The sequence below is a fragment of the Tachyglossus aculeatus genome, chromosome 22, assembly GCF_015852505.1.
Source record: "Tachyglossus aculeatus isolate mTacAcu1 chromosome 22, mTacAcu1.pri, whole genome shotgun sequence".
In the NCBI taxonomy this organism is placed as follows: domain Eukaryota; kingdom Metazoa; phylum Chordata; class Mammalia; order Monotremata; family Tachyglossidae; genus Tachyglossus; species Tachyglossus aculeatus.
The window spans coordinates 48,387,000-48,458,320 of record NC_052087.1 but is presented as its reverse complement, the minus strand read 5'-3'; the positions used below and the strand labels follow the sequence as shown (position 1 = coordinate 48,458,320).

At 51.5% G+C, this 71,321-nt stretch overlaps 1 protein-coding gene across 1 annotated transcript; it reads left to right on the top strand.

The window, feature by feature from the left end:
* The first annotated feature begins 23,622 nt into the window (after nt 1-23,622).
* Nucleotides 23,623-67,429, top strand: CDC42BPG (CDC42 binding protein kinase gamma). The gene is made up of 37 exons (XM_038764695.1): nt 23,623-23,779; nt 27,377-27,468; nt 27,591-27,674; nt 28,905-29,000; nt 29,646-29,794; nt 31,460-31,553; nt 35,151-35,351; nt 37,546-37,794; nt 38,461-38,540; nt 38,820-38,920; nt 39,057-39,140; nt 39,317-39,420; nt 39,713-39,892; nt 40,963-41,052; nt 42,449-42,579; nt 42,743-42,809; nt 44,372-44,478; nt 44,579-44,693; nt 45,079-45,227; nt 47,463-47,551; nt 49,222-49,274; nt 49,572-49,667; nt 53,011-53,061; nt 53,168-53,279; nt 53,503-53,636; nt 53,922-54,061; nt 54,208-54,289; nt 55,144-55,360; nt 56,051-56,113; nt 57,269-57,859; nt 59,332-59,429; nt 60,198-60,282; nt 64,364-64,484; nt 66,294-66,411; nt 66,705-66,828; nt 66,927-67,012; nt 67,285-67,429. The coding sequence occupies exons 1-37, from the start codon at nt 23,623-23,625 to the stop codon at nt 67,339-67,341; spliced, it is 4,647 nt and encodes a 1,548-aa protein (XP_038620623.1). The 3' UTR covers nt 67,342-67,429.
* The last annotated feature ends 3,892 nt before the right edge of the window (nt 67,430-71,321 follow it).

Sequence of the window (71,321 nt, the reverse complement as noted above, 5' to 3'; positions counted from 1 at the left end):
ATAGTCCCAACACCCCCACAGGACTTAAGGTCTAAATAGAAGGGAGACGAGGTATTGAATCCCCGTTTTAGCAGGTGAGAAAAGTGAGGCCAAGAGAAGCGATTTGCCCAAGCGGGCAAAGCGGCAGAGCAGGGAATCGAACCCAAGTCCCCTGAATTCCAGGCCCAGACTCTTTCCCGCGGTCCGCGCCGCTTCTACAAACTTGGGCCATGGAGCTGCCCCGAGGAAAGGAGCTCGTGAGGTAGAACGGCCCCGACTGAGGATGCCGGTCACCTTCCGACTTGGCCTTCGGCCTCCTCTCTCCACGGGAGCGCGGGCATCCCGGGCCGGCTCTTCCCATCGGAGACGTCCGGCGCCGGACGGAGCGGGATTCGGGCCGACCCCCTCCCTCCATCCTCCCTCCGGCCAAAGGTGGGCTGGGTGGAGGCTCCCAAAGCCAACTCGGTTCCAGTCTCCAGAGACACGGCGGCGCCTCGGTTCTGGGACCCGCGATGGGCGGAGGTGACGGCCGCCTTTCCTGAGCCTTGCTCCCGAACTCGGCGTCTAATTAAATGGAAAAACAGATGGGGTGTCCAACCCCACCCCCCTCCTACTTCTTTCTCTAGGAGCCTGGGAAGGGGTGGGAAGGACCAAGGCATTGGGTGGGGGGGTAACACTAGGAGACTGGGCAGGGAATGTCATCATCATCATCAATCGCATTTATTGAGCGCTTATTATGTGCAGAGCACTGTACTAAGCGCTTGGGAAGTCCAAATTGGCAACATCTAGAGACAGTCCCTACCCGACAGTGGGCTCACAGTCTAAAAGGGGGAGACAGAGAACAAAACCAAACGTACTAACAAAATAAAATGTCCTCTCCCCAGCGCTTAGTACGGTGCTCCGCGTATGGTAAGCGGTCAGTAAATACGACTGAATGATTATTATTTCATTATTTCACTCGCGTCTCGCCGATTAGGATGAGGGTCGACCCCTTTTAGACTGTGAGCCCGCTGTTGGGTAGGGACCGTCTCTATATGTCGCCAACTTGGACTTCCCAAGCGCTTAGTACGGTGCTCTGCACACAGTAAGCGCTCAATAAATACGATTGATGAAGAGAGACTCACTCAAGGGGCCTGTTGGCCTTCTAAAGCCGGTCTGGCCCCAGGGCTAAGTGGATAGAAGTGGTGAATACAGCAGCAAAAGAAAATTAATGTCAGCAGGCCGGAGAGATTTATCAGCGGTGGCTGATAAATCCCATCCCATTTTTGAATTCCCGGCTTCCCTATCCTCATCACCGCCCCGCAACTGTCGCCTCCCAGAGAAGTCAAATCAGCTCCGTGGATGTAGGTGATATTTGCTGAGCACCCCCGGCGATGTTCGGACCTCAGCGCTGGGGAAACACACAACCGCAAGAGCCCTGTTCCCTGCCCCCCGGGAGCTTACCTGCTCATGGGAAGACATGAGTCAGAATTAATAATAATAATAATGGCATTTGTTAAGCGCTTACTATGTGCAAAGCACTGTTCTAAGCTCTGGGGAGGATACAGGGTGATCAGATTGTCCCACATGGGGCTCACAGTCTCCATCCCCATTTTACAGATGAGGTCACTGAAGCACAGAGAAGTGAAGTGGCTTGCCCAAAGTCACACAGCTGACAAGTGGTGGAGCCGGGATTAGAACCCACACCCTCTGACTCCCAAGCCGGGGCTCTTTCCACTAAGCCACGCTGCTTCTAAATAATAATAATGATGGCATTTGTTAAGCGCTTACTATGTGCAAAGCACTGTTCTAAGCGCTGGGGAGGATACAAGGTGATCAGATTGTCCCACATGGGGCTCACAGTCTTCATCCCCATTTTGCAGATGAGGTAACAGGCACAGAGAAGTGAAGGGACTTGCCCAAAGTCACACAGCTGACAATTGCAGCGTGGCTTGGTGGAAAGAGCCCGGGCTTTGGAGGCAGAGGTCATGGGTTCAAATCCTGGCTCCCCCACTTGTCAGCTGTGTGACTTCGGGCAAGTCACTTAACTTCTCTGCACCTCATCTGTAAAATGGGGATTAAGACTGTGAACCCCATGTGGGATAACCTGATCACCCTGTAACCTCCCCAGCGCTTAGAACAGTGCTTTGCACATAGTAAGCGCTTAATAAATGCCATCATTATTATTATTATTAATTGGTGGAGCCGGGATTTGAACCCATGACCGCTGACTCCCAAGCCCGTGCTCTTTCCATTGAGCTACGCTGCTTCTCCGACCGAAAAATCGACTCTTACTACTCGTCCTTGTGTTGATAACAATAATAATTATTATTATCATTATGATATTTGCTAATCGCTTACTATGGGCCAAGAACTGTACTGAGTGCCGGGGTAGATAAAGACTAATCAGGTTGGACACGGTCTCTGTCCCGCTCTTAATCCCCATTTTACAGATGAGGAGACGGGCCCAGAGAAGGGAAGTCGCTTGCCCAAGTGGCAAGTCCACCGCAGACAAGAGGCAGAGCAGGATTAGAACCCAGGTCCTTCTGGCTCGCAGATGCTCTGTCCACTAGGCCATGCTGCTTCTCTAGCAGGTTGTAGCCTTCTAGGCTGTGAGCCCGTTGTTGGGTAGGGACCGTCCCTATATATTGCCGATTTGTACTTCCCAAGCGCTTAGTACAGTGCTCTGCACACAGTAAGTGCTTAATAAATGCCATTATTATTATTATTAGCGCTCAACAAATACGATTGAATAAATACGATTCAAACTAAGCTGATTAGTTTGAATCTACCCCGGCGCTCAGAACAGTTCTTGGCCCATAGTAAACGATTAGCAAATATAATGACAATTATTATTATTATTAACATAAGGACCAGTAGTGAGAGTCGATTGTTCGGTCAGAGAAGCAGCGTGGCTCAATCAATCAATCAATCCATCGTATTTATTGAGCGCTTACTGTGTGCAGAGCACTGGACTAAGCGCTTGGGAAGTCCAAGTTGGCAATATATACAGTCCCTACCCAACAGTGGGCTCACAGTCTAAAAGGGGGAGACGGAGAACAAAACCAAGCATACTAACAAAACAAAATAAATAGAATAGATCAATCAATCAATCGTATTTATTGAGCGCTTACTTTGTGCAGAGCACTGTACTAAGCGCTTGGGAAGTCCAAGTTGGCAACATCTAGAGACAGTCCCTACCCAACAGTGGGCTCACAGTCTAAAAGGGGGAGACGGAGAACAAAACCAAACATACCAACAAAACAAAATAGATGGAAAGAGCACGGGCTTGGGAGTCAATCAATCAATCAATCGTATTTATTGAGCGCTTACTGTGTGCAGAGCACTGGACTAAGCGCTTGGGAAGTACAAGTCGGCAACATATAGAGACAGTCCCTACCCAACAGTGGGCTCACAGTCTAGAAGGGGGAGACAGAGAACAAAACCAAACATACTAACAAAATAAAATAAAAGGTCAGAGGTCGTGGGTTCAAATCCCAGCTCCACCATTTGGATTTGAATACTATTAGTATTAGTAAGCACTCAATAAGGTGTTCCCCAGTTAATTTCCATGCACCATCATCATCATCAATTGTATTTATTGAGCGCTTACTGTGTGCAGAGCACTGTACTAAGCGCTTGGGAAGTACAAGTCGGCAACATATAGAGACAGTCCCTACCCAACAGTGGGCTCACAGTCTAGAAGGGGGAGACAGAGAACAAAACCAAAGATACTAACAAAATAAAATAAAAGGTCAGAGGTTGTGGGTTCAAATCCCAGCTCCACCATTTGGATTTGAATACTATTACTATTAGTAAGTGCTCAATAAGGTGTTCCCCAGTTAATTTCCATGCACCATCATCATCATCGATCGTATTTATTGAGCGCTTACTGTGTGCAGAGCACTGTACTAAGCGCTTGGGAAGTACAAGTCGGCAACATATTGAGACAGTCCCTACCCAACAGTGGGCTCACAGTCTAGAAGGGGGAGACAGAGAACAAAACCAAACATACTAACAAAATAAAATAAAAGGTCAGAGGTCGTGGGTTCAAATCCCAGCTCCACCATTTGGATTTGAATACTATTATTATTAGTAAGCGCTCAATAAGGTGTTCCCCAGTTAATTTCCATGCACCGTCATCATCATCGATCGTATTTATTGAGCGCTTACTGTGTGCAGAGCACTGTACTAAGCGCTTGGGAAGTCCAAGTCGGCAACATATAGAGACGGTCCCTACCCAACAGTGGGCTCACAGTCTAGAAAGGGGGAGACAGAGAACAAAACCAAACATACTAACAAAATAAAATAAAAGGTCAGAGGTCGTGGGTTCAAATCCCAGCTCCACCATTTGGATTTGAATACTATTAGTATTAGTAAGCGCTCAATAAGGTGTTCCCCAGTTAATTTCCATGCACCATCATCATCATCAATCGTATTTATTGAGCGCTTACTGTGTGCAGAGCACTGTACTAAGCGCTTGGAAGTACAAGTCGGCAACACATAGAGACAGTCCCTACCCAACAGTGGGCTCACAGTCTAAAAGGGGGAGACAGAGAACAAAACCAAACATACTAACAAAATAAAATAAAAGGTCAGAGGTCGTGGGTTCAAATCCCAGCTCCACCATTTGGATTTGAATACTATTAGTAAGCGCTCAATAAGGTGTTCCCCAGTTAATTTCCACGCACCATGAGCCATACCACCTAGCCTTTATGAACTGCAGCCTGTACACTCCTGTATCAATCGTATTTATTGAGTGCTTACTGTGTGCAGAGCACTGTACTAAGCGCTTGGGAAGTGCAAATTGGCAACATATAGATACAGTCCCTACCCAACAGTGGGCTCACAGTCTAAAAGGGGGAGACAAAACCAAACATACTAACAAAATAAAATAAATAGAATAGATATGTACAAGTAAGATAAATAAATAAATAAATAGAGTAATAAATATGTACAAACATATATACAGGTGCTGTGGGGAAGGGAAGGAGGTAAGATGGTGGGGATGGAGAGGGGGACGAGGGGGGACTCAGTCTGGGAAGGCCTCCTGGAGGAGGTGAGCTCTCAGTAGGGCCTTGAAGGGAGGAAGAGAGGGAGCTTGGCGGATGGGCAGAGGGATTGGGGGCATTCCAGGCCCGGGGGATGACATGGGCTGGGGGTCGATGGCGGGACAGGCGACATCCTGCATGCATGTCTGCTTCACTTTTGACCTCTCCGGGCGTAATTATTTTGGTGTTCGGCTGTCCCTGTGGGAAAGGAACTTGTCACTTCTTCAGCCACCTAATGCAGTGCAAGGTACCAGGTGGATTCATTCACCTTTAGACTGTAAAAGTGTGTGGGATGCCGTCTCTATATGCTGCCAACTTGTACTTCCCAAGCGCTTGGTACAGTGCTCTGCACACAGTAAGCGCTCAATAAATATGATGGATTGATTGATTGATTGATTGAATGGGTACCAGCTCAGCTGACCTTCCCTTAATAATAATGATGGCATTTATTAAGCGCTTACTATGTGCAAAGCACTGTTCTCTCTCTAAGCACTCTCGACACCAGCTTTGGGGCTGGGCTTCTGGGGTTAGGGACGGGGAGAGGCGAGGCAGGGCTGTAGCAAAATTGGAGAGTGTGGCCTAGTGGAAGGGAGCACAGGACTGGTGGCAGGAGACCTGGGTTCTAATCAATCAATCATATTTATTGAGCTCTTACTGTGTGCAGAGCACTGTACTAAGCACTTGGGAAGTCCAAGTTGGCAACATCTAGAGACGGTCCCTACCCAACAGTGGGCTCACAGTCTAGAAGGGGGAGACAGAGAACAAAACATTAACAAAATAAAATAAATAGAATAGATATGTACAAGTAAAATAAATAATCCTGGCCCTACCACTTGCCTGCTGGGTAACCTTGGGTGAGTCACTTAGTGTTTCTCTGCTTCAGTGTCTGGCTCAGTAAAGTGGGAATTAACTATCCGTTCTCCCTCCTTTTAACCTGTGATCCCCGTGGGGGACGGGACAGGACAGTCTGATAAGATAATAATAATAATAATAATAATAATAATAATAATAATAATAATAATAATAATGGTATTTATTAAGCACTTACTATGTGCAAAGCACTGTTCTAAGCACTGGGGAGGTTACAAGGTGACCAGGTTGTCTAACAGGGGGCTCCCAGTTTTAATCCCCATTTGACAGATGAGGTAAGTGAGGCCCAGAGAAGTGAAGTGACTTGCCCAAAGTCCCACAGCTGACAGTTGGCAGAGCCGGGATTTGAACCCATGACCTCTGACTCCAAAGCCCGGGCTCTTTCCATTGAGCCACGCTGCTTCTCTACTTCCCAAGCGCTTAGTACAAGATCGCCTCTTATCTTGCCTTTTAGTCCTCTGGAATGGAAGCTGCTTGTGGGCAGGGACTGTAATTACCGACTGTTAACTTGGAATAATAATGATGATGATGGTATTTGTTAAGCGCTTACTATGTGCCAAGCACTGTTCTAAGCGTTGGGGTGGATACAAGGTTATCAGGTTGGCCCACGTGGGGCTCGCAGTTTTAATCCCCATTTTACAGATGAGGGAACTGAGGCACAGAGAATAATAATAATGATGGCATTTGTTAATAATAATAATAATAATAATAATGTTATTTGTTAAGCGCTTACTATGTGCAAAGCACTGTTCTAAGTGCTGGGGGGGATACAAAGTGATCAAGTTGTCCCACGTGGGGCTCACAGTCTTAATCCCCATTTTACAGATGAGGGAACTAAGGCACAGAGAAGTGAAGTGGCTTGCCCAAGGTCACACTGCAGACAAGTGGCGGAGCCGGGATTAGAACCCACGACCCTTGGCTCCCAAGCCTGTGCTCTTTCATTCATTCATTCAAATTCAATCGTGTTTATTCATCATCAATCGTATTTATTGAGTGCTTACTGTGTGCAGAGCACTGTACTAAGCGCTTGGGAAATACAAATTGGCAACATATAGAGACAGTCCCTACCCAACAGTGGGCTTATTGAGCACTTACTGTGTGCAGAGCACTGGACTAAGCGCTTAGGAAGTACAAGTCGGCAACAGATAGAGATGGTCCCTACCCAACAACGGGCTCACAGTCTAGAAGGGGAAGACAGACAACAAAACAAAACATGTAAGACAGGCTTTCCACGAAGCCACACTGCTTCTCTGTTTGTTAAGCGCTTACTATGGGCCGAGCACTGTTCTAAGCACTGGGTAATAATAATGATGGCATTTACTAAGCGCTGACTGTGTGCAAAGCACTGTTCTAAGCGCTGGGGAGGTTACAAGGTGATCAGGTTGTCCCACGGGGGGCTCACAGTCTTCATCCCCATTTTACAGATGAGGGAACTGAGGCCCAGAGAAGTGAAGTGACTTGCCCAAAGTCACACAGCTGACAATTGGCGGAGCTGGGATTTGAACCCCTGATTCCAAAGCCTGGGCTATTTCCACTGAGCCACTCTCCCAGGGGCTTAGTATAGTGCTTCGCCCACAGTAAGCACTCAATAAATGATGATGATGATGATGGCATTTGTTAAGCGCTTACTATGTGCAAAGCACTGTTCTAAGCGCTGATACCAGTGATTGATCTATACCAGCGCTTACTGCAGTGCTTGGTACTTAGGGATTAACAAACACTATTGTCATTATTATTATTATTATTATTATTATTATTATTATTCCAGAACCCATGAGGGACAGGGACTGTATCCAACCTCATCAACTTGTGAGCCCACTGTTGAGTAGGGACCGTCTTTATATGTTGCCAACTTATAATAATAATAATAATAATAATAATAATGGCATTTGTTAAGCGCTTACTATGTGCAGAGCACTGTTCTAAGCGCTGGGGGGGATACAAGGTGATCAAGTTGTCCTACCTAGGGCTCACAGTCTTAATCCCCATTTTACAGATGAGGTAACTGAGGCTCAGAGAAGTGAAGTGACTTACCCAGGGTCACACAGCGGACATGTGGCGGAGCCCGGATTCGAACCCATGACCTCTGACTCCAAAGCCCGGGCTCTTTCCACTGGGCCACACTGCTTCTGCTGTTCTAAGTGCTGATACAAGGTAGTCAGTTTGGACGCAGTCCCCATCCCACATGGGGCCCCCAGGCTTGGTCCTCATTTTACAGATGAGGTAACTGAGGCACAGAGAAGTGAAGTGACTTGCCCAGGGTCACATAGCAGACATGTGGCAGAGCCGGGATTAGAACCCACGACCTCTGACTCCAAAGCCTGGGCTCTTTCCACTGGGCCAACGCTGCTTCTCTAAGCAGCGCTTAGTACAGCTACTTCCCAAGCGCTTAGTACAGTGCTCTGCACACAGTAAGAGCTCAATAAATACGATTGAATGAATGAATGAACTTATCTACCCTAGCACTTAGTACATTGCTTGGCATATAGGAGGTATTTAACAAATACCGTATTAAAAAACAACAACCAACCCTGTGGGCACCAGATGTTTCTGTGAAACTGGACCCAAGAGGAGCCCAGGGAGGGCTCAGAGTGCTGGGATATTGAGGCTCTAATAATAATAATAGTAATTATTATTATTATTATTGACTTTTAGACTTTGAGCCCACTGTTGGGTAGGGACTGTCTCTGTATGTTGCCAATTTGTACTTCCCAAGCGCTTAGTACAGTGCTCTGCACAGAGTAAGAGCTCAATAAATACGATTGATGATGATATTGAGGTATTTGTGAAGCACCGGGGATCGTCCTAAGCCCTGGGGTAGATACAATCTAATGGGGTCAGACAATCAATCAATCCATCGTATTTATTGAGCGCTTACTGTGTGCAGAGCACTGTACTAAACGCTTGGGAAGTCCAAGTTGGCAACATCTAGAGACAGTCCCTACCCAAAGTGGGCTCACAGTCTAAAAGGGGGAGACAGAGAACAAAACCAAATCAATCAATCAATCAATCAATCGTATCTATTGAGCACTTACTATGTGCAGAGCACTGTACTAAGCGCTTGGGAAGTACAAATTGGCAACATCCAGAGACGGTCCCTACCCAACAGTGGGCTCACAGTCTAAAAGGGGGAGACAGAGAACAAAACCAAACATACTAACAAAATAAAATAAATAGAATCGATATGTACAAGTAAAATAAATAAATAAATAAATAAATAAATAGAGTAATAAATCTGTACAAACATATATACATATATACAGGTGCTGTGGGGAAGGGAAGGAGGTAGGATGGGGGGGATGGAGAGGGGGACGAGGGGGAGAGGAACAAAATAAAATGAATAGATCAATCAATCAATCAATCAATCATATTTATTGAGCGCTTACTATGTGCAGAGCACTGTACTAAGCGCTTGGGAAGTACAAATTGGCAACACATAGAGACAGTCCCTACCCAACAGTGGGCTCACAGTCTAAAAGGGGGAGACAGAGAACAGAACCAAACATACCAACAAAATAAAATAAATAGGAAAGAAATGTACAAGTAAAATAAATAAATAAATAAATAGAGTAATAAATATGTACAAACATATATACATATATACAGGTGCTGTGGGGAAGGGAAGGAGGTAGGATGGGGGGATGGAGAGGGGGACGAGGGGGAGAGGAACAAAATAAAATGAATAGAATAGATATGTACAAGTAAAATAAATAAATGAGTAATAAATATGTACAAACATATTTACAGGTGCTGTGGGGAAGGGAAGGAGGGAAGATGGGGAGGATGGAGATGGATGGGTGGGGATGGATGGGGAGACACAGTCCCTGTCCCACATAAGGCTCACAGTCTTCATCCCCATTTTACAGATGAGGGAAGTGAGGAGCAGAAAAGCCAAGTGACTTGCCCAGGGTCACACAGCGGACAAGTGGCGGAGCGGGGATTAGACCCCAGGTCTTCTGACTCTCAGGCTGGGTTCGGAATACAGTGCTCTGCACACAGTAAGCGCTCAATAAATACGATTGATTGATTGATTGATTGACCGACCGGGCCGGGGCTGGCGGGGACCCCAATTAATCAGAAATTAATCAATCAGTAGAGAAGCAGCATGGCTCAGTGGACAGAGCCCGGGCTTTGGGGTCAGAGGTCATGGGTTCGAATCCCGGCTCCGCCAGCTGTCAGCTGGGTGACTTTGGGTGAGTCACTTAGTATGTTTGGTTTTGTTCTCTGTCTCCCCCTTTTAGACCGTGAGCCCACTGTTGGGTAGGGACTGTCTCTATATGTTGCCAACTTGGACTTCCCAAGCGCTTAGTCCAGTGCTCTGCACACAGTAAGCGCTCAATAAATACGATTGATGATGATGATGATTGAAGGGGCAGGAGGCCCCTCTCTTCCTCTCTGCCCAGAGCAGGGGTAGGCCTTCTAGGGTCTCCCTCCATCCCCCCCGCCTTACCTCCTTCCCCTCCCCACAGCACCTGTATATATGTATATATGTTTGTACAGATTTATTACTCCATTTATTTTATTTGTGCATATTTATTTTATTGATTTTATTTTGTTAGTATGTTTTGTTCTGTTCTCCGTCTCCCCTTTCTAGACTGTGAGCCCACTGTTGGGTAGGGACCGTCTCTAGATGTTGCCAACTTGGACTTCCCAAGCGCTTAGTCCAGTGCTCTGCACACAGTAAGCGCTCAATAAATACGATCGAATGAATGAATGGTGGGGCCGGTTGGGCGGCGGGGTTAGCATTTGAGGCTCTGGGAAAGGCAGTGACTTTTAAATGATGATAATAAGAATAATAAGCATGGCTCAGTGGAAACAGCACGGGCTTTGGAGTCAGAGGTCATGGGTTCGAGTCCCGGCTCCGCCACTTGTCTGCTGTGTGGCCTTGGGCAAGTCACTTAACTTCTCTGTGCCCCAGTTCCCTCATCTGTAAAATGGGGATTAAGACTGTGAGCCCCACATGGGACAACCTCATCTCCTTGTATTCCCCCCAGCGCTTAGAACAGTGCTTTGCACATAGTAAGCGCTTAACAAATATCAACATTATTATTATTATTATTATTATGATAACATTTATTAAGCGCTTACTATTCATTCACTCATTCAATTGTATTTATTGAGCGCTTACTGCGTGCAGAGCACTGGACTAAGCGCTTGGGAAGTACAAGTTGGCAACATATAGAGACGGTCCCTACCCAACAGCGGGCTCACAGTCTAGAAGGGGGAGACAGACAACAAAACAAAACATATTAACAAAATTAAATAGAATAAATATGTACAAATAAAATAGAGTAATAAATCCGTACAAACATATATACATATATACAGGTGCTGTGGGGAGGGGAAGGAGGTAAGGCGGGGGGATGGGGAGAGGAAGGAGGGGGCTCAGTCTGGGAAGGCCTCAGTGCAAAGCACTGTTCTAAGCACTGGGGAGGTTACAAGGTGATCAGGTTGTCCCACGGGGGGCTCACAGTCTTAATCCCCATTTTACAGATGCGGTAACTGAGGCACAGGGAAGTTAAGTGACTTGCCCAAAGTCACACAGCTGGCAATTGGTGGAATCGGGATTTGAACCCATGACCTCTGACTCCAAAGCCCATGCTTTTTCCGCTGAGCCACGCTACTATACGCCAAGCACTGTTCTAAGCGCTTGGGATAATAATAATAATAATGATGGCATTTATTAAGCGCTTACTATGTGCAAAGCACTGTTCTAAGCACTGGGGAGGTTACAAGGTGATCAGATTGTCCCACGGGGGGCTTACAGTATTAATCCCCATTTTACAGATGAGGTAACTGAGGCACAGAGAAGTGAAGTGACTTGCCCAGAGTCACACAGCTGACAATTGGTGGAGCCAGGATTTGAACCCCTGACCTCTGACTCCAAAGCCCATGCTCTTTCCACTGAGCGACGCTACTATATGCCAAGCACTGTTCTAAGCGCTTGGGGTAGATACAAGGTAATCAGGTTGTCCCCCGTGGGTCTCACAGACTTAATCCCCATTTTCCAGATGAGGTCACTGAGGCCCAGAGAAGTGAAGTGACTTGCCCAAAGTCACACAGCTGACAAGTGGCAGAGCCGGGATTAGAACCCACCACCTCTGACTCCCAAGCCGGGGCTCTTTCCACGCCGCTTCCCTAATGAAGACAGGGATAGCGGAGGAAAGGATTCAGTAAGTACTCCGGATCTGTCTCCACCTCCATCAATCAACAGAATTTATTGAGCACTCAGTGCAGACTTTGGAGCTTTGGAGAGAGTACGATACAACGGAGTTGGATAGACACATTTCCTGTCCACCAGATGCTTACAGTCTAGAAGAGGAGCGATAAATCAACAAATTATGGGTATGTGCATAAATACTAAGGGTGGGGTGTATGAAAGCTGCAAATCCAAGCGAAAGGGTGATGCAGAAGGGAGCGGGAAAAGAGGAAATGAGGACTTCACTGGGGAAGGCCTCTCTCTTCCCAATTCATTCATTCAATCGTATTTATTGAGCACTTACTGTGTGCAGAGCACTGGACTAAGCGCCTGGGAAGTACAAGTTGGCAACATATTTTATCTTAATACGTTTTGTTTTGTTCTCTGTCTCCCCCTTCTAGACTGTGAGCCCACTGTTGGGTAGGGACCGTCTCTATATATTGCCAACTTGGACTTCCCAAGCGCTTAGCACAGTGCTCTGCACACAGTAAGCGCTCAATAAATACGATTGAACGGATGAATGAATGAACATATAGGGACGGTCCCTACCCAACAGCGGGCTCACAGTCTAGAAGGGGGAGACAGACAATAAGACAAAAACGTGGACGGGTGTCATCAGAATAAATAGAAATAAAGCTAGATGCATATCATTAACACAATAAATAGAATAGTAAATATGTACAAGTAAAATAAATAGAGTAATAAATCTGTACAAACATATATACAGGTGCTGTGGGGAGGGGAAGGAGGTAGGGCGGGGGGGATGGGGAGGAGGAGAGGAAAAAGGGGGTTCAGTCTGGGAAGACCTCCTGGGAAGCCTCCTGGAGAAGCAGTGTGGCTCAGTGGAAAGAGCCCGGGCTTTGGAGTCAGAGGTCATGGGTTCAAATCCCGACTCCACCATTTGTCAGCTGTGTGACTTTGGGCAAGTCACTTCACTTCTCTGTGCTTCAGTTCCCTCATCTGTAAAATGGGGATTAAGACTGTGAGCCCCACATGGGACAACCTCATCTCCTTGTATTCCCCCCAGTGCTTAGAACGGTGCTTTGCACATAGTAAGCGCTTAACAAATACCAACATTATTATCATTATTATTCTCTGGTCCTCAGTCACCTCACCTGCAAAATGGGGATGAAGACTGTGAGCCCCCCCGTGGGACAACCTGATCACCTTGTAACCTCCCTAGTGCTTAGAACAGTGCTGTGCACATAGTAAGCGCTTAATAAATGCTATAAAAAAAACCTCAAAAAAGCCGTGTACCCCAGGGCTGCTGCTCCTCGCTGGCTCAGCCACCCCCATCAATCAATCAATCGTATTTATTGAGCGCTTACGGTGTGCAGAGCACTGTGCTAAGCACTTGGGAAGTCCAAGTTGGCAACATCTAGAGACGGTCCCTCCCCAACAGTGGGCTCAAAGACTGAGCCATCGGACTCAGCAAGGCCCCAGTGGGACCACTGTGGGCGTGGGGCCACCCCCAGCCTGACCTTTGGGGTTCAGTGGGAGGAAAGACCCCCCACCCAGGGGTTTTGTGATGAGGACCTGGGTGGGCCGAGCGTGCCAGCGCCAAGCCTGGGGGGTCTTCTTCCTCGGGAATTGTATTTATTAATAATCAAGGCCCTACTGAGAGCTCCAAGGCCCTACTGAGAGCTCACCTCCTCCAGGAGGCCTTCCCAGACTGAGCCCCTTCCTTCCTCTCCCCCTCGTCCCCCTCTCCATCCTCCCCATCTTACCTCCTTCCCTTCCCCACAGCACCTGTATATCTGTATATATGGTTGTACATATTTATTACTCTATTTTACTTGTACATATCTATCCTATTCATTTTATTTTGTTGGTATGTTTGGTTTTGTTCTCCGTCTCCCCCTTTTAGACTGTGAGCCCACTGTTGGGTAGGGACCGTCTCTATGTGTTGCCAATCTGTACTTCCCAAGCGCTTAGTACGGTGCTCTGCACATAGTAAGCGCTCAATAAATACAATTGATGATGATGATGATGATAGGAGGGGGGTGTTCATAAATCTATAAGCTGGAGGGGCCAGGCCTCGGCCTAGACAATCGGCTCCTGTTGCCTTCCTCCTCACCCCCTCCCTCCTTGTCCCCCATTCTCTGGATGCTCAGCCGCGAGTGCGATCAGTCCCAGCCCGTACCCCACTTCTCTCCGCTCCATATCCCCGCCACCCTGCCACCCCCTCGCCCTCACGAGAGTGTGGCCCTCACTCTCTCCCCAGGGCCAAAGTCCACTTCCTCCTTCCTTCCCGGCCGCAAAACCGCATCTAGGGAACTGAGATGTTCCCACTGGTCGTGATGAAACAGAACTTTCCCACCACCATCATCATCGTCAATCGTATTTATCGAGCGCTTACTGTGTGCAGAGCACCGTACTAAGCGCTTGGGAAATACAAGCTGGCAACATCTAGAGACGGTCCCGACCCAACAGTGGGCTCACAGTCTAAAAGGGGGAGACGGAGAAAGCACCAGGAGCTGAAAGCCCGTGGCTACCATCTAGTTGCCCACAGGCCACTTCCTCTGGTCGCAGAAGCAGCAGAGGGGAGAGGAGGTGGGCAGAACTCCATATCATCATCAATCGTATTTATTGAGCGCTTACTGTGTGCAGAGCACTGTACTAAGCGCTTGGGAAGTACAAATTGGCAACATATAGAGACAGTCCCTACCCAACAGTGGGCTCACAGTCTAAGCGCCATATCCCTGCCTGAACCGTGCCCTCTATGCCCCCGCCACGCTCTGGCCCAGCCTCCGAGATGACCCCTGCTCCCTCTGCCCAGAAGCGGGCAGGGAGGAACGGCTTGCCGATCCCTGCTCCGCTGACCTGGGAATTTGGGCCTCCCGGGAGAGAAGGAGGGATGGGAAGGAAGGAGAGAGAGCACCCATGGAAGTATACATCAGCACCCGCCTGAGTCAATAATCATCATAATAATGGTATTTGTTAAGCGCTTACTATGTGCCAGGCACTGTACTAAGCGCTGGGGTGGATACAAGCAAATCGGGTTGGACACAGTGGGGCTTACAGTCTCAATCCCCATTTTACAGATGAGGTAACTGAGGCCCCGACCCTTGCTGAGGACTGTGAGCCCACTGTTGGGTAGGGACTGTCTCTGTATGTTGCCAACTTGTACTTCCCAAGCGCTTAGTACAGTGCTCTGCACACAGTAAGCGCTCAATAAATACGATTGATGAGGAGGAGGAGGTGATTTGGGACTTCAAGGCAGAAGCTAACACAGATTTTTTTTTAATGGTATTTGTAAGTGTTTACTAAGTAATAATAATAATAATGATGGTCTTTATTAGGCACTTACTATGTCCAAAGCACTGTTCTATGCACTGGGGAGGTTACAAGGTGATCAGGTTGTCCCACATGGGGCTGACAGTGTTAATCCCCATTTTACAGATGAGGGAACTGAGGCATAGAGAAGTGAAGTGACTTGCCCAAAGTCACACAGCTGACAATTGCCGGAGCCGCGATTTGAACCCATGACCCCTGACTCGAAAGCCTGGGCTCTTTCCACTGAGCCCCGCTGCTTCTTAATAATATTGATGGCATTTGTTAAGTGCTTACTATGTGCAAAGCACTGTTCTAAGCGTTGGGAAGGATACAAGGTGGTGAGGTGAGGTTGTCCCCCGTGGGGCTCACAGTCTTGATCCCCATTTTACAGATGAGGGAACTGAGGCCCAGAGAAGTGAAGTGACTTGCCCAAAGTCACACGGCTGACAAGTGGTGGAACCGGGATAGGAACCCATAATAAAAATGGTATTTGTTAAGTGCTTACTATGTGCAAAGCACTGTTATATGCCCTGGGGAGGGTACAAGGTGATCAGGTTGTCCCACGTGGGGCTCACAGTCTTAATCCCCATTTTGCAGATGAGGTAACTGAGGCCCAGAGAAGTGAAGTGACTTGCCCAGAGTCACCCAGCTGACAAGTGGCGGAGCAGGATTAGAACCCACAACCTTTAACTCCTAAGCCCGGGCCCTTTCCATTGAGCCACGGTCAAGTACTGTACTAAACTCTGGGGTGGATTACAAGCTAAGCAGGTTGGATGCCATCCATGTCTCATGCGGGGCTCACCGTCTTAATCCCCATTTTACAGATGAGGGAACTGAGGCCCGGAGAAGTGAAGTGACTGGCCTAAGGTCACACAGCAGACAAGTAGCAGAGCTGGGATTAGCACCCATGACCTTCAGACTCCCAGTAGCTGTAGCTACTATGCTATGCTGTGTCTACTACTTCCACTACCCAGAATAATAATAATAATAATAATAATAATAATAATAATGATGATGGCATTTGTTAAGTGCTTACTATGTGCAAAGCACTGTTCTAAACGCTGGGGAGGATACAAGGTGATCAGGTTGTCCCACGGGGGGCTTACAGTCTTCATCCCCATATTCCAGATGAGGTAACTGAGGCCCAGAGAAGTGACTTGCCCAAAGTCACACAGCTGACAAGTGGCGGAGCGGGATTTGAACCCATGACCACCGACTCCAAAGCCCGGGCTCCTTACACTGAGCCAGGCTGCTTCTCCATAGTACAGTCCCTGACACTTAGTAAACACTTACAAATACCATTTTTTTAATAAAATCAGCCAAAATCAGCCCCCACCTTCTCAGCAAGGGTCTAAGCATCAACGCCCCCCTTCCAAACCCCCAACCCAATCACTTCTGGGCCGGAAGGGGAGGAAGGGGTTCAGCAGGCCACAGGACGGGAGATTATGGGGGGGCTAGGTGGGTGGACTGTGGCTTCTAATCAATCAATCAATTGTATTTATTGAGCGCTTACTGTGTGCAGAGCACTGTACTAAGCGCTTGGGAAGTACAAGCTGGCAACATATAGAGACGGTCCCTACCCAACAGTGGGCTCACAGTCTAGAATAATAATAATAATAATAATAATGTTGGCCTTTGTTAAGCGCTTACTATGTGCAAAGCACTGTTCTAAGCGCTTGGGGGGATACAAAGTGACCAGGTTGTCCCACATGGGGCTCACACTTTTAATCCCCATTTTACAGATGAGGTAACTGAGGCTCAGAGAAGTTAAGTGACTTGCCCGAGGTCACACAGCAGACATGTGGTGGCGTGGCTCAGTGGAAAAAGCCCGGGCTTTGGAGTCGGAGGTCATGGGTTCGAATCCCGGCTCCACCGATTGTCAGCTGGGTGACTTCGGGCAAGTCACTTCACTTCTCTGAGCCTCAGTTACCTCGGCCGTTAAACGGGGATTAAGACTGTGAGACAACCTGATCACCTTGTAACCTCCCCAGCACTTAGAACAGTGCCTTGCACACAGTAAGCGCTTAATAAATGCTATCATTATTATTATTATTAGAAGGGGGAGAAAGAGAACAAAACCAAACATACTCACAAAATAAAATAGAATACATAGGTACAAGTAAAATAAATAAATAGAGTAATAAATATGTACAAACATATATACAGGAAATATATATATACACACAGTAAGCGCTCAATAAATACGATTGATTGATTGATTATTATTATAATACACACAGGCGCGCTTGCTTGCTCCCTCCCTCCCCACTCCCTGTCACTCATTCCGTGGCCTCGGGCTCCCCCTTGTGGCTTCCCTCGGGAGCAGCCCGCCCTGGCCGCGTCCCCTCCTTTTCATTCATTCATTCATTCATTCATTCATTCAATCGTATTTATTGAGCGCTTACTGTGTGCAGAGCACTGGACTAGGCGCTTGGGAAGTCCAAGTTGGCACCATCTAGAGACGGCCCCTACCCAACAGCGGGCTCACAGTCTAGGGCCCACGTCCTTTCCCTAGCCTGGAATGCCCTCCCTCCACACATAATAATAATAATGGCATTTATTAAGCGCTTACCATGTGCAAAGCACTGTTCTAAGCGCCGGGGAGGTTACAAGGTGATCAGATTGTCCCTCAGGGGGCTCCCAGGCTTCATCCCCATTTTGAAGCAGCGTGGCTCGGTGGAAAGAGGCCGGGCTTTGGAGTCAGAGGTCATGGGTTCTAATCCCAGCTCTGCCAACTGTCAGCTGTGTGACTTTGGGCAAGTCACTTCACTGGGCCTCTTACCTCACCTGTAAAATGGGGATGAAAACTGGGAGCCCCCCGTGGGACAACCTGATCACCTTGTATCCTCCCCAGCGCTTAGAACAGTGCTTTGCACATAGTAAGAGCTTAATAATTGCCATCTTCTAGAATGTGAGCCCACTGTTGGGTAGGGACCGTCTCTATATGTTACCAACTTGTACTTCCCATGCGCTTAGTACAGTGCTCTGCACACAGTAAGCGCTCAATAAATACGATTGATTGATTGATTATTACTCTATTTATTTATTTATTTTACTTGTACATATCTATTCTATTTATTTTATTTTATTAATATGTTTGGTTTTGTTCTCTGTCTCCCCCTTCTAGACTGTGAGCCCACTGTTGGGTAGGGACTGTCTCTATTTGTGCCAACTTGTACGTAAGCGCTCAATAAATACGATTGATTGATTGATTGATTATTACTCTATTTATTTATTTAACTTGTACATATCTATTCTATTTATTTTATTTTGTTGATATGTTTGATTTTGTTGTCTGTCTCCCCCTTCTAGACTGTGAGCCCACTGTTGGGTAGGGACTGTCTCTATATGTTGCCAACTTGTACTTCCCAAGCGCTTAGTACAGTGCTCTGCACACAGTAAGCGCTCAATAAATACGATTGATTGATTATTATTATTATACACACACGCGCGCACGCGCGCGCTTGCTCCCTCCCTCCCCCCTTCCTGTCACTCAGTGCTTCCCGCCCATTCCGTGGCCTCGGGCTCCCCCTTGTGGCTTCCCGAGGGAGCAGCCCGCCCTGGCCGCGTCCCCTCCTTTTCATTCATTCATTCATTCATTCATTCATTCATTCATTCAATCGTATTTATTGAGCGCTTACTGTGTGCAGAGCACTGTACTAAGCGCTTGGGAAGTCCAAGTTGGCAACATATAGAGACGGTCCCTACCCAACAGCAGCCTCACAGTCTAGGGCCCACGTCCTTTCCCTAGCCTGGAATGCCCTCCCTTCACACATAATAATAATAATAATGATAATAATAATAATAATAATAATAATGGCATTTGTTAAGCGCTTCCTATGTGCAGAGCACTGTTCTAAGCGCTGGGGGGATACAAGGTGATCAGGTTGTCCCACGTGGGGCTTACAGTCTTAAACCCCATTTTACAGAGGAGGTCACTGAGGCTCAGAGAAGTGAAGTGACTTGCCCAAGGTCACACAGCAGACATGTGGCAGAGTCGGGATTCGAACCCATGACCTCTGACTCCAAAGCCCGTGCTCTTTCCACCGAGCCACGCTGCTTCTCGATGGCATTTATTAAGCGCTTACTATGTGCAAAGCACTGTTCTAAGCGCTGGGGAGGTTACAAGGTGATCAGGTTGTCCCTCAGGAGGCTCCCAGTCTTCCTCCCCATTTTGAAGTAGCGTGGCTCAGTGGAAAGAGCACGGACTTTGGAGTCAGAGGTCATTCATTCATTCATTCAATCGTATTTATTGAGCGCTTACTGTGTGCAGAGCACTGTACTAAGCGCTTGGGAAGTACAAGTTGGCATCATATAGAGACAGTCCCTACCCAACAGTGGGCTCACAGTCTAGAATGGGTTCAAATCCCGCCTCCGCCAATTGTCAGCTGTGTGACTTTGGGCAAGTCACTTCACTTCTCTGGGCCTCAGTTACCTCATCTGTAAAATGGGGATTAAAACTGTGAGCCCCCCGTGGAACAACCTGATCACCTTGTAACCTCCCCAGCGGTTACAACAGTGCCTTGCACATAGTAAGTACTTAACAAATACCATCATCATTTTACAGATGAGGTAACTGAGGCACAGAGAAGTGAAGTGACTTGTACAAACATATACAGGTGCTGTGGGGAGGGGAAGGAGGTAAGGCAGGGGGGTGGGAACAATGCTCAGCGCTTAGAACAGTGCTTTGCACATAGTAAGCGCTTAACAAATACCATCATCATTATTATTATTATTATTATTCCCCCCAGCGCTTTGAACAGTGCTTTACACATAGTAAGCGCTTAACAAATACTATTACTATTATGATTATGGTGTTTATTAAGTGCCTACTATGTGCATAGTAAGTGCTTAAGAAATACTATTATTACTATTATGATGATGATTATGGCGTTTATTAAGCGCTTACTATGTGCAAATCAGTGTTCTAAGCGCTGGGGAAGTTACAAGGTGATCTGGGCAAGTCACTTAACTTCTCTGTGCCTCAGTTACCTCATCTGGAAAATGGGGATTAAATCTGTGAGCCCCACGAGGGACAACCTGATCACCTCCCCAGCGCTTAGAACAGTGCTTTGCACATAGTAATAGCTTAATAAATGCCATTATTATTATCATGTGGTTGTCCCACGGGGGGGGGCTCACAGTCTTCATCGCCATTTTCCAGATGAGGGAACTGAGGCCCAGAGAAGTGAAGTGACTCGCCCCCAGTCACCCAGCTGACAATGGGCGGAGCGGGATTAGAACCCACGACCTCTGACTCCAAAGCCCGGGCTCTTTCCACTGAGCCACGCTGGGGGAACCAATGTTCCTCACAGAGTTGGGGCTCAGACGAGCAGGGCCGCTCCGACGAGCCCACCCTTCCCGCTCCCTCAGCCTTCCCGGACTACAACTCCCATCAGCCCCCGCGGCCCCAGACTGCGCGAGCGGCCCTCTACTCTAACGCCGCCTAAGGGAGGGCGTTGCCCCGGGGGTTGATGGGAGTTGTAGTTCCCCCTCCCCCTCCGCGGGTGGGCAGCCGGAGGGCGTCAGGGAGCTCACTCCAGGACGGTGCCAATGACGGCACGCTAGTCATTCAGTCAGTCGTATTTATTGAACGCTGATGGCTCAGTGGAAAGAGGCCGGGCTTTGGAGTCTGAAGTCATGGGTTCAAATCCCGCCTCCGCCAACTGTCAGCTGGGTGACTTTGGGCGAGTCACTTCACTTCTCTGGGCCTCAGTTCCCTCATCTGTAAAATGAGGATTAAGGTTGTAAGCCCCCCACCGTGGGACAACCTGATTACCTTGTAACCTCCCCAGTGCTTAGAACAGTGCTTTGCACATAGTAAGCGCTTAATAAATGCCACCGTTATTATTATTATTATTACAAAGCACCCCATTAAGCGCTGTACTAAGCAGAGAAGCAGCGCGGCTCAGTGGAAAAGAGCCCGGGCTTTGGGGACGGTCTCTATGTGTTGCCAACTTGTGCTTCCCAAGCGCTTAGTACAGTGCTCTGCACTCAGTAAGAGCTCAATAAATACGATTGATTGATTGAGTCAGAGGTCATGGATTCAAATGCCGGCTCTGCCAGTTGTCAGCTGTGTGACTTTGGGCAAGGCACTTCACTTCTCTGGGCCTCAGTTACCTCATCTGTAAAATAGGGATTAAGATTGTGAGCCCCTCGTGTCTCCCCCTTCTAGACTGTGAGCCCACTGTTGGGTAGGGACCGACTCTATATGTTGCCAACTTGTACTTCCCAAGCTCTTAGTACAGTGCTCTGCACACGGTAAGCACTCAATAAATACGATTGAATGAATGAATGAATGACAACCTGATCACCTTGTATCCCCCCAGAGCTTAGAACAGTGCTTTGCACATAGTGAAAACTTAACAAATGCCATCATTATTATTCTTCTAGACTGTGAGCCCGTTTTTGGGTAGGGACCGTATCTATATGTTGCCAACTTGTACTTCCCAAGCACTTAGTACAGTGCTCTGCACACAGTAAGCGCTCAATAAATACGATTGAATAAATAAAATGGGGATGAAGACTGTGAGCTCCCAGTGGGACAACCTGATCGTCTTGTAACCTCCTCAGCATAGTAAGCGCTTAATAAATTCCATCATCATTATTATTATTATTGGGAGAGAACACTATAACAAGAAACACATTCCTACCCACAACGAGCCCCCCGCAGCGCTTAGAACAGTGCTTTGCACATAGTAAGCACTTAACAAATACCACCATTATTATTATTATTAATAATAAATACAATTGAATGAATGAATGAATAACCGAGAAGGGGATGATCTGTGGGGTTGAAGGCCGCTGAGCAGTCGAGGAAGATGAGGATGGAGTAGAGGCCAGAGGATTTGGCAAAGAGATCAAGAGAAGCAGCGTGGCTTAGTGGAAAGAGCCCGGGTTTGGGAGTCAGAGGTCGTGGGTTCTAATCCCGGCTCCGCCACTTATCAGCCGTGTGACTCTGGGCAAGTCACTTCACTTCTCTGGGCCTCAGTGACCTCATATGTAAAATGAGGATTAAGACTGTGAGCCCCACGTGGGACAACCTGATCACCTTGTATCTACCCCAGCACTTAGAACAGTTCTTGGCACATGGTAGGTGCTTAACGAATAACATTGTTATTATTATTATCTGTTATAACAATAGATCACTGATGACTTCAGATGTGACTCTGGGCAAGTCACTTCACTTCTCTGGGCCTCAGTGACCTCATCAGTAAAATGGGGATTAAGACTGTGAGCCCCACGTGGGACAACCTGATGACCTTGTATCTCCCCCAGGGCTTAGAACAGTGCTTGGCACATAGTAGGTGCTTAATAACACTGTTATTATTATTATCTGTAATAATAATAGATCGCTGGTGACTTCAGAGGGGTCAGTTTCCAAGGAATAAAGTGGATTGGGGGCCGGCGGGGGGACACAAGGAGAGAAGCAGCGTGGCTCAGTGGAAAGAGCCCGGGCTTTGGAGTCAGAGGTCATAGGTTCAAATCCCGGCTCCGCCACTTGTCAGCTGTGTGACTTTGGGCTAGTCACTTCACTTCTGTGGGCCTCAGTTACCTCATCTGTAAAATGAGGATGAGGGCTGCGAGCCCCCCGGGGGACAACCCGATCACCTTGTAACCTCCCCAGCGCTTAGAACAGTGCTTTGCATATAGTAAACACTTAACAAATGCCATTATTATTATTATATATCTATCTATTTATTTTATTTTGTTAGTATGTTTGGTTTTGTTCTCTGTCTCCCCCTTTTAGACTGTGAGCCCACTGTTGGGTAGGGACTGTCTCTATATGTTGCCAACTTGGACTTCCCAAGCGCTTAGTACAGTGCTCTGCACACAGTAAGCGCTCAATAAATACGATTGATGATGATGATGATGAAGTGGAGGCCGCTCGAGGAGTCTGGAGAGGAGTGACCAGGCTAAGTTACCCTTTAACCCTCCCGAACCCCCTCCTGGCTACTTCCTGAGCGGGAGCTGGGCCCTTCCCTTTCCCCCGCTGCGGTTTGGGATTGGTTGCCTCCTACCTGCCCATCAGAGGGAGGGGTGGCCCAATGGGCGGGGAATCCCAGAGTCCAGGTGGAGGCTCCCAAGGAGGAAGGTGACAGCCTGGAAGGGGTGGAGGTGGGCAGCTGGCCAGCCTGCCTGCCAACCAGCCAGCCTGACGCTCTCCGGCCATGCAGGCCGGCAGGCCTTAGGCCAGGGTGGGGGCTCGGGGGTCCCCGTCCCCGTCCCCCTCCCCGCTCCCCACTGGGCAGGCCTGGGCCGTGGGCGATGGAGCGGAGGCTGCAGGCGCTGGAGAGGTTGGTGCTTGGGGAGGGAGGTGGGCCCGGGCTGGACGGCCTCCTGGACCTGCTGCTCGGCCTGCACCACGAGCTCAGTAGTGTTCCTCTGCGGCGGGAGAGGACCGTGGCGCACTTCCTCAGCTGGGGTAAGGACCAGGGCTGGGAAGCCTAATGGGTGGCAGCGGCCTGCTGCGCCCAGGGAGGCCCGCTCGGGAGCTGGAAGGACACCGGTGAGGAGACCCAGATTCCTTCGCCTCCCAGGGAGGAGTTTGTAAAGGGGTTGATTTTTGGAGGGGGAGGAGAGGAAGAAAATGCCAAAGGGCCGGAGACCTAGACTCACACCGATATCTATGCACAAACACATACACACACACGCCACCGCGTTCTGGATACACGTACACAAGTCCCACGGCCTGCTGGATACACACACATCCCTACAGAGTGCTGGACACACACATCCACTCCCACTGGATAGTTGCACGCTCAAGGAGATGGGCAGACCTGCACACATAGGGACGGGTGAACACACATCATCGTCAATCGTATTTATTGAGCGCTTACTATGTGCAGAGCACTGTACTAAGTGCTTGGGAAGTACAAATTGGCAACATATAGAGACAGTCCCTACCCACCACACACGCCAGGACCCGACACCCAACCAGACCTGCGGGCACGCACGCTCGACCCTTGGTTGTGGCTGCTTCTGCCGCTGTGAGAGACGAAGGGTATCTCCTCCCCTAGTCCCTCTGCCCCCCACCCCACTTTCTGCCCTTCCAGTAGGAAGGGAGGCTCTTCTGACCTCGGCCTTCCTGCAGAAAAGCTGGGGACTCTGGAAGGTGGGCGTGGGAGCGGCCCAGGGTTGGCCGGGAGCTGGGATTGAGGTGTCCCGCCTGCATCTGCTGGCTCTGACCATTGAGCCGCACTCCTTAGATCCCCACCCCACCCTCACTCCCTGGGAGAGGTGGGAGCACCCCCCTGAGCTGGGTGCCAGTCTGGGACGTCGGGAGCTGGGAGCCCGGGCGCCTGGCTTCTGTGCCCTGGAGGGCAGGGGAGTGGCAGAGTGTTTGCCGAACACGGGCCCTCAGCATTCCTGTCACTCCTCAGCCAACTGGAGCCGGCCGGCCAAGGCCTTCCAGAGTATCGCCCAGCCTCTGGGCCCAGGGTCCCCTTCCCAGGGCCAGGGTCCCCTACCCCCACCGCGACCCCTCAGCCTCCTTGCCCAAGGTCCCTGGGCAGGGAGGGCTGTTTGTCTGCCTCTGGGTCTCTCTGATTTTTGTTTGTGTGTGAGTGTGTGTGTGTGTGTGTGTGTGTCTGTGACTCACCCCTGCACCTGCCCCGACTCGCCCTGCTCCTTCCTTCCCAAGGTCCCTATTCCCCACTAACACATGGGAGTGAACTCCAAGGGACCCGTGGGCCCGGGCCGGGGGCTCCTGCTTCAGACTCGGGGGCCCCACCCCTGACTGGCTGGTTCAGCTGCTCCTTGGGCCTCAGTTTCCCCTAGGGGCCCTGGGGCTGCTCCCGCCACCTCCCCTCCTCACGCTGGGCTGGGAAAGAGGCAATTAATTTCCGTAACGAGGTTTCCACACCACCCCCGCTGCGGGGTTTCTGTCTAATAAACCTGCGGAGCAGCTCTGAGCCGCCTACAAGCCAGCCCTGCTGGCGGGGAGTTTACCTTCCTCGTCTCCCAGGTGGGGAAACTGAGGCAGGGAGCGAACCCGAGGTCTTCAGGCATCTCTATGCCCCCCGCCCTCCCTCTACTTTCCCCGGGCCCACCTGGTCTCCCTCAACCACAAAGCCCCTTCCTTTCCAGCAACCCACGGCCCCTCTCCCCAGCCCCTCCCACCACCCCCCAGTGCCTATGAATAATAATAATAATGACATTTATTAAGCACTTACTATGTGCAAAGCACTGAGGCAGCTGGGAGGGAAGGAGGGCTTGGCGTTGGGGTTCTCTTCCTCCCTTCAAGGCCCTACTGAGAGCTCACCTACTCCAGGAGGCCTTCCTAGACTGAGCCCCTTCCTTCCTCTCCCCCTCGTCCCCCTCTCCACCCCCATCTTACCTCCTTCCCTTCCCCACAGCAGCTGTATATATGTATATACGTTTGTACATATTTGTTACTCTATTTATTTTACTTGTACATATCTATTCTATTTATTTTATTTTGTTAGTATGTTTGGTTTTGTTCTCTGTCTCCCCTTTTTAGACTGTGAGCCCACTGTTGGGTAGGGACTGTCTCTAGATGTTGCCAACTTGGACTTCCCAAGCGCTTAGTCCAGTGCTCTGCACACAGTAAGCGCTCAATAAATACGATTGACGATGATGATGATGATGATGATGGGGAGGTGGGTGGGGGGCGAGAGGAGAGCAGGACCCAGCAGGGCAGACACTTGGGTGCTGGGGGAAGGCCGGCCTCCTCTGGCTGAGAGGTGTAGAGGGACTCAGGGTTTATGGGCTCAGTAAATGATTTATTACCCTTGCCCTTTCTCTTGGAATCTCAGGGAGTAAGGGTCAGGCCGTTGGCACCTGGAGATGCCCAGTTCTGCATCTGTCCCCACCCAGGCCACTCCAAGCATGGACATCCCGAATCACTGCCCCCTGGGAGCCCCCTACCCTTTTCCCAGTGCCCCGGCTTCCTGCCCCTCATTTTGGGGTTGGCAAGGAGCCCTGAACCTCCCGCCCCGGGAGGCTCCTCCCTCTGGGACGAGGAATGCCGTCCCTCCAGTTCCCCGGCCTGGCTCCGGCCCAGCCCCCACCAAGGGGAGAGGAGAACCGGGCCCAGGGACTTGGGCCGTTGGGAGAGCACCCCCTCATTCTCTCCCCAGTTCAGTCCCTCCCTGCTTGATTCAGACCCTTCCAGGCCAAACGAACTCCAAATCCCATCAGCTCCCAAGATATTGGCTCCCCAAGGCAGGAACCATCCCAAAGGCTGATGGAAGTTGTAGTCCCCGCTCTTCCCAGGGCTCAAGATGCAACCTCCGATGGACAGAGATTCCCATTACCTTCCTGTCAATCAATCAATCAATCAATCAATCAATCGTATTTATTGAGCGCTTACTGTGTGCAGAGCACTGGACTAAGCGCTTGGGAAGTACAAGTTGGCAACATATAGAGACAGTCCCTACCCAACAGTGGGCTCACAGTCTAGAAGACGAGGTCAGCCTCTGCAGAAGAGGAGGGCACTCCCCACCATCCATCCTGCTTGGTCTAAACCCCTCATCCCATAAATCACTCCAACTCCCACTCCACCTCCCTTACCTCCTTCCCTTCCCCACAGCACCTGTATATATGTATATATGTTTGTACCTATTTATTACTCTATTTATTTATTTATTTTACTTGTACATATCTATTCTATTTTATTTTGTCAATATGTTTTGTTCTCTGTCTCCCCCTTCTAGACTGTGAGCCCACTGTTGGATAGGGACCGTCTCTATATGTTGCCAACTTGGACTTCCCAAGCGCTCAGTACAGTGCTCTGCACGCAGTAAGCGCTCAATAAATACGATTGATTGATTGATTGATTGAATGGCCTCTGGAGTCCCTGACTCTTCTCTGGAGCATGATTCGTCATCCACTGGGCTGATGAGACTTGTGGCCTTCCCGTGAGGGCAGGGGGGCTTGTGTGGGAAGGGGCAGAGTTAGGTCCACCCTCCCAGGTGTGGGCTGCAGGAGGTGGGGAGATTGTGCCCTCCACTGACCCTGCCTCTCATGTACCCCCCTGGCTCTTCCCTCCCCCCTCCAGTCACCCCCTTCGTGACTAAAGTGAAGGAATTACGACTCCAGAGGGATGATTTTGAGATCTTGAAGGTGATTGGCCGAGGAGCCTTTGGGGAGGTGAGTGTTTTGAATGATGTGGGCCACTCGGTGGCGGGGGGGGGGGGGGGGGGGGGGGGGGGGGGTTGCTAGGCCATGGGGCAGTAGCTCAGACTGAGCCAAGCCCTCTACACATCCTTCAGGTTGCTGTCGTCAGGGAGAAAAACAGCGGCAAGATCTTCGCCATGAAAATGTTGCACAAGTGGGAGATGCTCAAGAGAGCAGAGGTCGGTCCGTCCCTTCACCCCCTCTGGCCCCCAGCTCCGTCCTTCCGCCATCTGGTCCCCAGCTCCGTCTCTCCATCACCTGGCCCCCCTCTCTGTCCCTCCAACCCCTCCTTCCCCCAGCTCCATCTTTCCATCCTTTCCGACCCCTAGTTCTGTCCCTCCATCCCCTCTGGCCCCCAGCTCCGTCCCTCCGCCACCAGGCCCCCAGCTCTGCCCCTCTTTCCTGCCTGGCCCCCCCAGCTCCATCCCTCCATCCCCTCCGGCCCCCAGCTCTGTCCCTTCATCCCCTCCAGCCCCCAGCTCCATCCCTCTACCTTCATCCCCCAGCTCTTGCCCTCCACTCTCCGGCCCCTCCTACGCCCAGGTCTGCCCCTCCTCCCTCCAGCTTCCATCTCCGTCCCTCCTGTGGCCCCTCTAACCCCCAGCTCTGCTCCCCCATCCTCTGGCCCCTCTAGCACCCAACTCTGTTTCTTCACCCTGGCTCAGTGGAAAAGAGCCCAGGCTTTGGACTCAGAGGTCATGGGTTCAAATCCTGGCTCTGCCAATTGTCAGCTGTGTGAGTTTGGGCAAGTCACTTCACTTCTCTGGGCCTCAGTTACCTCATCTGTAAAATGGGCACGAAGACTGTGAGCCCACCCCATGGGACAACCTGATCACCTTGTAACCTCCCCAGCGCTTAGAACAGTGCTTTGCGCATAGTAAGCGCTTAATAAATGCCATCATCATCATTCACCCTCCATCCCCTCCTCCCTCCAGCTTCCAGCTCCGTCCCTCCATCCTGTGGCCCCTGTAACCCACAGCTCTGCTCCCCCATCCTGTGGCCCCTCTAGCACCCAACTCTGTCCTTCACCCTCCATCCCATCCTACCCCCGCTCCATCCCTCCATCCTGTGGCCCCTCTAACCCCCCGCTCTGCTCCCCCATCCTGTGGCCCCTCTAGCAGCCAACTCTGTCCTCCATCCTATCCCCGTTCTGTCCCTCCACTCTCCAGTCCTCTGACCCCCAGCTCTGACCCTCCACTGTCCATCCCCTTTGGCCCCCATCCATGGCCCCTCTGGCCCCCAGCTCTATCTCACTGCCTTCCATTCCCCGTGACCTCTGGCTCTGCCTTCCACTTTCCCACCCCTCTGGCTCCCAGCCCTGGATCACGCCCGGGAGCATCCCCTCGTGTTCTGACCCAAGGCTCTTAGCCCCCCATCTCCCCCTCTGCTCTCCTCTCCCTCACTCCCAGACGGCATGTTTCCGGGAGGAGCGCGATGTGCTGGTGAAAGGAGACAGGCGCTGGGTGACAGCTCTCCACTACGCTTTCCAGGATGAGGAGTATCTGGTGAGACTGTGGGTGGGCAGGGCCCCTCCGCACCTGGGGGAAGGAATGGGGGTGGGTGTCCCGAGGAGGTGCTGCCCGCAGACCAGTTGGCATGGGTTAGGACCCCTGCTGCCCCTTGGAGCAGTGGGCTATGGGACTCAGAGGCCTTGGCTGCCAGCGTGGCTTAGTGGAAAGACCACGGACTTGAAAGTCAGAGGACTTGGGGTTCTAATCCCGACTCCGCCACTTAATAATGGCATTTATTAAGCACTTACTATGTGCAGAGCACTGTTCTAAGCTCTGGGAAGGTTACAAGGTGATCAGGTTGTCCCACAGGGGGCTCACAGTCAGTCCCCAATTTACAGATGAAGCAACTGAGGCACAGAGAGTGAAGTGACTTGCCCAAAGTCACACAGCTGACAAGTGGCAGAGCTGGGATTTGAACCCATGACGTCTGACTCCAAAGCCTGTGTTCTTTCCACTGAGCCACACCACTTCTCTCAAGGGGCCTGGGCAGAGAGAGGCAGGGAGCTGACAGGCTGCCTTTCAAGGGTTGACTTATTGCCCCTTGCGCTTTGCTGTATTCCAACCTGCTGCCCCTGATTCCCATCCCGGGCTTCCTTCAACCTGCCGCCCTTTCCTTTCATCCCGGCCTCTCCCGGCCAGTACCTGGTGATGGATTACTACGCCGGGGGAGACCTGCTGACCCTGCTGAGCCGCTTTGAGGACCGGCTGCCCCCGGAGCTGGCGCAGTTCTACTTGGCGGAGATGGTGCTGGCCATCCATTCCTTGCACAAACTCGGCTACGTCCACAGGTACCCGACCTGCTGGGGCCCAGCCTCATTCATTCATTCATTCATTCATTCATTCAATCATATTTATCGAGTGCTTACTGTGTGCAGAACACTGTACTAAGTGCTTGGAAAGTACAAGACTTGGACAGTACAAGACTACTGAGAGCTCACCTCTTCCAGGAGGCCTTCCCAGACTGAGCCCCCTTTTTCCTCTCCTCCTCCCCCCAACACCTCCTTCCCCTCCCCGCAGCACCTGTATATATGTTTGTACAGATTTATTACTCTATTCATTCTCCTTGTACATATTTGCTATTCTATTTATTTTGTCAATGATGTGCATCTAGCTTTACTTCTATTTATAATGATGACTTGACACCTGACCACATGTTTTGTTTTGTTGTCTGTCTCCCCCTTCTAGACTGTGAGCCCACTGTTGGGTAGGGACCGTCGCTATACGTTGCCAACTTGTCCTTCCCAAGTGCTCAGTCCAGTGCTCTGCACACAGTAAGCGCTCAATAAATACGATTGAATGAAAAAAAATGAATATTTACTATTCTATTTATTTTGTCAATGATGTGCACCTAGCTTTACTTCTATTTATTCTGATGACTTGACACCTGACCACATGTTTTGTTTTGTTGTCTGTCTCCCCCTTCTAGACTGTGAGCCCACTGTTGGGTAGGGACCGTCTCTATGTTGCCAACTTGTACTTCCCAAGCGCTTAGTCCAGTGCTCTGCACACAGTAAGCGCTCAATAAATACGATTGAATGAATGAATGAATGTTTTGTTTTGTTGTCTGTCTCCCCCTTCTAGACTGTGAGCCCACTGTTGGGTAGGGACCATCTCTATATGTTCCCAACTTGTACTTCCCAAGCGCTTAGTCCAGTGCTCTGCACACAGTAAGCGCTCAATAAATATGATTGATTGACTGATTGATTGATACAGAGACACTCCCTACCCAACAACGGGCTCACCATCTGGAAGGGGGAGACAGACAACAAAACAAAACAAAACAAGTGGACAGGTGTCAATACCATAAGAATAGATAGAGTTATAGCTATATACACAAAACGTTAATAAAATAGAGTAATTAATATGTACAAATATACACAAGTGCTGTGGGGAGGGGAAGGGGGTAGGGCAGAGGGAGGGAGTGGGGGCGATGGGGAGGGGAGGAGAAGCAGAGGAAAGCGGGGTTGGGAGGCTCAGTCTGGGAAGGACCAGACTGGGAAGGGAAATACCCTTGCCCCGTCCCCTGCCTCGAACCCAGTGCCTGCCTCATCCCACAGCTCCCCACCTTCCTTCCCATCATCAGTCATCATCAATCGTATTTATTGAGCGCTTACTATGTGCAGAGCACTGTACTAAGCGCTTGGGAAGTACAAATTGGCAACATATAGAGACAGTCCCTACCCAACAGCGGGCTCACAGTCTAAAAGGGGGAGACAGAGAAGAAAACCAAACATACTAACAAAATAAAATAAATAGAATAGATAGGTACAAGTAAAATAAATAAATAAATAAATAGAGTAATAAATATGTACAAACGTATATACATATATACAGGTGCATTCCCAAACCAAACCAAGGCCCCTATACCCAGCTGTCCTCGTCCCCGGCTCCTTTTCCCGGAACCCGGGTTTCCTGCCTGCCCAGCATCCCTCAGCTCTCCCTCCTCCAAACAGGGACATCAAACCGGACAACGTGCTGCTGGACACCAACGGGCACATCCGATTGGCCGACTTTGGCTCCTGCCTGCGACTCAACGAGGAGGGGATGGTGAGGACCCCTGAGTTTGGGGGTGGGGAGGGGGTCCCCGGGTCCTGCGGACCCCAATCTGGACCGAGGAGCATGGATCTGCCCCTGGGCCAAACTTGCGGCGGGGATGGCCACCCCACAACTCCTTGAAGGCCTGTGTGCCTGTGCCCTGTGCCAGCCAGGCGCACCCAATCCATCAATCAACTAATCAATTATTTATTGAGCACCTAATGAGAAGCAGCGTGGCTTAGAGAAGCAGCGTGGCTCAGTGGAAAAGAGCCGGGGCTTTGGAGTCAGAGGTCATGGGTTCAAATCCCGGCTCCGCCACATGTCTGCTGTGTGACCTTGGGCAAGTCACTTAACTTCTCCGAGCCTCAGTTACCTCATCTGTAAAATGGGGATTAAGACTGTGAGCCCCACGTGGGACAACTTGATCACCTTGTATCCAACCCCAGCGCTTAGAACAGTGCTCTGCACATAGTAAGCGCTCAACAAATGCCATTATTATTATTATGAGTGCAGAGCATGGCACGAAGTGAGAAGGAGAAGCAGCCTGGCTCAGTGGAAAGAGCACGGGCTTTGGAGTCAGAGGTCATGGGTTCAGATCCCGGCTCTGCTACTTAATAATGATGGAATTTATTAAGCTCTTACTATGTGCAAAGCAGCTGTGTGACTTTGGGCAAGTCACTTCACTTCTCTGGGCCTCAGTTCCCTCATCTGTAAAGTGGGGATTAAGACTGTGAGCCCCCCGTGGGACAACCTGATCACCTTGTATCCCCCCCAGCGCTTAGAACAGTGCTTGGCACATAGTAAGCGCTTAATAAATGCCATTATAAAATAAAAAGTGCGTGGGGGAGTACAATGTAACAGAATTGGAAGATACTTTCCCTTCCCACAAGGAAAAGGGGAAGCAGCGTAGCTTAGTGGATAGAGTGGAAGAGAAGCAGCGTGGCTCAGTGGAAAGAGCGCAGGCTTTGGAGTCAGAGGTCATGGGTTCAAATTCCGGCTCTGCCACTTGTCAGCTGTGCGACTTTGGGCAAGTCACTTCACTTCTCTGGGCCTCACTTCCCTCATCTGTAAAATGGGGATTAAGACTGTGAGCCCCCCGTGGGACAACCTGATCACCTTGTATCCCCCCAGTGCTTAGAACAGTGCTTTGCACATAGTAAGCGCTTAATAAATGCCATTATAAAATAAAAAGTGCGTGGGGGAGTACAATGTTACAGAATTGGAAGTTACTTTCCCTTCCCACAAGGAAAAGGGGAAGCAGCATAGTTTAGTGGATAGAGTTCATTCATTCAATCGTGTTTATTGAGCGCTTACTGTGTGCAGAGCACTGTACTAAGCGCTTGGGAAGTACAAGTTGGCAACAATGTAGAGACGGTCCCTACCCAACAGCGGGCTCACAGTCTAGAGGGATTCAGAAGGACCTGTGTTCTAATCCCTGCCCCACTAATTGTCTTTTGTGTGACCTTGGGCAAGTAATTTAACTTCTCTGGGCTCTGGGATTAAGACTGTGAGCCCCAGTGGTACAGAGACTAGTTCCAACCCGTTTAACTTCTATCTACCTCATTGCTTAGTACGGTGCCTGGTATATAGTAAGCGCTTAACAAATACCATAAAATAATAAGAGAAATAAGGGTCACAGTGCAACTGTAAAATAGGGATTCAATGTCTCTTCTTCCTCCTGCTTATACTATGAGTCACACGTAAAACAGGGACTGGGTCTGACCTGATTGATATATATCTATCCCGGAGTTTAAAGCACTGCTTGATACATAGTAAGCGCTTAACAAATACCATAAAAAACAAAGGCTCTTACAGTCTATAGGGGAAAGAAAGAAGTCTTTCCTCCTGCTCTGTGAAGCTACTGCTGCCTCGTGGGCTGGGAACCCCTTCCTTTCTCCCTGTCCCTCAAAGAATCAGTGGTGTTTATTGAGTGCTTACTATGCGCAGAACACTGTACTAAGCACTTGGTTGGTTTTGTTCTCTGTCTTCCCCTTTTAGACTGTGAGCCCACTGTTGGATAGGGACTGTCTCTATATGTTGCCAACTTGCACTTCCCAAGCACTTAGTACAGTGCTCTGCACACAGTAAGCGCTCAATAAATACGGTTGATGATGATGATGATGACTACAGTACAACCAAGTTGGTAGACACGTTCCCTGCCCACAAGGAAGCAGCATAGCCTAGTGGATAGAGCACGGGCCTTAGAGTCAGAAGGTCATGGGTTCTAATCCCAGCTCTGCCACTTGTCTGCCGTGTGACCTTGGGCAAATCACTTCACTTCTCTGTGCCTCAGTTACCTCCTCTGTAAAATGGGGTTTGAGACTGTGAGCCCAACGTGGGACAGGGACTGTGTTCAACTCTAGCAGCGTGGCATGACGGATAGTGCCCAGGCCTGGGATTCAGAAGGTCATGGGTTTTAATCCTGGCTCTGCCGCTTGTTGTGTGATCTTGGGCAAGTCACTTTGCTTCTCTGAGCCTTAGTTCCTCATCTGTAAAATGGGGATTGAGACTGTGAGCCTTACGTGGGGCAGCGCTTAATACAGTGCTCTGAACACAGTAAGCGCTCGATAAATATGATTGAATGAATGAATAAATGACAGGGACTGTGTCCAACTCAGTTTGCTTGTATCTACCCCAGCGCTTAGTACAGTGCCTGGCACATAGTAAGCACTTAACAAATGCCATAATTATTATTATTATTAATAACTCAATTTGCTTGGATCCACTGCTGTAATAATAATAATGGCATTTGTTAAGCGCTTACTATGTGCAAAGCACTGTTCGGGAATACAAGGTGATCAGGTTGTCCCACAGGGAGCCTCAAAGTCTTAATCCCCATTTTACAGATGAGGTAACTGAGGCCCAGAGAAGTGACTTGCCCAAAGTCACACAGCTGACAAGCGGCGGAGCCGGGATTTGAACCCACGTCCCCTGACTCCAAATAATAATAATAATAATGTTGGCATTTGTGAAGCGCTTACTATGTGCAAAGCACTGTTCTAAGCGCCGGGGGGGATACAAAGTGATCAGGTTGTCCCATGTGGGGTTCACAGTCTTAATCCCCATTTTACAGATGAGGTAACTGAGGCCCAGAGAAGTGACTTGCCCAAAGTCACACAGCTGGCAAGCGGCGGAGCCGGGATTTGAACCCACGTCCCCTGACTCCAAATAATAATAATAATAATGTTGGCATTTGTTAAGCGCTTACTATGTGCAAAGCACTGTTCTAAGCGCTGGGGGGGGGGATACAAAGTGATCAGGTTGTCCCATGTGGGGTTCACAGTCTTAATCCCCATTTTACAGATGAGGTAACTGAGGCCCAGAGAAGTGACTTGCTCAAAGTCACACAGCTGACAAGCGGCGGAGCCGGGATTTGAACCCACGCCCTCTGACTCCAAAGCCCGGGCTCTTTCCACTGAGCCGCGCTGCTTCTCCTTCTCACTTAGTGCCATGCCCTGTCTCATTAGGTGCTCAATACGGTGCCTGGTGCTCAGTAAGTGCGTAACAAATACCATCATCGTTGTTATTATTATTACAAATTGATTATTTACGGGTATGGATGTAAGTGCTCCAGCCCTCACTCCCCCCGCCGCCCCGCTGTGCATCCAGGTGGACTCCTCGGTGGCAGTGGGGACCCCAGATTACATCTCCCCCGAGATCCTGCAGGCCATGGAGGAAGGCCGGGACCGCTACGGCCCACAGTGCGATTGGTGGTCCCTGGGCGTCTGCATGTACGAGCTGCTGTTTGGCGAGACGCCGTTCTACGCCGAGTCCCTGGTAGAGACCTACGGAAAGATCATGAATCACGAGGTTCGGGCCGGGGCAGGGCAGGGCAGGGGGTGGCGCGGCCCGCGGGGAGAGGGCAGGGCAAGGAGACCCCGTCTTTTAGACCGTGAGCCCACTGTTGGGTAGGGACCGTCTCTATATGTTGCCAACTTGGCCTTCCCAAGTGCTTAGTACAGTGCTCTGCACACAGTAAGCGCTCAATAAATACGACTGATGGACCCGAGGGAGGTGGGAGCGGGCCTGGGATGCCCCGAGGCCAGGTGCGTGGCGTGCTCTGTACACAGTAAGCGCTCAATAAGTACGATTGAATGAATGAATGAATAATAATAATAATAATGATGGCATTTATTAAGCGCTTGCTATGTGCAAAGCACTGTTCTAAGCGCTGGGGAGGTTACAAGGTGATCAGGTTGTCCCACGTGGGGCTCGCAGTCTCAATCCCCATTTTCCAGATGAGGTCACTGAGGCCCAGAGAAGTGAAGTGACTTGCCCAAAGTCACACGGCTGACAATTGGCGGAGCCGGGGTTTGAACCCATGACCTCTGACTCCAAAGCCCGGGCTCGTCTCCACTGAGCCACGCTGCTTCTCCCAATGAATGAATGAATGGAAACAGTCAGTCAGTCAATCATATTTACCGAGTGCTTACCGTGTGCAGAGCGCTGTACTAAGTCCTTGAGAGAGCACAGTTCCACAATAAACAGGCACATTCCCTGCCCACAGCGAGCTCGCAGTCACTGCTGCACGGAGCAGTGGAAAGAGCCCGGGCTTTGGAGTCCGAGGTCATGGGTTCAAATCCCGCCCCCACCACATGTCAGCTGTGTGTCTTTGGGCAAGTCACTTAACTTCTCTGGGCCTCAGTTCCCTCATCTGGAAAATGGGGATTAAGATTGTGAGCCCCCCATGGGACAACCTGTTCACCTTGTAACCTCCCCAGCGCTTAGAACAGTGCTTTGCATGTAGTAAGCGCTTATTAAATGCCATTATTATTATTATTATTACTATTAGGGAGGGAAGCAGACACCTGGTATTTGTTTTGTTTAAGGGAAGCGGCGTGGCTCAGTGGAAAGAGCCCGGGTTTTGGAGTCAGAGGTCAGGGGTTCAAATCCCAGCTCTGCCAATTGTCAGCTGTGTGACTTTGGGCAAGTCACTTCACTTCTCTGGGCCTCAGTTCCCTCATCTGTCAAATGGGGATGAAGACTGTGAGCCCCACGTGGGACAACCTGATCACCTTGTACCCTCCCCAGTGCTTAGAACAGTGCTTTGCACATAGTAAGTGCTTAATAAATGCCATTATTATTATTATTACTATTGTTTTGTAGTCTGTCTCCCCCTTCTAGACTGTGAGCCTGTTGTTCATTCATTCATTCATTCAATCACATTTATTGAGCGCTTACTGTGTGCAGAGCACTGTAGTAAGCGCTTGGGAAGTACAAGTCGGCAACATATAGAGACGGTCCCTACTCAACAACGGGCTCACAGTCTGGGAAGGGGAGACAGACAACGAAACAAAATATATTAACAAAATAAAATAAATAGAATAGTAAATATGTACAAGTAAAATAAATAGAGTAATCATCTGTCGGATGATTACAAACAAGAGAATTCGCAGACGGGGAGGGAGGCAGAGCCCTCCGGAGAGAAAAGAAGAAGCTCCTCTTGGGCAGGGGTGACGTCTACCGGCGCTGCTGTACTGGACCCTCCCAAGCGCTCAGTGCAGCGCTGCTGGGCAGCCAGGAAGAGCTCAACAAATCATCATCATCAATCGTATTTATTGAGCGCTTACTATGTGCAGAGCACTGTACTAAGTGTTTGGGAAGTACAAATTGGCAACATATAGAGACAGTCCCTACCCAACAGTGGGCTCACAAATAGGACAGGTCGCCAGGCTGATGGGGGTCCCTCGTGGCCCGCCCCTCCCTCTCCCCGCTTACTTGATAATGTTGGGGTGACTGAGTTCCTTGAGCAGGGAGATCTCTTGCATGGCCATGCTGGGAACCCCCTCCGTCTCGGTGTCCAGCCGGATCTTGGGTAGGGACCGTCTCTGTCCGTTGCCAAATTGTACTTTCCAAGCACTTAGTACAGTGCTCTGCACACAGTAAGCGTCCAGTAAATATGATTGAATGAATGAATGAATGAATGAAGCAGACATTAATAGAAATAAATTGTAGTTATGGACACAAGTGGTGTCCCAGCGCCCCGTTCCCCTCCCACCCTCAGGACCACCTCCAGTTCCCCTCGGACGTCCCCGAGGTGTCAGACAGTGCTCGGGATCTCATCCGGAAGCTCCTGTGCCGCCAGGAAGAGCGCCTGGGCCGGGGCGGCCTGGAAGACTTTCTCAGTCACCCCTTCTTCGAGGGTGTAGACTGGGAACGGCTCCCCGCCAGCCCTGCCCCTTACGTCCCCGACCTCCGGGGACCCCTGGACACCTCCAACTTCGACGTGGACGATGACAGCCTCAATCACCCGGTGAGGGGGCCGCACCCCGCCGGGATCCTCTCCCCCACCCCTGCTCCCCTGCGTGTGGACTACAGTTCCTACGAGCCCTTTGGGTCAGGCCCAGCGTCTTGAACCTCTCCCCGGCCCGGAGAGGGCTCCTGTAGACTCCTGGTGTCTCCGAGACTGTTGGGAGTTTTAGTCATTCATGATGATGATGATGAGGATGGTATTTGTTAAGTGCTTACGATGTATCATGCACTGTTCTAAGTGCTGGGGTAGATACAAGCAAATGGGTTTGGACAAGTCTCTGTCCCACGTGAGGCACGGGAAATGGGAGCTGGAGGGAGAAATTTACCAATTTTCACCAAACTCTGGCTCTACTGCTGAAGGAGGGGGGACTACAACCCCCATCGACCTATAAGGGTGACCAGCCAGGCCTGCTGTCTTCTCTTGGGGGCAGGAGGGAGGCCGTGCCCTAAAGGCCTATAGGAGTTTTGGTCCTGTCAGCCTCAGGAGCCCAGGCTGAGGGGTGTGGATTTAGGGGTTGAGGAGGAAGGTGAGGAGGACTGGCAGGGTTTTCCTCCTTCACGAACTTTGAGGACGGAAGCTCAGTCTCTCCTCCGGCCCGATCCCTCTCCGTCTCCGTTGGTCGTGGTACAGTGTCTCCTCCCCTCTGACCTCTCTTCCCCATTTCAGGAGACCCTCCCTCCCCCTTCCCACAGTGCCTTCTCTGGCCACCACCTGCCTTTTGTGGGCTTCACCTTCACCTCAGGCAGGTGAGAGCAGCAATCCCCACCATCCCCCCTTCACGTTCCCGGCGGGGGAAGCCGCGGGAGGCCTGAGGGGGCAACAGAAGAGGGGGGGTCTGGGATCTGGCAAGAGGAGAGTGGGGTCGCCTGTGGGTGGGAGGGCAGTCCCCAGAGAAGCTGTCAGAAGGTCCCAGTTGGCCACTCTGTGTCATGAGACTCATACCCCTGGGGTATTAAGCGCTTGGTACGGTGCTCTGCACACAGTAAGCACTCAGTAAATGCGATCGAATGAATACCCGTCCCCAGCCCTGTCTCAGAGAGGAGTCCGAGCCTGCCTAAATCCAGTCTGGAGCGGAGAATCCGGGCCTTGGAGCAGGAGAAGTTGGAGCTGAACCGGCAACTCCAAGGTCAGGGAGTTTCTCTCTATCTCCCTCTCTCTCCAGGATGTGGATGACTTATCAAGGCCTCTCCGTGCCTTGCCCCCCGCCCCCCACTCTACCATCCACTTACGTCCTCCCCGTGTTTCCCCTCCCTCCTCCTCAGAGGCCTTGCAGAAAGCTTCTTCCAGACCCATGGAGCTGGAGCAGCTGAAGGTGGAGCTGGAAACTTTACGCAAGAAACTGACAGGTACTTGGGTCCTCGCCCCTCTGTACCCCAAACTCCCCAGGTCCCCATCTCTCCAGGGCCCTGGGGTGATGGGGTTGGGGAGTAGGAGGCGAGAAGGGTTGCAGAGGAGGAAGGGGGGGAGGTCGTGGGGCACTTCTGGGGTAGGGGATTGAGCAGGAGCCGTCCTCTCCCCACAGAGTCCCAGACAGACGGAACCGCCCTCCGGTCGACGGATGCAACGAGTGGGGGGTCGGCCCCCCGAATCACAGCACTGATGCAGGAAAAGGACCAGCTGCACCAGGTGAGAACCCCCTTCCCCAGCCCCTCAAGCAATCTGTAGTATTTATGGAGCTCTCACTGTGCAGAGCACTGTACTAGGTCCTTGGGGGAGTCCATTAGAGACAACAGGTGATCCCTGACCTCAAGGAGTTTACTGGCTGGCCGGATGGGACGGTGCAGTTGAGAGCTGGATGAAGCCCTCTCCCCCGGCCGGGGTGAATCGGGACAGCTCATCTGGGGCCGGGTGAGTGGCGGCGGAAGGCACCTGTCTCTGGGGCGATGCAGGTGGCAGCCATTCCGTCTCCCCTGCCTAGCAACTGGGAGAGGCGCGGGCCCGGTTGCGGGCTCAGGAGGTGGAGCTGCAAGGGGGCCAGGAGAAGCAGAAGAAGCTGCAGCAGAGATTGCGGGAAGCCCAAGAGGCTGCGGAGGCTGCGGGAGGGCAGGCCCGAGGGCTGAGCCGCGACCTGGACCAGGCCCGGGCAGCCCGGAGTGAGGTAAAGAAGCCCGGAGGGCACAGGGGTGGGCACTGGGGGAGAGGGAGCAGGGCACTGCGGGGAGGGCATGGAAAACCTGACACCCACCTCGGGCTGAGTCCCAGACAGGGCTGCTGCTGCTGTTTTCTGGACCTGCAATGAGCAAACCCCCCCATCCCGGAATATAGGGGAGCCCAGGCAGATAATAATAATAATGATGGCATTTGTTAAGTGTTTACTATGTGCAAAGCACTGTTCTAAGCGCTGGGGGAATACGAGGTGATCAGGTTGTCCCATGTGGGGCTCACCATCTTAATCCCCATTTTACAGATGAGGGAACCGAGGCCCAGAGAAGTTAAGTTCATCCCCCAGGCCTGGAATGCCCTCCCTCTGCCCATCCGCCAAGCTAGCTCTCTTCCTCCCTTCAAGGCCCTACTGAGAGCTCACCTCCTCCAGGAGGCCTTCCCAGACTGAGCCCCTTCCTTCCTCTCCCCCTCATCCCCCTCTCCATCCCCCCATATTACCTCCTTCCCTTCCCCACAACACCTGTGTATATGTATATATGTTTGTACATATTTATTACTCTATTTATTTATTTATTTTACTTCTACATATCTATTCTATTTTATTTTGTTAGTATGTTTGGTTTTGTTCTCTGTCTCCCCCTTTTAGACTGTGAGCCCACTGTTGGGTAGGGACTGTATATGTTGCCAATTTGTACTTCCCAAGCGCTTAGTACAGTGCTCTGCCCACAGTAAGCGCTCAATAAATACGATTGATTGATTGATTGATTAAGTGACTTGCCCAAAGTCACATAGCTGACAATTGGCGGCATTGGGATTTGAACCCACGGCCTCTGACTCCAAAGCCCGGGCTCTTTCCACCGAGCCACGCTGCTTCTCTAAAGATCCAGAAACCGTCTGTGGGGGTTTTCCGGGAGGGCGGGAAGCCCTGGCTCCAGAACCCCAGACACGGCCCTGTGGGGAAGGGGAGCGGGCTGGGGGAGAAAGAGGGCCGGACCAGAAGGGTGTGCGCTGCTTCTGGGATTTTATCCTCCTTCCCCACCCCATTGCTCTCCTCCTCCGATTCAGCTAGAAGCCAAGGTGGCCACTTTGAACAATGAGGTGGGGCAGCTGCAGAAGCAGAGAGAGAGGAGCCGGGAGGAGCTGACTACAGTCAAGGTAACTGGGGGGGCCCGGAGGAAAAGACTGGGTCTTGCCTCCAGTCTCCGGGGTTGGGGGCAATGCAATAGGGTCCGGGGTTATAGGTCATGGGACCTCTCAGCTGGGATCCGGGAGTGGGGAGGTGCGGGGCAGTGGAGACACTCAGCACAGAGCCATGTCATCTGTCCACATGTTTTGTTGCCCATCTCCCCCTTCTATTCATTCATTCATTCAATCGTATTTATTGAGCGCTTACTGTGTGCAGAGCACTGGACTAAGCGCTTGGGAAGCACAAGTTGGCAACATCTAGAGACGGTCCCTACCCAACAATGGGCTCACAGTCTAGAAGGGGGAGACAGACAACAAAACAAAACATATGGACAGGTGTCAAGTCATCAGAATAAATAAAAATAAAGCTAGATGCACATTATTAATAAAATAAATAGAATAGTAAATAATATAATAATGGCATTTATTAAGTGCTTACTATAGGCAAAGCACTGTTCTAAGCTCCCGGGAGGTTACGAGGAGATCTGGTTGTCCCACGGGGGGGCTCACAGTCTTAATCCCCATTTTACAGATGAGGGAACTGAGGCCCAGAGAAGTGAAGTGACTTGCCCAAAGTCACACAGTTGACAATTGGCAGAGCCAGGATTTGAACCCATAATAATAATAATAATAATGATGGCATTTATTAAGTGCTTACTATGTGCAAAGCACTGTTCTAAGCACTGGGGAAGTTACAAGGCAATCAGGTTGGCCCATGGGGGCTCACAGTCTTAATCCCCATTTTCCAGATGAGGTAACTGAGGCCCAGAGAAGTGAAGTGACTTGCCCAAAGTCACACAGTTGACAATTGGCAGAGCCAGGATTTGAACCCATGACCCCTGACTCCAAAGCCCAGGCTCTTTCCACTGAGCCACGCTGCTTCTTTAACTTTATCTTGTAAATATGTGCAGGTGAAATAAATAGAGTAATAAATCTGTAGAAAACTTCCAGACTGTGAGCCTGTTGTTGGGTAGGGACCGTCTCTATGATGATGATGATAATGGTATTTATTAAGTGCTTACTATGTGCAAAGCACTGTTCTAAGCGCTTGGGGAGGTTACAAGGTGATCAGGTTGTCCCATGTGGGGCTCACAATCTTAATCCCCACTTTACAGATGAGGTAACTGAGGCACAGAGAGGTTAAGTGACTTGCCCAAAGTCACACAGCTGACAAGTGGTGGAGCCGGGATTTGAACCCATGACCTCTGACTCCAAAGCCCGTGCTCTTTCCACAGAGCCATGCTGCTTCGCAAGCATGCTGCTTCTATATGGGAAGTTCAAGCGCTTAGTACAGTATTCTGCACACAGTAAGCGCTCAGTAAATACGATTGAATGAATGAATGTCATCTCTTCCCCTGGTCCTCAGACTATACACCCGCACCCCGAGACCAACGGCTCCAGCCCCCCGCCCATGGACACCCCCGACACACAGCAGGAGGTGCCGAGGAAGGAGACGTCGGGCCTGAAGGTCCAACCGAGCCACGGCCTGAGCCGGCGGTGAGAAGGCGGGATGGGACAGAGTGGGCCGGGGCGGGCCTGGGCTCAGAGGAGAGGGAATGGGGGATGGCAGGGGGTGGGCCGGGGAAAATTTGGGGGTGAGGACGCTCCGGTCCGGGTGACCGACCCGCTCCTGAGCCGCCCCTGGCTCTCCCCGCCCCAGCCTGCAAGAGGACACACTGTCCCAGCTGAGAGAGGAGAATCAGCGTCTCGTCCAGGAACAGGAGCAGGTGAGCTCTCCTTCCTCCCCAGCTCATTCATTCATTCAGTTCTTCTAGACCGTGAGCCCACTGCTGGGTAGGGACCGTCTCTATATGTTGCCAACTTGTACTTCCCAAGCACTTAGTACAGTGCTCTGCACACAGTAAGTGCTCAATAAATATGATTGAATAAATGAATTGTATTTATTAAGCACTTACTGTGGGCAGACTACTGTACTAAGCACTTCGGAGAGTACACAGCGTGGCTCAGTGGAAAGAGCTCGGGCTTTGGAGTCAGAGGTCATGGGTTCCAATCCCGGCTCCGCCAATTGTCAGCTGGGTGACTTTGGGCAAGTCACTTCACTTCTCTGGGCCTCAGTTACCTCATTTGTAAAATGGGGATTAAGACTGTGAGCCTGCCGTGGGACAATCTGATCCCATGTTATAACCTCCCCAGCACTTAGAACAGTGCTTTGCCCATAGTAAGCGCTTAATAAATGCCATTATTATTATTATTATTATTCTCTATGCCTCAGTTACCTCATCTGTAAAATGGGGATTAAGACCATGAGCCCCTCATGGGACAACCTGATCACCTTGTAACCTCCCCAGCACTTAGAACAGTGCTTTGCACATAGTAAGCGCTTAATAAATGCCATTATTATTATTATAATGCAACAATAAACAGGCACATTCCCTGTCCACGACCACAGGGAGGTGTTGGGTCCAAATCACTAAACTGGGCTGGTCTCCCCATCTGGACAATAAACCAATTATAATAATAATAATAATAATAATAATGGCATTTATTAAGAGCTTACTATGTGCGAAGCACTGTTCTAAGCACTAGGGAGGTTACAAGGTGATCAGGTTGTCCCATGGAGGGCTCACAGTCTTAATCCCCATTTTCCAGATGAGGTAACTGAGGCCCAGAGAAGTGAAGTGACTTGCCCGAAGTCACACAGCTGACGATTGATGGAGCCGGGATTTGAACCCACGACCCCTGACTCCAAAGCCCGGGCTCTTTCCACTGAGCCACGCTGCTTATGGAAACGTGTCCACTGATTCTGTTGAACTGCAGTCTCCCAAGCGCTCAGTATCGTACAGAACAGCTCTGCACATATTAAATACTCAGTAAATACCATTGATTGAAGACATCATCATCTGATTATTTTGAGGGGTATTTACTACATGCCAGGCGCTGTAGGGGGTAGATAGGCTAGGATAGGTAGATACCTGTATATATGTTTGTATATATGTTTTTTAGACTGTGAGCCCACTGTTGGGTAGGGACTGTCTCTATATGTTGCCAATTTGTACTTCCCAAGCGCTTAGTACAGTGCTCTGCACATAGTAAGCGCTCAATAAATACGATTGATGATGATGATGATGATGACTTAGGGTCTCCTGATTGATAGGCAGACCGACCGACCAGACAACCTCAACTGTTGGGGGGCCCCTATGAGTCGCAGGCCCAGGCATTCGGGGCCCCGGGGGCCCCCAGGCCGAGGGAATGTCGAGGCCGAGGGAATGTCGAGGCCGAAACTCATCCTCTGGGGCCCCTCGGGCCGGGGCCCTGCCTCTTCCCCCAGTTGGCCAGAGAGCTGATGCAGGAGCAGCAGAACAGGGAACGCGTGGAGGACGAGAGGAGGGAGAGCGAGAGCAACTGGGAGGCCCAGATCTCGGACATCCTGTCCTGGTGAGCCGGAGGGGGCCGGGGGGAATCCCGGGGGCAGGAGCCAGGGGAGGCCTCGGCGGGGGACGGGCTCTGACCGTGATCTCCCACTCCTCCCGGCCAGGATGAATGACGAGAAGATCTCACGGGGATACCTGCAGGCTCTGGCCACCAAGATGGGAGAAGAGCTGGATACTCTGCGCAACGTCGGGGTCCAGACACTCCCAACCCGGTCTTTGGTGAGCCTGGACTCCCCAGAGCGTGGCCTAGGATAGACCCGCTGGGATTCGGAAACCGCCTTCGCCCCGGTTCCTACCCCAGGCCCGGGAATACACGGGTCCAGAGGATGGGGCAGGGGCTGGGCACAAGCGCGAAATGGTCTGGGCACAGGCGTGGGCCGGACGCAGTGACTTAGGACACGGGCAGAGGTGTTTCAGTCTCGGACCATCAGTTGGTCGGTGAGACTCTCTCGTCCGGGGCCCTTCCGGGCCAAGTGCCAGGCCGGGTAGGGCCGGAAGGGCCAGTGAGAGGGCCGGGGCTGAGCCCAGGGCAGCTGGTTGCCGGGGGGGGGGGGTCCCTGCGGTCTCTGGCCAGCAGCTCAGCGATCAGGGCTCCCTGCGTCAGGATCACCAATGGAAGGCCCGGCGCCTGCAGAAGATGGAGGCGTCGGCCAAACTGGAGCTGCAGTCGGCCTTGGAGGCGGAAATCCGGGCCAAGCAGGGCATCCAGGAGGAGCTGAATCGAGTCAAGGAGGCCCAGCGGCAGGGAGACTGGTGAGGAGGGAGGAATAATATCATAATAATAATAATAATGTTGGCATTTGTTAAGCGCTTACTATGTGCAAAGCACTGTTCTAAGCGCTGGAGGGATACAAAGTGATCAGGTTGTCCCACGTGGGGTTCACAGTCTTAATCCCCATTTTACAGATGAGGTAACTGAGGCTCAGAGAAGTTAAGTGACTTGCCCAAGGTCACACAGCAGACATGTGGCAGAGCCGTGGTACGAACCCGTGACCTCTGGTTCCAAAGCTCGTGCTCTTTCCACTGAGCCATAATAATTAAGGCATTTATTAAGCGCTTACTATGTGCAAAGCACTGTTCTAACCGCTGAGGAGGCCCGGAGGGCAGCAGCCCAGGGTTATGGGGGACAGGGTGGGGGACGGCTTTGGGACTGGAGGTAGGTTAGGGGCGGGGTGGTCGGTTGGGGGACAGGTGCTCCAGCTGTTAGAGGACGGGCTCTGAAGTTGAGGGAACAGGAAAAAATAATGATGGTATTTGTTAAGCGTTTACTATATGTCAAGGACTGTTCTAAGTACTGACGTAGATACAAGCTAATCAGGTTGGACACAGTCCCTGTCCCACAAGGGGCTCCACAGTCTTAACCCCCGCCCTACCTCCTTCCCCTCCCCACAGCACCTGTATATATGTTTGTACAGATTTTTTACCTCATTTATTCTACTTGTCCATATTTACTATTCTATTTATTTTGTCAGTGATGTGCATTTAGCTTTACTCCTATTTATTCTGATGACTTGACACCTGGACACATGTTTTGTTTTGTTGTCTGTCTCCCCCTTCTAGACTGTGAGCCCATTGCTGGGTAGGGACCGCCTCTATATGTTGCCGACTTGTCCTTCCCAAGCGCTTAGTCCAGTGCTCTGCACACAGTAAGCGCTCAATAAATACGACTGACTGACTGACTGAATGAATGAATCCCCATGTCCCAGATGAGGTAACTGAGGCACAGGGAAGTGACTTGCCCAACCTTGCCCGCAACCTTGGTGTCATCCTCGACTCCGCTCTCTCATTCACCCCTCAAATCCAGTCCATCACCAAAACTTACCGGTCTCAGCTCCTCAACATTGCCAAGATCCGCCCTTTCCTCTCCATCCAAACCGCTATCCTGCTCGTTCAAGTTCTCATCCTATCCCATCTGGACTACTGTATCAGCCTCCTCTCCAATCTCCCATCCTCTTGTCTCTCCCCACTTCAATCCATACTTCACGCCGCTGCCAGGATCAACTTTGTCCAGAAACGCTCTGGGCATGTTACTCCCCTCCTCAAAAATCTCCAGTTGCTACCAATCAACCTACGCATCAGGCAGAAACTCCTCACCCTGGGCTTCAAGGCTGTCCATCACCTCACCCCCTCCTACCTCACCTCCCTTCTCTCCTTCTCCAGCCCAGCCCGGACCCTCCGCTCCTCCGCCGCTAATCTCCTCACCGTGCTTCGTTCTCGCCTGTCCCGCCGTCGACCCCCGGCCCACATCATCCCCCTGGCCCAGAATGCCTTCCCTCCCCATATCCACCAAACTAGCTCTCTTCCTCCCTTCAAGGCCCTACTGAGAGCTCACCTCCTCCAGGAGGCCTTCCCAGACTGAGCCCCCTCCTTCCTTTCCCCCTCCTCCCCCTCTCCATCCTCCGCACCTTACCTTCTTCCCTTCCCCACGGCACCTGTATATATGTATATATGTTTGTATGGCTTTATTACTCTATTTATTTATTTATTTATTTATTTTACTTGTACATATCTATTCTATTTATTTTATTTTGTTAATATGTTTTGTTTTGTTTTCTGTCTCCCCCTTCTAGACTGTGAGCCCACTGTTGGGTAGGGACCGTCTCTATATGTTGCCAACTTGTACTTCCCAAGCGCTTAGTTCAGTGCTCTGCACACAGTAAGCACTCAATAATTACGATTGATTGATTGATTGACAAGTGGCGGAGCAGGGATTAGAACCCAGGTCCTTCTGACTCCTGCGCTATATCTAATAGGTCAAAAAGGGACGGACACGGTGGAGTTGGGGGAACAGAAGAGGGGGACGGATGTTGGCGTTGGGGACGAGATAGAGAGGCAGACTCTGTCAAGGTGGGGGACATCCCCAGGGTGGACGGGGGTTTCCTACTAGGGTTTTAGACTTCTTGGGTTCCCCATAGTGAGCTGTCCTCCCTCTCGGGTCTCCCTTCTGTCTCTCTTGCCTGTCTCCCTCGGTTTCTCCGGTCTCCCCAGCCACCTGCAGGAGGTGGAGCGGCAGAACCAGGTTCTCCAGCAGGAGCTGAGCAAGCTGAAGGAGGAGATGAAGACACGGGGTACTGGAGGTGAGCGTTGGTGGGGCTCTGTGCCGTGGGCTTTCTGAAGGCAGCTGGGACCCCGAGCATCACACTCAGCTCCCGTGCCAATAGGTGCAGTCCCCTGCATTCATTCATTCAATCGTATTTATTGAGCACTTACCGCGTGCAGAGCACTGGACTAAGCACTTGGGAGGGACAAGTCGGCAACATCATCATCATCATCATCAATCGTATTTATTGAGCGCTTACTATGTGCAGAGCACTGTACTAAGCGCTTGGGAAGTACAAATTGGCAACATATAGAGACAGTCCCTACCCAACAGGGGGCTCACAGTCTAGAAGGGGGAGACAGAGAACAAAACCAAACATACTAAGAAAATAAAATAAATAGAATAGATATGTACAAGTAAAATAAATAAATAGAGTAATAAATATGTACAAACATATATACATATATACAGGTGCTGTGGGGAAGGGAAGGAGGTAAGATGGTGGGATGGAGAGGGGGACAAGGGGGAGAGGAAGGAAGGGGCTCAGTCTGGGAAGGCCTCCTGGAGGAGGTGAGCTCTCAGTAGGGCCTTGAAGGGAGATAGAGGCAACAGATAGAGACGGTCCCTACCCAACAACGGGCTCACAGTCTGGAGAAGCAGCGTGGCTCAATGGAAAGAGCACGGGCTTTGGAGTCAGAAGGCATGGGTTCAAATCCCGGCTCCGCCAACTGTCAGCTGTGTGACTTTGGGCACGTCACTTAACTTCTGTGAGCCTCAGTTACCTCATCTGGAAAATGGGGATTAAGACTGTGAGCCCCATGTGGGACACCCCGATCACCTTGTAACTTCCCCAGCACTTAGAACAGTGCTTTGCATGTAGTAAGTGCTTAATAAATGCCATCATCATTATTATTATTATTAGAAGGGGGAGACGGACAACAAAACAAAACATGTGGACAAGTGTCAAGCCGTCAGAACAAATAGAATTAAAGCTAAATGCACATTGTTGCCAATTTGTACTTCCCAAGCGCTTAGTACAGTGCTCTGCACACAGTAAGCGCTCAATAAATCCGACTGATGATGATGATGATTGTTAACAAAATAAATGGAATAGTAAATATGTACAAGTAAAATAAATAGAGTAATAAATCTGTACAAACATATATACAGGTGCTGTGGGGAGGGGAAGGAGGTAGGGCGGGGGGGATGGGGAGGAGGAGAGGAAAAAGGGGACTCAGTTTGAGAAGGCCTGCAGAAGGAGGTGAGCTCTCAGTAGGGACTGCACCACACCCCATCCGGGGTTCCCCAAAGGGACATAGGGCAGTAAACAATCGGTGGTATTTATTGAGCACTTATAGTGTGCGGAGCACTGTACTAAATGTTTGGGCGGGCACAGTAGAGTCTGGGCCAGAATTCTCCTTGCCTCCCGTCTAGCTTTCTCCCTCAGCTCCCTCCAACAGCCCCCACTCTAGCTCACCGTCCCACAGATCCCCCCTCGTCTCCCCATGTCTAGCTCTCCCCTCAGCTTTCTCCCACAGCCCTCCCACCCCCCAGCTCTCTCCCTCAGCTCCCTTTTTAGGTCCTTCCCTCAGCTCCCCCCACTAGCTCCCCCACTTCCAAAGGATTTCAGGATCCCCCCGCCCCCCGCCCCTTGGGAACCCAGCCTCGGCCGGCCCCTCGCTGATCCCTTCTCTCTGCTCTTTCCAGACTCCAAGCCTCAGAGTTCCCTGATCCCCTTCCTGCCCTTGAGGAGCCCTGAGGTGAGTCCGTCCCCGACGGCTGGGGTCAGGAGGCGGTTGGGTCTGGAGCGGGGTGAGGTCTGGCCCTTCCCATCATCATCATAATGATAATGATGGCATTTATTAAGCGCTTACTATGTGCAGAGCACTGTTCTGAGCGCATCATGCCCTTCATGGGTCTGTGGGGCCCAATAATGATGGCATTTATTAAGCGCTTACTATGTGCAAAGCACTGTTCTAAGCGCATCATGCCCTTCATGGGTCTGTGGGGAGGGAGGTCCTCACTTCACCATCTTCCCATCCGATCCCCCCCAACAGAAGGATCCCTCCAGGTCCTCGGACCCCCAGGAGAACCGCAGATCGGGGGGCGAAGCCGAGCTGCGGCCAGAGGGGCGTCGCAGTATGCGGACCGGGGTGAGGTGTCTGCCCCGCTGACCCCTGACCCTGCCCCCCCTCAGAACTTGACCTCAGCCCTAACCCAGGGGCTGCCTCAGTTGCCTCACCTGGAAAATGGGGATTAAGGCTGTGAGCCCTTTGTGGGACAGGGACTGCGTTCATCCTGATTACCTTTTATCTACCCCAGCACTTAGCACAGTGCCGGGCACACAGTAAGCGCTTAACAAATTCTATTAAAAAAAATCCCATCCAATCAATCAATCTATCAATGATGTTTGAGTGTTACAATGCGCAAGGCGTGGTACTAACCATTTGGGAGAGTACGATACAATAGGGTGGGTAGATGACTAATAATTGTGGCATTCGTTAAGCGCTTATTGTGTATCAAGCATGATTCTAGGCATTGGGGTAGATATAATAATAATAATGGCATTTATTAAGCACTTACTATGTGCAAATAATAATAATGGCATTTTTTAAGCGCTTACTATGTGCAGAACACTGTTCTAAGTGCTGGGGGGGATACAAGGTGATAATAATAATAATAATAATGATGGCATTTGTTAAGCACTTACTGTGTGCAGAGCACTGTTCTAAGCGCTGGATACAAGGTGACCAAGTTGTCCCACGTGGGGCTCACAGTCTTAATCCCCATTTTACAGATGAGGTAACCGAGGCTCAGAGAAGTTAAGTGACTTGCCCAAGGTCACACAGCTGACAAGTGGCGGGAGCCGGGATTTGAACCCCTGACCTCTGACTCCAAAGCCCGGGCTCTTTCCACTGAGCCACGCTGCTTCTGCTGTTCTAAGCGCTGATACAAGGTAGTCAGTTTGGACGCAGTCCCCGTCCCACATGGGGCCCCCAGGCTTGGTCCTCATTTTACAGATGAGGTAACTGAGGCACAGAGAAGTGAAGTGACTTGCCCAAGGTCACATAGCAGACATGTGGCAGAGCTGGGATTAGAACCCACAACCTCTGACTCCCAAGCCTGGGCTCTTTCCACTGAGCCATGTAACTTTTTACTTACTCCTTATTTTTAAGAAGCTTATAGTCTAGAGGGGAAGACCAACATTAAAATAAATTACAGATAGGGGAAGCAGTAGAAAAGAAAAAGATGTGTGTGCTGTGTAGACGGGAATTAAAATGCCTGAAGGATACAGTTCCAAGAACATAGGCGACGCAATGGGGAGGGTAAATAGGGTGGGGAAAAGCGAGGTGTGTCAGGAAAAGCTTCTTGAGAAGCAGCGTGGCTCAGTGGAAAGAGCCTGGGCTTTGGAGTCAGAGGTCATGGGTTCGAATCCCGGATCCACCACATGTCTGCTGTGTAACCTTGGGCAAGTCACTTAACTTCTCTGAGCCTCAGTTCCCTCATCTGTAAAATGGGGATTAAGACTGTGAGGCCCCCTGTCGGACAACCTGATCACCTTGTATCTCCCCAGCGCTTAGAACAGTGCTTTTTCACATAGTAAGCGCTTAACAAATGCTATCATTATTATTATTCTTGGAAGGGGTATAATTTTTATCAGAGCCTTGAGAAGCGGTCTAGCCTAGTGGAAAGAACATGGGCTTGGGAGCCAGAGGACCCGAGTTCTAATCCCAGCTCTGCCACTTGTCTGCTGTGCTACCCTGGGCAAGTCACTGAACGTCTCTATGCTTCACTTCATCTGTAAAATGGGGATTAAATCAATCAATCAATCAATCAATCAATCGTATTTATTGAGCGCTTACTGTGTGCAGAGCACTGGACTAAGCGCTTGGGAAGTACAAGTTGGCAACATATAGAGACAGTCCCTACCCAACAGTGGGCTCACAGTCTAAAAATCCTCTTCCCTCCAATTTTAGACCTTGAACCCTCTGTGAGACAAGGACTGTGTCCACCCTGATTATCTTGTATTTACCCCAGTGTTTAGAAGAGTGATAGACACATATAATATCATAAAATTTTTTAAAAAAACAGATGGGGATATGGTCTGTCAGATAAGGAAGGTCAGTGAGTGAGACGAGAATGAGGCACAGTGAGTTGGTTGGTGTTACAGGAGTGCAGGGTGCAGGCTGGTCAGTGAAATGAGGTAGGAGGGGGCAAGCTGAGTGCCTTAAAGCAGTGTGGCTCAGTGGAAAGAGTACGAGTTTGGGAGTCTGAGGTCATGGGTTTGAATCCCGGCTCCTCCACTTGTCTGTTGTGTGACTTTGGGCAAGTCACTTACCTTCTCTGGGCCTCAGTGACCCCATCTGGAAAATGGGGATTAAGACTGTGAGCCCCATGTGGGACAACCTGATCACCTGGTATCCCCCCCTACAGCGCTTAGAACAGTGCTTTGAACATAAGTAAGTGCTTAACAAATGCCATCATTATTAATAAGGGAGTTCCTGTTTGAGAAGGTGCATAGGCAACCACTGGAGATTTTGGAGGAATGGGGAGACAGGTGCAGAATGACTTTTTTTTTAGAAAAATGATCTGGCCAGCAGAATGAAGTGGAGAGGGGAAGAGACTGAAGGCAGGGAGGTCAGCGAGGAAGCTGATGTAGAAGTCGAGGTTGACAAGTGCTTGGACAAGCGTGGCAGAAGTCTGGCTGGAGAAGAAGGGGAGGGTTCTAGAGATGTTGTGGAGGTAGAACTGACAGGATTTTATGACAGACTAAACATGCAGGTTAAATGAGAAAGATGAGTTGAAGATAATGCCACGGTGGCGGGCTTGTTTGGAGGATGGTGATGTTATCTACGGTGATGGGAAATTCGATCATTCATTCGATTCTATTTATTGAGCGCTTACTGTGTTCCGAGCACTGTAAAAGGCATTTGGGAGAGTGCAATATAATGATAAACAAGGGGAGGGGAAGGTTTGGGCGGGAAGATGAGGAGTTCTGTTTTGGCCTTGTTAAGTTTGGGGTGTCGGTGGGACATAATAGTAATAATAATAATGAAGAAGCAGCATGGCTCAGTGGAAAGAGCACGGGCTTTGGAGTCAGTGGTCATGAGTTCAAATCCTGGCTCCGCCAATTATCAGCTATGTGACTTTGGGCAAGTCACTTAACTTCTCTGTGCCTCAGTTACCTCATCTGTAAAATGGGGACTAAGTCTGTGAGCCCCACGTGTGACAACCTGATCACCTTGTATCCCCCCAGCACTTAGAACAGTGCTTCGCACATAGTAAGCGCTTAATAAATGCCATTATTATTATTATTATTATTATTATTTATGATGGTGTTTGTTAAGCGCTTACTATGTGCAAAGCTGGGGGGATACAAGGTGATCAAGTTGTCCCACGTCGGGCTCACAGTCTTAATCTAAGTAGAGATGGCCTTTAGGTAGAAGGAAATGGAAGACGAGATGTCAGTTTCTTGTTCTATTTCTTGGACTGCAGATGGTCTTCCCGCGTCCCTCTTCAGTCCCCGGGGACGGCTCCCCCACCAAGGTAACGGCCCCAATGGGCAGGTGGGTCAGCGGGCGGCTGGACCGTGGGGAAGGGTCAGGCTGGGGTGGGGACGTTCAGGGATACCAACCTTTCCTCTTCCCTTCAGGCCCAGCCCGGAATCCACTCCTTGCGTCCCCGGACTTTCCCGTCACCCAACAAATGCCTCTATTGCACCGCCCTCATGCTGGGGCTCAGCTGCCAGGGGCTGTACTGTGAGGGTGAGAGGATTCCCCCATCCCACCCCTGCTGCCCACCCCGTCTACTTCCCGCTGGGACTCCTCTGACCCGGAGACCCTCACCCACTCTCCTCCCTTCCCCTCCCAGCGACCGGCACCCAGGGCCCTCCCTCATTAGGCGACTCCCTTCCCGCGTCCCTGCCTCCACCCGGCTGGGCCTCTGCCCCCGGACCTCACTGCCACCTGCCTCTCTACCCGCTCCCAGCGTGTGGCTATTTTTGCCACGTGGCATGTGCCCCTCTGGCACCTCCCTGCCCTGTGCCTCAGGAGCTGCTCCGCACCGTCCTGGGGGTGAACCCCGAAACGGGCATTGGCACGGCCTATGAGGGGTATCTGTCGGTGAGTTGGACTGGGGGTTGGGTATCTGGGGCCTGGGGGAGAGGGCAACTGGACTCCGGTGGGTAGAGCTGGAGTTTTGGGGGCCAGGACTTGAGGGGGAGAGCTGGCGGGGCGGGGAGGTGATTGGGCCCCAGAAGATAGGGCTGAAGTTGTGGGGTGGGTGGCTGGGACTTGGGGGGAAGAGATCTGAGGGCAGGCATCTAGGCCCCGGGGTGCGGATAGAGCATCGCAGGACGGAGGCCCGGTTCCCCTTTGCCACCCGTGACGTGACCTGGGCCGACCTAGGTACCCCGCCCCTCGGGAGTCCGCCGGGGCTGGCAGAGGATGTTCGCCACCCTCAGCGATTTCCGCCTCCTGCTTTACGATGCCCCCGACGCCCGGGTCCCCCCAGCGAGCCACGCGCTGGCACAAGTGCTGGATTTGAGGTGGGTATTGAGCTGAATATAACTGGTCCTGGAGGAGGACTGGGTGGGGGGAGCTCCTCTGGGGTAGGGGCAGGCCTTGGGGGGGGGGGGTGCCACTCCAGGGCACAATGTGGGGGCATCACTGACCCCTGCTCTTTGGGCACTAGGGACCCCCAGTTCTCAGCGACCCCTGTCCTGGCCTCTGATGTCATCCACGCCCAAACTCGAGAGCTGCCCTGCATCTTCCGCGTGAGTGGTGGCATCCTAGGGGCCCCGGAGGGGGTTGGGGGCAGGAACGTCTCAGAATAGGCAGTCCCCTGTCTTCGCTGTGGACCCTCCATCCACACTGGGAATTACCCACCCGCTGCCCGCCTCCCAGGGTAGGCGTTGCTAGACCGTGCGGTGGGTGGGGGGAAGAGGGGAGCTGGCCCCAGGGCCAGCCGGGCCCACTCCGGACCGTTGGTGTGAACTGTCACGCCAACAGCCCAGCGTGGCCTAGAGAGGCAGTGAGGCCTAATGGAAAGAGCACGGGCCTAGACGTCAGAGGACATGGGTTCTAATCCCTGCTCCGCCACACGTCTGCGGGGTGACCTTGGGCAAGTCACTTAATTTGTCTGTGCCTCATCTGTAAAATGGAGATTAAGACTGTGAGCCCCAGGTGGGACGAGGGACTGTGTCATTCATTCATTCATTCAATGGAGGTTAATCAATCAATTGTATTTATTGAGCACTTACTGTGTGCAGAGCACTGTACTAAGCGCTTGGGAAGTCCAAGTTGGCAACATATAGAGGCGGTCCCTACCCAACAGCGGGCTCACAGTCTAGAAGGGGGAATCAGGTGTCCGACCTGATTACCCTGTATGTATCCCAGTGCTTAGAGCGGTGCTTGGCGCATAGTAAGCGCTTAACAAATACCACAGTTATTATGATTGACAACTGTCTGGGCAGTCGGCCCTCAGCCCAGCGCCCGGACCTCGAATCGCGCTTGGGGCCAAGGAGCCGTGACTCGGCCGGGCGGGTCGGAGCCACCCGAACGGTGCCCGGGCAAGGTGCCAGGCCCCCCATGGCCCCCAGGCCGACCCTCGGACCCTCGCCTCCCCCAGGTGACGGCTTCCCAGCTGACGGTGCCGCCCACCCTGTGCTCGGTCCTGCTGCTGGCCGAGAGCGAGGAGGAGCGGGGCCGCTGGCTTCAGGTGCTCGGGGAGCTGCAACGCCTCCTGCTAGACACCCGCCCCCGGCCCCTGCCCATCTACACCCTCAAGGAGGCCTACGACAACGGGCTGCCCCTTCTCTCCCACACCCTCTGTGCCGCCGTTGTCGGTGAGGCCCGGGGGCGGGTGGCGGGGGCGATGCATCCTCGTCTGGCGGGAGGCAATGGGGAGGGGGTGGCTGCTTAAGGGGCAGCATCCTGGCAGAGCACGGGCTTGGGAGCCAGAGGTCGTGGGTTCGAATCCCGGCTCCGCCACCTGTCAGCTGTGCGACTCTGGTCGAAGTCACTTGGCCTCCGTGACCTCATCTGTAAAATGGGGATCGAGGCTGTGAGCCCCACGTGGGACAACCTGATCACTTTGAAGCAGCGTGGCTCAGTGGAAAGAGCCCGGGCTTTGGAGTCAGAGGTCATGGGTTCGAATCCCACTCTGCCACACGCCTGCTGTGGGACCTTGGGCAAGTCACTTCACTTCTCTGAGCCTCAGTTACCTCATCTGGAAAATGAGGATTAAGACTGTGAGCCCCATGTGGGACAACCTGATCACCTTGTATCCCCCCAGCGCTTAGAACAGTGCTTTGCACATAGTAAGCGCTTAACAAATGCCATTATTATTATTATTATTACCCCAGCGCTTCAAACACTGCTTGGCACATAGTGGGTGCTTAACAAATGCCATCATTATTATTGCTGCTACTACTAATGGGTTGGTAGGAGGAGGCCTGGGCCTCGAGGGCAGCGGGTGCCCCCGGCGTGGCATGGTGCAGACCCTCAGCTCCGGGCTTCCTTCCCTCCTTTTTCAGACCGGGAGCGCCTGGCGCTGGGCACGGAAGAGGGCCTCTTCGTCATCCACCTCCGCAGTAACGGTGAGGGGAGGCCAGAACGCCAGGGGCCGGGAGGACCGAGGGAGCCACCATTCATTCACTCATCCATTCATTCATTCATTCAATCGTATTTATTGAGCGCTTACTATGTGCAGAGCACTGTACTAAGCGCTTGGGAAGTACAAGTCGGCAACGTATAGAGACGGTCCCTACCCAACAACGGGCTCACAGTCTAGAAGGGGGAGACAGGCAACAAAACAAAACTTGTGGACAGGTGTCATCAGAACAAATAGAAATAAAGCTAGATGCACTTCCATAACAAAATAAATAGAATAGTAAATATGTACAAGTAGAATAAATAGAGTAATAAATCTGTACAAACATATATACAGGTACTTTTGCCAACATGTTGCCAACTTGTACTTCCCAAGCGCTTAGTACAGTGCTCTGCACACAGTAAGCGCTCAATAAATACGATTGATTGATTACTGTGGGGAGGGGAAGGAGGTAGGGCGGGGGGTGGGGAGGAGGAGAGGAAAAAGGGGGCTCAGTGTGGGAAGGCCTCCTGGAGGAGGTGAGCTCTCAGTAGGGTTTTGAAGGGAGGAAGAAAGTTAGCTTGGCGGATGTGCGGAGGCATTCCAGGCCAGGGGGAGGACATGGGCCAGGGGTTGACGGCGGGACAGGCGAGAACATTCATTCAATCGTATTTACTGAGCGCTTCCTGTGTGCAGAGCACTGGACTAAGCACTTGGAAAGCACAATTGGGCAAGAGATAGAGACAGTCTCTACCCAACAACGGGCTCACAGTCTAGAAGGGTGGAGACAGACCAAAACACCAGGAAGAGGTGACTGGAGCGGGAGGCGGTAGGGACTGTCTGGGGTGGGGCGCGGAGCCCTTCCCCACAGCACCTGTATATATGTATATATGTTTGTACATATTTATTACTCTATTTATTTATTTATTTATTTTCCTTGTACATATCTATTCTATTTATTTTATTTTGTTAGTATGTTTGGTTTTGTTCTCTGTCTCCCCCCTTTTAGACTGTGAGCCCACTGTTGGGTAGGGACTGTCTCTATATGTTGCCAATTTGGACTTCCCAAGCGCTTAGTACGGTGCTCTGCACATAGTAAGCGCTCAATAAATACGATTGATGATGATGAGGGTGACCCCCTGCCCCCCGTCCCCCTCCCCAGATATCTTCCAGGTGGGGGACTGTAAGCGTGTCCAACGTCTGGCGGTGTGCCCTCCGGCCGGGCTCCTGGCCGTGCTGTGCGGCCGCGGGCCCAGCATCCGCCTCTTCCCGCTGGGCGAGCTGGAAAGTGGCGAGGCGGCGGGCATCAAGATCCCCGAGTCCCGCGGCTGCCTGGCATTGGCGGCAGGGCTGATCCTGCAGGCCAGCACGCCCGTGCTCTGCCTGGGCGTCAAGAGGCAGGTGCTGTGCTTCCAGCTGAGCCCCGGGCCCGGGCCGGGACCCCGGCACCGGCGCATCCGCGAGCTGCAGGCCTCCGCGCCCGTGCAGAGCCTGGGCCTGCTGGGCGACCGCGTGTGCGTGGGGGCGGCCGGGGCCTTCGCCCTGCACCCGCTGCTCAACGAGGCGGCACCCCTGGCCCTGGGCACGGCCGAGGAGCTGCGGGGCGCCGGGCCGTGCGAGGCGCTGGGCGTGCTGGAGCTCAGCCTCAGTGAGTTCCTGCTCCTCTTCGCCGCTGCCGGGGTCTACGTGGACGCCAGCGGCAGGAAGTCCCGACCGCGGGAGCTGCTCTGGCCCGCCGCCCCCTGTGGCTGGGGTGAGACTCGAACCCCGGACCCTGGGCCTCCGGACCCCGGGCCAAGGGCCAGGGGAGGTGGCTGGGGTGAAATCTAGGAGCAGTGTGGCTTCGTGGAAAGAGCCCAGGCTTGGGTGTCAGAGGTCGTGGGTTCTAATCCCGGCTCTGCCACCTATAATAATAATAATAATGGCATTTGTTAAGTGCTTACTATGTGCAGAGCACTGTTCTAAGCACTGGGGGGGATACAAGGTGATCAAGTTGTCCTACGTGGGGCTCACAGTCTTAATCCCCATTTTGCAGGTGAGGTAACTGAGGCTCGGAGAAGTTAAGTGACTTACCCAAGGTCACACAGCAGACATGTGGTGGAGTCGAGATTCGAACCCATGACCTCGGACTCCAAAGCCCGTGCTCTTTCCACTGAGCCATGCTGCTTCCCTAAGGTCTGTGTGACCTTGGACAAGTCACTTCACTTCTCTGGGCCTCAGTGACCTCACCTGGAAAATGGGGATGAAGACTGTGAGCCCCACATGGGACAACTTGATTACCTTGTATCTCCCCCATTCATTCATTCATTCATTCATTCATTCATTCATTCAAGCGTATTTATTGAGTGCTCACTGTGTGCAGAGCACTGTACTAAGCGCTTGGGAAGTACAAGTTGGCAACATATAGAGGCAGTCCCTACCCAACAGCTGGCTCACAGTCTAGAAGGGGGAGAACAGTCTAGAAGGGGGAGAATGTTTAGAACAGTTTAGAACAGTGCTTGGCACATAGCGCTTTAACAAATACCATCATTATTATTAGGAGAAGCAGCGTGGCTTGGTGGAAAGAGACTGGGCTTGGGAGTCAGAGGTCATGGGTTCTAATCCCGGCTCCGCCACTTGTCTTCTGTGTGACCTTGGGCAAGTCACTTTGCTTCTCTGTGCCTCAGTTCCCTCATCTGTAAAAGGGGGATATCTCCTTGTTTCTCCCCCAGCGCTTAGAACAGTGCTCGGCACATAGGAAGCACTTAACAAATATCATCATCATTATTATTATTATTATTATTAGGATGAGCATCGGGGCCTATACGGATTGGTGAGGGTGGGGGTGAGGCCTAGAGTGAGCCACAGGGTGGAGGGACGGGGGCTCGGTTTCTCCATCTCGTGGTGATGGGGTGGGGCTCGAGGACAGCTCCCTCCCCCTCCCTAATAATAATAATACTAACTAGTTATAATGACGGTATTCATTCAGCGCTTACTATGTTCCAAGCACTGTTCTAAGTGCTGGGGGAGATACAAGGTCACCAGGGGCTCACAGGCTTCATTCCCAGTTTCCAGATGAGGGAACTGAGGCACAGAGAAGTGAAGTGGCTTGCCCAAGGTCACACAGCAGGCCAGCGGGGGAGCCAGGATTAGAACCCACAACCTGTGGCTCCCAGGTCTGCGCTCTTTCCCCTAAGCCACGCTTTGTTTCGGTCTCCCTCCCTCCTTGTCCCCTTCCTCCTCCAGGGTACACGACTCCGTACCTGACGGTGTTCAGTGAGAACGCGATTGACGTGTTTGACGTGAGGAAAGCCGAGTGGGTCCAGTCCGTGCCACTCAAGAAGGTAAGGAGATGGGACCACCAGGCCCCGTCCAGTACAGTCCAGTCCCATCCAGACCGGTCCTGTTCCGTCCAGTTCCGTTCAGACCGGTCCAGTCCCGTCCGGTCCCATCCAGTCCCATCCAGACTGGTCCAGTCCCGACCAGTCCGGTCCTGTCCCATCCAGTTCCGTCCAGACTGGTCCAATCTCATCCGGTCCCATCCTGACCAATCCAGTCCCATCCAGTCCCGTCCTGACCAGTCCGGTCCCATCTGGTCCAGTCCTGTCCGGTCCCATTCTGACCAGTCCAGTCCCATCTGGTCCCATCCAGACCAGTCCAGTCCCCTCCGGTCCCATCCAGACCAGTCCAGTCCCATCCGGTCCGATCCTGTCCTGACCAGTCCAGTCCCATCCGGTCCCATCCAGACCAGTCCGTTCCCGTCTGGTCCCGTCCTGACCACTCTGGTCCAATCCGGTCCCATCCAGACCAGTGTAGTCCCATCTGGTCCCGTCCAGACCAGCATAGTCCCACCCAGTCCCGTCCAGACCAGTCCGGTCCCATCCGGTCCCGTCCTGATCACTCCGGTCCCATCCGGTCCCATCCAGACCAGTGTAGTCCCATCCGATCCCGTCCTGACCGGTCTGGTCCCATCCAGACCAGTCCAGTCCCGTCCGGTCCTATCCTTACCAATTTGGTCCAATCCGGTCCCATCCAGACCAGTCCAGTCCTGTCCGGTCCCGTCCAGACCAGTCCGGTCCCATCCGGACCCATCCGCGCCTCTCTTTGGACAGGTGCGGCCCCTGAACCCCGAAGGCTCCCTGTGCCTCTACGGCTCCGAGAAAATCCGATTGACCTACCTCAGGAACAGACTGGCCGGTGCGTGGGGATTTTGGACCTGGGTGGATCCTTCTCCCCAGGATCAATCAATCAGTCAGATGTATTTATTGAGCACTTACTGTGTGCAGAGCACTGTACTAAGCACTTAATAATAACCATTGTGGTATTTGTTCAGCGCTTACTATGTGCCAGGCACTGTAAAGATAATAATAATAGGGTATTTGTTAAGCACTTACTGTGTGCCAAGCCTTGTTCTAAGCACTAGGGTAGATACAAGGCCATCGGGTTGTCCCAAGTGGGGCTCACAGTCTTAATCGCCATTTTACAGATGAGGGAACTGAGGCACAGAGAAGTGAAGTGGCTTGCCCAAGGTCACACAGCAGACAAGTGAGCCCGTTGTTGGGTAGGGATTGTCTCTATCTGTTGCCGAATTGTACTTTCCAAGCGCTTAGTACAGTGTCTGCACACAGTAAGCACTCAATAAATTGATTGAATGAATGAATGACAGGTGGTGAAGGCGGGATTAGAACCCACGTCCTCTGACTCCCAAGCCCGGGCTCTTTCCACTAAAGCCACTAAGTGCTGGGGTGGGTACAGGCAAATTGGGTTGGACACAGTCCCTTTCCCACCATCTTAATCCCCATTTTACAGATGAGGAAACTGAGGCTCTGAAAAGCGAAATGAATTGCCCAAAGTCACATAGCAGACAAGTGGCAGTGCAGAGACTAGAATCCGAAACCGATCCCTGCCCTCAAGGAGTTACAGTCTAGAAGCAGCGTGGCTCAGTGGAAAGAGCGTGGGCTTGGGAGCCACAGGTCATGGGTTGGAATCCCACCTCCCCGACATGTCTGCTGTGTGACCTTGGACAAGTCACTTCACTTCTCTGTGCCTCAGTTCCCTCATCTGTAAAATGGGGATTAAGACTGCGAGCCCCACATGGGACAACCTCATCTCCTTGTATTCCCCCCAGCGCTTAGAACAGTGCTTTGCACATACTAAGCGCTTAACAAATAACAACATTATTATTATTATTAGAAGGGGAGACAGGCATTAATATAAATAGATTACAGCTATGAATTAGTGGTATTTATTAAGCATTTACTATACGCAGAGCACCTCATCTGTAAAATGGGGATTAAGACTGTGAACCCCATGTGGGACAACCTGATTACCTTGTATCTCCCCCAGTGCTTAGAACAGTGCTTGGCACATAGTAAGCGCTTAACAAATACCAAAATTATTATTATTATTATTACTAAACACTTGAGAGAGTTTAAGACAGCAGAATTAGCAGTCACGTTCCCTGCCCAAAAGAAGTTTATAGTCTGGAGGGGGAGACAGACAGACAACAGGAATAAATTAGTAATATATAATTTAAAGATACATACCTTAAGTACTGTGGGGTTGGAGGAGGGGAGACTATCAAGTGTCCAAAGATCACAGAGTGGGTAGGGTGGCTATCACATGCTCAAAGAATACAGATCTGTCTCAATTCCCCCGCCAGCTTCTTTTGTTTTCTCCCTCACCTCCTCAAGAAATAAACTGTGCTAACCATTGGGGTAGATATGTAGAAAACCAGCGTGGCTCAGAGGAAAGAGTCCGGGCTCTGGAGTCAGAGGTCATGGGTTCAAATCCCAGCTCCGCCACTGGTCAGCTGTGTGACTTTGGGCAAGTCACTTCACTTCTCTGTACCTCATTTACCACATCTGTAAAATGGGGATTAAGACTGTGAGCCTCCCATGGGACAACCTGATAACCTTGTAACCTCCCCAGGGCTTAGAACGGTGCTTTGCACATAGCAAGCGCTTAATAAATGCCATCATCATTATTATTATTATAAATCAGCCCCTGCCCCACACGGCTCAAAGTCTAAGTGGGGTGGGGGGAGAACAACTGCTCTTCATTCATTCATACGATTCATTCAATCGTACTTATTGAGCGCTTACTGTGTGCAGAGCGCTGTACTAAGCGCTTGGAAAGTACAATTCGGCAATAGAGACAATCGCTGCCCACACCGGGCTTAAGAAATCCCCATGTGAGCCTCCCATGGGACAACCTGATCACCTTGTAAACTCCCCAGTGCTTAGAACAGTGCTTTGCACGTAGTAAGCGCTTAATAAATGCCATCATTATTATTATTATTATTGAGCACTTACAGTGTGCAGAGCACTGTATTAAGCACTTGGAAAGTACAATTTGGCAATAAAGAGAGACAATCCCTGCCCACACCGAGGTTACCATGCCCACTGGGGGCTCTAACAATGTCACCAGGACCCCCCATCCCCAGATCTCAATGATGAAACTAAAATCCCCCAAAGGGAGCATCCTCTACACTGTCCCGAGAGCAGCGCCGGCAAGCAAAGTGGGAGCAGGAATGGTCAGTTGCTGATTCTTGGGATAGCCCTCTGCCTCTGTGGTTTGTGGCTTGGGAAACAGCATAGTCTAGTGGAAAGAGTACCAGCCCGGGAGTCAGATGACGTGGGTTCTATTCCCGGCTCCGCCACGCGTCTCCTGTGTGTCCTTGGGCAAGTCACTTCATCATCAATAGTATTTATTGAGTGCTTACTGTGTGCAGAGCACTGTACTAAGCGCTTGGGAAGTCCAAGTTGGCAACATAGAGAGACAGTCCCTACCCAACAGTGGGCTCACAGTCTAAAAGGGGGAGACAGAGAACAAAACCAAACATACTAACAAAATAAAATAAATAGAATAGATATGTGCAAGTAAAATAAAATAAATAAATAAATAGAGTAATAAATATGTACAAGCATATATAAATATATATGGCCTCAGTTACCTCATCGATAAAATGGGGATGAGAATGTGAGCCCCACATGGGCCAGGGACTGTGTCCAACCTGATTATCTTGAATCAATCCCCGTGGTTAGAAGAGTGCTTGGCACATAGTAAGTGCTTAACAAATACCATGATTATTGTTCATTCATTCATTCAATCGTATTTATTGAGCGCTTACTGTGTGCAGAGCACTGTACTAAGCGCTTGGGAAGTACAAGTCGGCAACATACAGAGACGGTCCCTACCCAGCAGTGGGCTCACAGTCTAGAAGGGGGAGACAGACAACAAAACAAAACATAGGAACAAAATAAAATGAATAGAATAGTAAATATGCACAATAATAATAATAATAATAATGGCATTTATTAAGTGCTTACTATGTACAAAGCACTGTTCTAAGCGCTGGGAAGTCTATTTTACAAGTAAAATAGAGTAATAAATCTGTACAGAGATATTTACAGGTGGTGTAGGGAGGGGAAGGAGATAAGGCGGGGGGGATGGGGAGGAGATGGGGTTTCAATAAGGGGAGAGTAGTCGTCTGTCAGATACGAGGAGGGAGGGTGTTCCAGAGGTCGGGGGTGAGAAAGAGAAGATGGAGGTAGGGTGTAAAGGTTAGGATAACGTCCGTCTCCTCCTCTAGACTGTAAGCTCACCGTGGGCAGGGAAAGTGTCTAATACTAGTCATAATTTGGTATTTGTTAAGAGCCTACTTTGTGCCTAGCACGGTACTGCACTGTAAGCTCGTCACGGGCAGAGAAAGTGTTTGCTGATTGTGGTGTGTTGTACACTCCTAAGTGCTTAGTAGAGTGCTCTGTACGTAGTAAGTGCTCAATCAATCAATCGTATTTATTGAGCGCTTACTGTGTGCAGAGCACTGTACTAAGCGCTTGGGAAGTACAAGTTGGCAACATATAGAGACAGTCCCTACCCAACAGTGGGCTCACAGTCTAATAAATGCCACTGACTGACTTATATCACGCTCCCCCATGCATTGGTAGACGCGTTCCCTGCCCACAATGAGCTTAGAGTCTAGAGGGGCTGTATTTCAAGACATTACTCTACCTCAGATTCAATATTCCAGGACCTCATAGTTGGAAGGTAAATATCATCTGGTTACCTTGCCCTGGTACCTGAGATTCTGCTCGTGTGCCAGTGGCCCAGGGCACTGCCCCGGTGGCCCTGCGAGGTTGGGAGGGTGGCCCGACGCCGGAGTTGAAGTGGGATGCGTCCACACCTGGGGCTGGTTCTGGTGCCTGGGATAAGGGGATGCGTCCACACCGCGGGTCTGATGCCATGGCGGTCCACCCCGACTCCCGCCCCGCAGAGAAGGACGAGTTTGACATCCCGGACCTGACGGACAACAGCCGACGTCAACTGCTGCGCACGAAGAGCAAACGGCGCTTCTCCTTCCGCGTCTCGGAGGAGCAGAGGCAGCAGCAGCGCAGGTAGGCCGGCCGGGCCTGCAGAAGCAGCGACGCTCAGTGGCTAGAGCCCGGGCCTGGAGTCACGAGGGCCTGTGTTCTAATCCCGGCTCCGCCACGTGTCTGCCGTGTGACCTTGGGCAAGTCGCTTCGCTTCTATAATAATAATAATAATAATGATGGCATTTATTAAGCGCTTACTATGTGCAAAGCACTGTTCTAAGCGCTGGGGAGGTTACAGGGTGATCAGGTTGTCCCACGGGGGGCTCACAGTCTTAATCCCCATTTTCCAGATGAGGTAACTGAGGCCCAGAGAAGTTAAGTGACTTGCCCAAAGTCACACAGCTAAGTGGCGGAGCCGGGATTTGAACCCCTGACCTCTAACTCCAGCGCCCGTACTCTTTCCACTGAGCCACGCTGCTTCTCTCTGACAGGAAGCAGCGTGGCTCAGTGGAAAGAGCCCAGGCTTTGGAGTCAGAGGTCAGGGGTTCAAATCCCGGCTCTGCCAATTGTCAGCTGTGGGACTTTGGGCAAGTCACTTCACTTCTCTGGGCCTCAGTTCCCTCATCTGTTAGAAGGGGATTAAGACTGTGAGCCCTCCGTGGGACAACCCGATCACCTTGTAACCTCCCCAGTACTTAGAACAGTGCTTTGCACATAGTAAGCGCTCAATAAATGCCATTATTATTATTATTATTAGCTGTAAAGTCGGTATTATAGCAACAATGATGGTATTTGTTAAGCACTTACTATGTGCCAAGCACTGTTCTAGTGTAAGCCCCATGTGGGACAGGGACTGTGTCCAGCTCGATTTAACAGTAGGAATTGTCTGTATCTGTGGCCAAATTGTACTGTCCAAGCACTTAATACAGTGCTTTGCACACAGTAAGCGCTCAATAAATATGATTGAATGAATGATTGAATAGACTGTGAGCCCATTGTTGGGTAGGGACCGTCCCTATATGTTGCCGACTTGTACTTCCCAAGTGCTTAGTACAGTGCTCTGCACACAGTAAGTGCTCAATAAGCAATGTGGAAGCAGCGTGGCTCAGTGGAAAGAGCATGGGCTTTAGAGTCAGAGTTCATGGGTTCGAATCCCGGTTCCGCCAATTGTCAGCTTTGTGACTTTGGGCAAGTCACTTAACTTCTCTGGGCCTCAGTTACCTCATCTGTAAAATGGGGATGAAGACTGTGAGCCCCCCGTGGGACAAATCTGATCACCTTGTAACCTCCCCAGCGCTTAGAACAGTGATTTCACATAGTAAGTGCTTAATAAATGCCATCGTTATTATTATTATTAATAAATATGATTGAATGAATGAATGAATGGTGTCTACCCCAGCACTTAGAACAGTGTTTGACACATAGTCAGCCCTTAACAAGTACCATAATTATTATTATTATTAGCCAGCTGGGACCGCTGTTGGGTAGGGACCTTCTCTATATGTTGCCAACTTGTACTTCCCAAGTGCTTAGTACAGTGCTCTGCACACAGTAAGCGCTCAATAAATACAATTGAGTGAATGATGGGGCCGGGCGAACGAGATCCTCCCTGCCGCCTGGGAGCTGAGCCAATTCCCCGGGAAGGTTGTAGGGTGGGCATAGGTGGGCTTGGGAACCCCTGAACCTAGACTGTGAGCTCATTGTGGGCAGGAAGGTGTCTTTTTGTTTTTATATTGTACTCTCCCAAGCGTTGAGTACAGTGCTTTGCACACAGTAAGCGCTCAATTAATACGTTTGAGTGAATGAATGAACCATCGGAAGGGGTGGGGCCACCGGGGGGTGTGGGTGACGACCTTCTTTGTCTCTCCCCCACTTGTCATTCCCTTCCAGGGAGATGCTGAAAGACCCCTACGTGCGCTCCAAATTCATCTCCCTTCCCACCAATTTCAACCACCTGGTGCACATGGGCCCCGGGGACGGCCGGACGCCCACTAAGGACCAGGCTTCGGTGAGAACCAGAGCCCTAGGGCCCGCCCACACCCACTGGGGAGGGCAGCCAGGGTCCCGGGAGGGCACCCACCCATACACTCACACTCACACGCCCACGGGCCGGAGCATGGACCGACCCCCCTTGCCCTCAGCCCCCGCAAAGCACAATGCAGACGGGAGGCCGGCTTCTGGCGGAGTGGGTGTCCCTGAGGGCAGGGACTGAGGCATTCTGAGCCCCTGTCCCTCTGCCCCCCGGGTGGGCTAAGCCCCGGGGGACCCGATCGCTAAGTGTGGTCCAACACCCGGTTGCAGTCCGCCGAGACGAAGACCCGCGGAGCCCCGGGTCCCATCCTGACCAGGCCCCACAGCTTCTCCGAGGCACCCAGACGTCCGGTGTCCATGGGGAGTGAGTTCCTCGCTGGGGAGGCGGACATTGGTAAGGACCTGGACATCCACCCGACCCCTCAGAGCCCCCCACTTCTGCTCCAGGGCTCTGGGTGGTGACCGGGTCTCTCTGCCCTTCTCTCCGGCCAGCGAAATGCAAACCCAGAACCTCCCTCTCCAGTGAGTCCATGTCCTGCCCTCAGGACCCCCTGACCCCGGTGGCTTCGTTGAGCCAGGTGAGAGAGCCGAGGGGGCTGGGCTGGCCTGGGCAGGGGGAGGGAAGGGACCACCTCCCCTCACCGCCCCCCCCGGATCCAGGGTTACCACACATATCTTCATGCTGAGGCCATCACAGGTCTCCCCAGCTTTTTCCCCATCCCTGCCCGCTGCTGGGGGCTCTGATCTCCGCCACCCTCCCGGCTGCCTAAATGTCAGGAGGTACCCGTCCATTGTGACAGGCGGGGCTCCCCGCTGCCCCCCTCACCGACCACCCCGTTCCTCCCCGCAGATCTCCGAGCGACCGAGGAGCCTGCCGCCGGTCCCCGTCTCTGAGAGCTCCCCCTGATGCCGCCCCCCGTGGGGGGCCTGCGCCCCCACCCCAGGGAGGATCCCAAACCCCCGTTCTGGCCTGGCCTTCGAGAGACCCCATTGGGGGGGGGGGGGGGGGGCGGCTAGACCATCCCCTGCTGGTCAGTGTGGCGTGAGGTCACCAGGCCCCCTTCTAGAAGAGCTGGCCAGGCTGGTGCTGCCAGGAGGCCTAGGAGCCAGAGAGGATGAGAACCCTGTTTCCTCCAGAAGCCATTGCATGGTTTGAACCGTCCAGGGGGGCTGGGGCAGGCCCGGGGACCCACTCCGAGGCCCGAACAGCCCAGAGCTGTCTGTCACCCTCCCCGCCCAACCCGATGGCCTCATTCAACCCTACCCAAAGTGCCCCTCGCCACCCCCTCCTCCTCTCAGGAGGCTCCCAGGTCCATTAGATTCCCAGCTGGAGAGCCCCTCCCTCCCATCCCCGCCACCCATGTGGGCTGAGGGGAGCACAGTGTTAGCCATAGTGTTAGCTTCATGGCTGTAACAGGATCACGGCTCCTCATCGGGCCTCTAGTTGGGGCCTACGAGGCCCGGGCTTCTCCCTGCAGCTCAGCCTGAGGAGGAACCAGGGGCGCCCCAGGGCGAGTCTGCCCAGCCGCTCGGGGACATCTGTGTCACCACCCTACTCCCCACTGCCGTCCCGTCGTCCTTTACCCTGCCCACCCGCCCTGCCCCAATGGTGGTATCCGTGCCAAAGCCCCACGTCCCCAGCTGGGAGGGAGGGATGGGGAGGGGAGAGCAGTGCAGAGGCCAAGAGAGACCTCCAGGGAGGAAGGACGAGGCCACAGAGCCGAGCGAAGGAAAGGATCAGGAGGAAGGGAAGTTATGGAAGGGGATGGACGGGAACATCGGAGGGAAGAACCTAACTTTGCCGCCGTCTGGGCTCCGGCCCGGGTAGGGGATCTGGACTCTGTGCCGAACTCGCCAGATCCTCCTGGGGGCCGTCCCCGGCCCGTGGCTGGAAACCCGTCCAGGAACCAGAGCCAGGCAGAGGTCAGAGCTAGCCATGACTGAAGGGAGAGACGGCGGGGGCGAGAGATACACAATTTGGGGGAAATATCTACAGATGGTGTCAGGGAGCTATTTGGCGAGAGAGAGACAGGGACGGATCGAGAGAGATGGGTGATGTCTAACAGGAGAGACAGAGAAGGGGAGACAGAAGGAAAGAGGTGGGTTGGAGAGGTAGAGAGATGGGAGCTCAGACAGAGTTCAGTCAGTAAGTAGGACAGATTGAGATATCAAGAAAGACAGAGAGGCAAGAGGGAGAGGGAGCTATTTGGTGGGAGAGATGGAGATAATTGGAGAGAGACAAAGAGATGGGATTGAGAGGTAGTCTTCGGAGAGAGGTCCAGGGAAGAGACAGGGATACAGAGAGGGATATCGCAAAAGATGGAGAGAGATGGTATTAAGGGAGAGAGATGGGAGAGGGAACGCTCAAGTGGGAGAGATGGAGACAGGGAGAGGGCGGGAGAGAGATGGAAAGAGATGGGATGGAGGCGGCATAGAGAGATCGGAAGAGGAGAGATTGGGAAAGAGGGAAGATGGGATTGCGAGTCAGGAAGAGAAGAGGAGGCGGCATGGGGGCTGAGGGGTGGGTTAGGGAAAGTTTTATTTAAAGAAATTCCATCTAATCAGCCTGGCCAGATAGAGATGATTTTGCGGGGAGGGCTGTTGGGGGGGGCGGGGGAGTATTTATGACAAGCTAAATTGTGGGGAAGGGGGAGAGGGTTTGGGTTAGGGAGAGAATCCAGTTTGACTCTTTAACCCTTTGTGAGGGGGAAATGCTATTTTCAAGACTTCAACCGGTTGTGTATTAGGGAGTCATATGGGGGAGAATTTTATTATTATTATTATTGATAATATTATTATTATTGTTGTTATTATTTTTTTAAACTCCGCCTCAGCGTGGAGGGCAAGACAAGTATTTATCTAATGGCTTCCAGTGTTTTGTGGAAGGACAGATACAGATACAGACGTTCTGTGTGACTATCAGAAATCTAATAAAGGCTTCTTTGTAAATGCCCAGAGAGTTTCCTTCCCTCCCTCCCTCCCTCGTGCTGCTGTTGTCACTGAAAACAATGGGTTGGGCGGAGGGGCTGGGCATTTATTGAATATTACATATTCTAATCGATGCGAAGCTTGGGTAAGTTGGGTGGGGCAGGGGTGTGTGTTTGTGTGTGTCCCCATCCCTGTGCCCAGTTCAGCTCCCAAGTGAGAAGCAGCACGGCTTAATGGAAAGAGCCCGGGCTTGGGAGTCAAAGGACGTGGGTTCTAATCCCGGCTCCACCGCTTGTCTGCTGCGTGACCTTGGTCAAACCACTTAACTTCTCTGGGCCTCAGTTACTTCATCTGTAAAATGGGGGACCAAGACTGTGAGCCCCATGAGGGACAAGCTGATTACCTCGTATCTACCCCAGCGCTTAGGAGAGTGCTTGGCACATAGTAAGCACTTAATAAATACCAGTATTATTATTATTATACTTTGAGCCTCAGTTCCCTCATCTGTAAAATGGGGATTAAAACGGGGAGCCCCCCATGGGACAGCCTGATCATCTTGTAACCTCCCCAGTGCTTAGAACAGTGCTTTGCACATAGTAAGCGCTTAATAAATGCCAGTATTATTATTATTATCATTATTATTATTATTATTCTCTGGACCTCAGTTCCCTCATCTGTAAAATGGGGATTAAGACTGGGAGCCCCCCGTGGGACAACCTGATCACCTTGTAACCTCCCCAGCACTTAGAACGGTGCTTTGTACATAGTAAGTGCTTAATAAATGCCAACATCATCATCATCATACCATTATTATTATAATTATTATGGTAGAAGCAGCGTGGCTCAGTGGAAAAAGCATGGGCTTTGGAGTCAGAGATCATGGGTTCAAATCCCAGCGCCGCCAATGTCAGCTGTGTGACTTTGGGCAAGTCACTTAACTTCTCTGTGCCTCAGTGACCTCATCTGTAAAATGGGGATTAAGACTGTGAACGCCCCGTGGGACAGCCTCATCAGCTTGCAACATCCCCAGCGCTTAGAACAGTGCTTTGCACATAGTAAGCGCTTAATAAATGCCATTATTATTATTATGTGGTGTGATTGTGTGTGGTCCCTGTGCCCACGTCAGCTCCCGAATGGTGTGATTGTGTGTGTGTCCCTGTGCCCACGTCAGCTCCCAAGTGTTGATGGGGAAATCAATCCAACCTCCCCCCACCCCATTTTTTTTATGGCATTTGTTAAGCACTTACTATGTGCTAGCACTGGTGTAGCTACAAGGTTGGACTCAGTCCATCTTCCACATGAGGCTCCTATGCTTAATCCCCATTTTATAGACGAGGGAACTGAGGCCCAGAGAAATGAAGTGACTTGCCCAAGGTCACACAGCAGACACGTAGCAGAGTTGGGATTCGAATCCAGGTCCTTCTGACTCCCAAACCCATGCTCTATCCATCGGGCTTGGGGGTCAGCCTCTGTAGCTGCCCCTTCTGGCTTTCCAACCAAGACCCCCAGGCACTGCTGTATTTTTCCACTTCTTTTGTGGGGCAGCAGAAGGAGGGAGCCCCTCTCCCCGTCCCGCCCCGCCACCCAGCTAGAGAGGAACGGGACTCCTATGCCAGACCCCCACCCCCAAGGGGTCAGGGCGAAGCGATCACACTCCCTCCTTTCCTTCAAAACGTTATTAAAAACCCATTTTTTCCACGAGTCCTTCCCAGATTAGCCCCTCCAGGAGGACAACCATCCCATGGTTCCCCCAGGCCTCCTGGGACCCATGGTAGGGGCCTGATGCTTGGTGGGCTGGAGGGGCCGTCGAGTCAGACCATGGGCCTGTTCTGAAGCTTCGGACCTGGGGTGAAGCCCCCTCCCCTGTGTGGCCACGATTCTGTCATGGGTGTGTACGGACTGACTGTCGCAGGAGTGTGCATTGGCGGTTTTTCACGTCTTGATGTAGGTTTGAGGCTC

Bases quoted from the DNA above. Each gene is read 5' to 3' on its own strand.
- CDC42BPG (XM_038764695.1), top strand. From the start codon at position 23,623: ATGGAGCGGAGGCTGCAGGCGCTGGAGAGGTTGGTGCTTGGGGAGGGA. The intron at 23,780-27,376 runs GTAAGGACCAGG...TCCCCCCTCCAG, and splicing joins GGCGCACTTCCTCAGCTGGG to TCACCCCCTTCGTGACTAAA. The intron at 54,290-55,143 runs GTGAGTGGTGGC...CGCCTCCCCCAG, and splicing joins AGCTGCCCTGCATCTTCCGC to GTGACGGCTTCCCAGCTGAC.